Source organism: Salvelinus alpinus, chromosome 5, assembly GCF_045679555.1.
Source record: "Salvelinus alpinus chromosome 5, SLU_Salpinus.1, whole genome shotgun sequence".
NCBI classification, from domain to species: domain Eukaryota; kingdom Metazoa; phylum Chordata; class Actinopteri; order Salmoniformes; family Salmonidae; genus Salvelinus; species Salvelinus alpinus.
The window spans coordinates 9,643,542-9,701,041 of record NC_092090.1 but is presented as its reverse complement, the minus strand read 5'-3'; the positions used below and the strand labels follow the sequence as shown (position 1 = coordinate 9,701,041).

The 57,500-nt window shown below is 43.2% G+C and overlaps 2 protein-coding genes across 4 annotated transcripts; one reads left to right on the top strand and one right to left on the bottom strand.

The window, feature by feature from the left end:
* The first annotated feature begins 17,648 nt into the window (after positions 1–17,648).
* LOC139575508 (myoblast determination protein 1 homolog 1) lies at positions 17,649–19,702 on the top strand. Its single transcript, XM_071400513.1, has 3 exons — positions 17,649–18,370; positions 18,489–18,567; positions 18,871–19,702. The coding sequence occupies exons 1-3, from the start codon at positions 17,852–17,854 to the stop codon at positions 19,104–19,106; spliced, it is 834 nt and encodes a 277-aa protein (XP_071256614.1). The 5' UTR covers positions 17,649–17,851; the 3' UTR covers positions 19,107–19,702.
* A 1,853-nt stretch (positions 19,703–21,555) lies between these two features.
* Positions 21,556–42,373, bottom strand: LOC139575507 (troponin T, fast skeletal muscle isoforms-like). 3 transcript variants are annotated; one of them, XM_071400510.1, is made up of 15 exons: positions 42,236–42,373; positions 38,489–38,525; positions 37,157–37,170; positions 34,548–34,664; positions 31,851–31,868; positions 31,398–31,418; positions 30,708–30,726; positions 30,279–30,318; positions 30,022–30,138; positions 29,228–29,305; positions 28,997–29,110; positions 27,807–27,919; positions 27,490–27,580; positions 25,400–25,440; positions 21,556–21,882 (listed from the first exon to the last, which is right to left on the bottom strand). In XM_071400510.1, exons 2-15 carry the CDS (start codon positions 38,506–38,508, stop codon positions 21,846–21,848), a joined length of 840 nt encoding a protein of 279 aa, XP_071256611.1. In that variant the 5' UTR covers positions 38,509–38,525; positions 42,236–42,373; the 3' UTR covers positions 21,556–21,845. The 3 variants fall into 3 exon arrangements, with proteins under 3 accessions (XP_071256611.1, XP_071256612.1, XP_071256613.1); XM_071400511.1 differs by lacking the exon at positions 31,398–31,418; XM_071400512.1 differs by lacking the exons at positions 31,398–31,418; positions 31,851–31,868.
* Positions 42,374–57,500: the final 15,127 nt, after the last annotated feature.

The following is a 57,500-nucleotide window of genomic DNA, read 5'->3' as shown; positions in this document are numbered from 1 at the left end:
ACGTCTTCCTGACTCTCAACACATAACGGGGGGGCAGTGACACCTCTACTCATCAGGTGCCTGGTGACGTCTTCCAGACTCTCAACACATAACGGGGGGGCAGTGACACCTCTACTCATCAGGTGCCTGGTGACGTCTTCCAGACTCTCAACACATAACGAGGGCAGTGACACCTCTACTCATCAGGTGCCTGGTGACTTTCTTCCAGACTCTCAACACATAACGGGGGGGCAGTGACACCTCCACTCATCAGGTGCCTGGTGACGTCTTCCAGACTCTCAACACATAACGGGGGCAGTGGCACCTCTACTCATCAGGTGCCTGGTGACGTCTTCCAGACTCTCAACACATAACGGGGGGGCAGTGACACCTCTACTCATCCGGTGCCTGGTGACGTCTTCCAGACTCTCAACACATAACGGGGGGCGGTGACACCTCTACTCATCAGGTGCCTGGTGACGTCTTCCAGACTCTCAACACATAACGGGGGGCAGTGACACCTCTACTCATCAGGTGCCTGGTGACGTCTTCCAGACTCTCAACACATAACGGGGGGCAGTGACACCTCTACTCATCCGGTGCCTGGTGACGTCTTCCAGACTCTCAACACATAACGGGGGGCAGTGACACCTCTACTCATCCGGTGCCTGGTGACGTCTTCCAGACTCTCAACACATAACAGGGGGGCAGTGACACCTCTACTCATCCGGTGCCTGGTGACGTCTTCCAGACTCTCAACACATAACGGGGGGCAGTGACACCTCTACTCATCTGGTGCCTGGTGACGTCTTCCAGACTCTCAACACATAACGGGGGGGCAGTGACACCTCTACTCATCCGGTGCCTGGTGACGTCTTCCAGACTCTCAACACATAACGGGGGGGGGGGGGGGCAGTGACACCTCTACTCATCAGGTGCCTGGTGACGTCTTCCAGACTCTCAACACATAACGGGGGGCAGTGATACCTCTACTCATCAGGTGCCTGACTACGTCTTATCCTGGCGTAATAGCTGGTCCATCACTAACCAAAAGAAAACATGCGTTAGTGTTACACACTGGACCTTATGACTGATTCAGAGGAGAGGGATAATACCTGTTGAACCTCAGTAGAAGTTCCTTATACACAGACAATACCTTACACACAATTCAGGGTTACTGATCGTCTGTTAAGTCACGTAGACAGACAGCATCTCACACTGAGAGTGAGGCTAACCCACTAGTAAGGCTGGATTTAGAGGCTCTGTTACATGTTACCTGATACTGTGTGAGTTATTTTGTGTCTGTAACAGGGACTCTGAGAGGGTCTGTTACATGTTACCTGATACTGTGTGAGTTAGTTTGGGTCTATAACAGGGACTCTGAGAGGCTCTGTTACATGTTACCTGATACTGTGTGAGTTAGTTTGGGTATGTAACAGGGACTCTGAGAGGGTCTGTTACATGTTACCTGATACTGTGTGAGTTAGTTTGGGTCTATAACAGGGACTCTGAGAGGCTCTGTTACATGTTACCTGATACTGTGTGAGTTAGTTTGGGTTTGTAACAGGGACTGTGAGAGGGTCTGTTACATGTTACCTGATACTGCGTGAGTTAGTTTGGGTTTGTAACAGGGACTGTGAGAGGGTCTGTTACATGTTACCTGATACAGTGTGAGTTAGTTTGGGTCTATAACAGGGACTCTGAGAGGCTCTGTTACATGTTACCTGATACTGTGTGAGTTAGTTTGGGTTTGTAACAGGGACTCTGAGAGGCTCTGTTACATGTTACCTGATACTGTGTGAGTTAGTTTGGGTTTGTAACAGGGACTGTGAGAGGGTCTGTTACCTCCTCCAGCGTATCCTCCTCCAGCGTATCCTCCTCCAGCGTATCCTCCTCCAGCGTATCCTCCTCCAGCGTATCCTCCTCCAGCGTATCCTCCTCCAGCGTATCGTCCTCCAGCGTATCGTCCTCCAGCGTCTACTGTTTTTAAAATCTCATTTGACACGTTTTAGTTCTAATTGTTTTAGTGAGGAAGACAGATACAGCTGTAGGATCTTCAATTAACCTTTATTTAACTAGGCAAGTCAGTTAAGAACAAATTCTTATTTACAATGACGGCTTACCAGGAAACAGTGGGTTAACTGCCTTGTTCAGGGGCAGAACGTCAGATTTTTTACCTTGTCAGCTCAGGGATTCGGTCCAGCAACCTTTCGGTTACTGGCTACTTGCTGCTTACTGGTCCAATGCCCTAACCACTAGGCTGCTGGTTACTGGGCCAACGCTCTAACCACTAGGCTTCCTGCTGGTTACTGACCCAACGCTCTAACCACTAGGCTACCTGCTGGTTACTGGTCCAACGCTCTAACCACTAGGCTACCTGCTGGTTACTAGTCCAACGCTCTAACCACTAGGCTGCTGGTTACTGGCCCAACGCTCTAACCACTAGGCTTCCTGCTGGTTACTGGTCCAATGCTCTAACCACTAGGCTACCTGCTGGTTACTGGCCCAACGCTCTAACCACTAGGCTACCTGCTGGTTACTGGCCCAACGCTCTAACCACTAGGCTACCTGCTGGTTACTGGCCCAACGCTCTAACCACTAGGCTACCTGCTGGTTACTGGCCCAACGCTCTAACCACTAGGCTACCTGCTGGTTACTGGCCCAATGCTCTAAACACTAGGCTACCTGCTGGTTACTGGCCCAACGTTCTAACCACTAGGCTACCTGCTGGTTACTGGCCCAACGCTCTAACCACTAGGCTACCTGCTGGTTACTGGCCCAACGCTGTAACCACTAGACTACCTGCTGGTTACTGGCCCAACGCTCTAACCACTAGGCTACCTGCTGGTTACTGGCCCAACGCTCTAACCACTAGGCTACCTGCTGGTTACTGGCCCAACACTCTAACCACTAGGCTACCTGCTGGTTACTGACCCAACGCTCTAACCACTAGGCTACCTGCTGGTTACTGGCTCTAACCACTAGGCTACCTGCTGGTTACTGGCCCAACACTCTAACCACTAGGCTACCTGCTTGTTACTGGCCCAACACTCTAACCACTAGGCTACCTGCTGGTTACTGGCCCAACACTCTAACCACTAGGCTACCTGCTGGTTACTGGCCAAACGCTCTAACCACTAGGCTACCCGCTGGTTACTGGCCCAACGCTCTAACCACTAGGTTACCTGCTGGTTACTGGCCCAACGCTCTAACCACTAGGCTACCCGCTGGTTACTGGCCCAACGCTCTAACCACTAGGCTACCTGCTGGTTACTGGCCCAACACTCTAACCACTAGGCTACCTACCACCCCATTATTAGCACTTTTCATTGAAGGAAATGTAACCTATATTATTTTTGGGAAAACATATCAACAATTTCCTTAAGTCTGGAGGATACATCTAAACACAGCCCCTTAATTTAACCAGTACTGTCATAGCAAAATAATCCTACAGCAACAGGATTTTAACGTTTCGTCCGTAATGTTGATTGATCGGCGGATAGGTTATTAGCTGGACGAAAGTAAGCTACATGAAAAGTGCAGAACTGTTCATTTAACCGTGTGTTAGTGGGAGTTTTCAGTGCTTTGATGTAAATCACAAAGCTCATCTGCATTTCCTGCAGGAAAATTCTCAGCAAACAAAAAAAGGGTGATCAAATTAAGATCCCACATCAACTCTAACACTAATCTGTTCATTCAGCCTGTACCTTTGCCTTAAAAAGTTGTCATTTCATCTAGCAAGATAAAACAAAACAAAAATGGATATACGCCCTCCATGTTTCCTTAACAAAGGAATGTATCACAAGAATGTGTCACTACATCCACAGTGTTACTGCCACACACAGGCTACCCCTCCATCAGACTCAGTTGTGTCACACCAAACAGGATCCCCTCTCTCCAAGGTGTCACATCAAAACAGTCCCCCCCCCCCTCTGTGTTGATATATGTCTGCATCTAAAACAGTCTGACTACTCAAGCCATTTGTACTTAGCTATAAAATGTAGCAAAGCTGGAGACCACCAGAGGAGTGTCCAGACACCCACCCAGGGCTGAACCGTAGCTAGCGCTACCTGACAAAGACAAACGTTACGTTAGCCAATCTGAGCTAAGTTTGCCCCAGACTGAGTGTCCCCAGGCCTGCTTCGTCACCTGCTGTCCCTGTTGTTCCGAGGGGACTGAAGGGGGTCAGGCCTCAACCCTGTGTGGGTGTTCCTCACGCCTGTCTCTGTTTGGGACGCTTAGAGAGGGGATCCCAGAGGGGCCGGTCTCATGTATGAAAACAACGTGTCATCTCATCTAGTTCTGTGTGTGTGTGTGTGTGTGTGTGTGTGTGTGTGTGTGTGTGTGTGTGTGTGTGTGTGTGTGTGTGTGTGTGTGTGTGTGTGTGTGTGTGTGTGTGTGTGTGTGTGTGTGTGTGTGTGTGTGTGTGTGTGTGTGTGCGTGTATCTCAATCTTTCAGATGATGGCTTCTGAAAGCTAAACCACCACACCAGGTGGACAGATTACCCCTCACATGTATAAAAGGTGACAGACTTACTGCTGGTGGTAATGGAGATAAGTAGAGGAGCACAATAACATTCTGACCCACTAACAGTCTGGGCTATAGTTCACTATGGCTGAACCGCTACAGGAAGTGAATCCCCCCCCATTGGAATGACAGGAGATTAGTGCAGTAATGAAGGTTCTGGTTGTTTGTAGTTCTGCCTGCCCCACTTCTTGTCCATTTGGGGAAATTATATATAGGACCAGGGGTCCTGGGGTTGGCCAGGGATCCTGGGGTTGGCCAGGGGTCCTGGGGTTGGCCAGGGGTTCTAGGGTTGGCCAGAGGTACTAGGGTTGGCCAAGGGTACTAGGGTTGGCCAAGGGTACTAGTGTATATTGTGTATGGGTGGGTGGGTGGGTGGGTGGGTGGTGGGTGGTTGGTTGGTTGGTTGGTTGGTTGGTTGGTTGGTTGGTGGTTGGGTGGGTGGGTGGGTGGGTGGGTGGGTGGGTGGGTGGGTGGGTGGGTGGTTGGTTGGTTGGTGGGTGATGGATTGGTTGGGTGGTTGGTGGGTGGTTGGTGGGTGAGTGGGTGGTTGGTTGCTTCGTTGGTGGGTGGTTGGTTGGTGGTTGGGTAGGTGGGTGGTTGCTGGGTGGTTGGTGTTTGGTTGCTGGGTGGGTGGGTGGTTGGTTCGTTGGTGGTTGTTTGGATGGTTGCTGGTGGGTGGGTGGGTGGGCGGGTGGGTTGGAGGGTTTGTGTATGGGTGGGTGGGTGGTTGGTGGTTGGTTGGTTGGTTGGTTGGTTGGTTGGTTGGTGGTAGGGTGGGTGGGTGGTTGGTTGGTGGGTGGGTGGGTGGGTGATGGATTGGTGGGTGGGTGGTTGGTGGGTGGGTGGTTGGTGGGTGGGTCGGTGGGTGGGTGAGTAGGTGGTTGGTTGCTTCGTTGGTGGTTGGGTAGGTGGGTGGTTGCTGGGTGGTTGGTGTTTGGTTGGGTGGGTGGATGGGTGGGTGGGTTTGTGTATGGGTGGGTGGGTGGTTGGTGGTTGGTTGGTTGGTTGGTTGGTTGGTTGGTTGGTTGGTGGTTGGGTGGGTGGGTGGGTGGTGGGTGGGTGGGTGGGTGGGTGGGTGGTTGGTGGGTGAGTAGGTGGTTGGTTGCTTCGTTGGTGGTTGGGTAGGTGGGTGGTTGCTGGGTGGTTGTTGTTTGGTTGCTGGGTCGGTGGGTGGTTGGTTTGTTGGTGGGTGGGTAGGTGGGTGGTTGCTGGGTGGTTGGTTCGTTGGTGGGTGGGTGGTTGGTTTGTTGGTTGGTTGGGTGGTTGCTGGGTGGTTGGTTGGTTGTTGGTTGGTTGGTGGGTGGGTATATGGTTGCTGGGTGTATGGTTGGTTCTTTGGTAGGTGGTTTGTTGGTTGGGTGGTTGCTGGGTGGTTGTTTGTTTGGTTGCTTGAAGGGTGGGTGGTGGGTTGGTGGGTGGGTGGGTGGTTGGTTGGTTTGTTGGTTGGTGGTTGTTTGGATGGTTGCTGGGTGGTTGGTTGGTGGGTGGGTGGGTTGGTGGTTGTTTTGTTGCTGGGTTGTTGCTGGGTGGTTGATTGTTTTGATGCTGGGTGGTTGATTGTTTGTTTGCTGGGTGGTTGGTTGTTTGGTTGCTGGGTGGTTGCTGGGTGGTTGCTGGGTGGTTGCTGGGTGGTTGATTGTTTGGTTGCTGGGTGGTTGGTTGGTTGATTGGTTGTTTGGTTGGTTGGTTGGTGGTTGGTGGGTGGGTGGATGGTGGGTGGTTGCTGGGTGGATGGTTGGTTGTTTGGTTGCTGGGTGGTTGGTTGGTTTGTGGGTGGTTGCTGGGTGGTTGGTTGGTTTGTGGGTGGTTGCTGGGTGGTTGCTGGGTTTGTGGGTGGTTGCTGGGTGGTTGGTTGGTTTGTGGGTGGTTGCTGGGTGGTTGGTTGGTTTGTGGGTGGTTGCTGGGTGGTTGGTTGGTTTGTGGGTGGTTGCTGGGTGGTTGGTTGGTTTGTGGGTGGTTGCTGGGTGGTTGGTTGGTTTGTGGGTGGTTGCTGGGTGGTTGGTTGGTTGGTTGTTTGGTTGCTGGGTGGTTGGTTGGTTGGTTGTTTGGTTGCTGGGTGGTTGGTTGGTTGGTTGTTTGGTTGCTGGGTGGTTGGTTGGTTTGTGGGTGGTTGCTGGGTGGTTGGTTGGTTTGTGGGTGGTTGCTGGGTGGTTGGTTGGTTTGTGGGTGGTTGCTGGGTGGTTGGTTGGTTTGTGGGTGGTTGCTGGGTGGATGGTTGGTTGTTTGGTTGCTGGGTGGATGGTTGGTTGTTTGGTTGCTGGGTGGTTGGTTGGTTTGTGGGTGGTTGCTGGGTGGTTGGTTGGTTTGTGGGTGGTTGCTGGGTGGTTGGTTGGTTTGTGGGTGGTTGCTGGGTGGTTGGTTGGTTTGTGGGTGGTTGCTGGGTGGTTGGTTTGTGGGTGGTTGGTTTGTTTGTGGGTGGTTGCTGGGTGGTTGGTTGGTTTGTGGGTGGTTGCTGGGTGGTTGGTTTGTGGGTGGTTGGTTTGTTTGTGGGTGGTTGCTGGGTGGTTGCTGGGTGGTTGGTGGCCTGTTGGGTGGCATAGATGTTGTTGTTGTGTTTTTGTTCCTGGGACTGTAAAGCAGGACACACACATTTTGGCCTTACTTCTATTACAGCATATTGGATGACTGTCATTCCTTTTCCAGTCACCCAGTTCAATGTAACATGAATAGGTTTAGGCTACTACGTGATACTCTAATTTTCCCTGTACACATCATGAGGTTGCTTCAACTTAGCTTACGAATTAAAGTTTATAAGGTAGGTGCACACAGATCAAGAGACACATTGGAGTAATGTTTCACGATTAAACATTTTCTGAAAGTCACTGAGTGGAACGGTCCTCCCCTTTCTCCTCTGAGGATCCCCCACTGACACACACACACACACACACACACACACACACACACACACACACACACACACACACACACACACACACACACACACACACACACACACACACACACACACACACACACACACACACACACACACACACACACACACACACAGGTTGGATTGGCCACCTTTGATATTATAAACCTGTCTTGGTTATCACCAGACCACCACCACACACCACAGTCCATCCCCAGACCACCACACACCACCCCCACCACACACCATCCCCAGACCCCCACATACCATCCCCAGACCACCACACACCATCCCCAGACCCCCACACACCATCCCCAGACCACCACACACCATCCCCACCACACACCATCCCCAGACCCCCACACACCATCCCCAGACCACCACACACCATCCCCAGACCACCACACACCACCCCCAGACTACCACACACCATCCCCAGACCACCACACACCAACCCCACCACTACAATCCATCCCCAGACCACCACACACCATCCCCAGACCACCACACACCACCCCCAGACCACCACACACTATCCCCAGACCACACACACACCACCACCACCACACACTGCACTGTTGGAGCTAGAAACACCAGCATTACTGCACTGTTGGAGACAGAAACACCAGCATTACTGCACTGTTGGAGCTAGAAACACCAGCATTACTGCACTGTTGGAGATAGAAACACCAGCATTACTGCACTGTTGGAGCTAGAAACACCAGCATTACTGAACTGTTGGAGCTAGAAACACCAGCATTACTAAACTGTTGGAGCTAGAAACACCAGCATTACTGCACTGTTGGAGCTAGAAACACCAGCATTACTGCACTGTTGGAGCTAGAAACACCAGCATTACTACACGGTTGGAGCTAGAAACACCAGCATTACTGCACTGTTGGAGCTAGAAACACCAGCATTACTGAACTGTTGGAGCTAGAAACACCAGCATTACTGAACTGTTGGAGCTAGAAACACCAGCATTACTACACTGTTGGAGCTAGAAACACCAGCATTACTGAACTGTTGGAGCTAGAAACACCAGCATTACTGAACTGTTGGAGCTAGAAACACCAGCATTACTACACTGTTGGAGCTAGAAACACCAGCATTACTACACTGTTGGAGATAGAAACACCAGCATTACTGCACTGTTGGAGATAGAAACACCAGCATTACTACACTTTTGGAGATAGAAACACCAGCATTACTGCACTGTTGGAGATAGAAACACCAGCATTACTGCACTGTTGGAGCTAGAAACACCAGCATTACTGAACTGTTGGAGCTAGAAACACCAGCATTACTGAACTGTTGGAGCTAGAAACACCAGCATTACTGCACTGTTGGAGCTAGAAACACCAGCATTACTGCACTGTTGGAGCTAGAAACACCAGCATTACTACACTGTTGGAGCTAGAAACACCAACATTACTGCACTGTTGGAGCTAGAAACACCAGCATTACTAAACTGTTGGAGCTAGAAACACCAGCATTACTGCACTGTTGGAGCTAGAAACACCAGCATTACTGCACTGTTGGAGATAGAAACACCAGCATTACTAAACTGTTGGAGCTAGAAACACCAGCATTACTGCACTGTTGGAGCGAGAAACACCAGCATTACTGCACTGTTGGAGCTACAAACACCAGCATTACTAAACTGTTGGAGCTAGAAACACCAGCATTACTGCACTGTTGGAGCTAGAAACACCAGCATTACTGCACTGTTGGAGCTAGAAACACCAGCATTACTACACTGTTGGAGCTAGAAACACCAGCATTACTGCACTGTTGGAGATAGAAACACCATCATTACTGCACTGTTGGAGATAGAAACACCAGCATTACTACACTGTTGGAGCTAGAAACACCAGCATTACTGCACTGTTGGAGCTAGAAACACCAGCATTACTGCACTGTTGGAGCTAGAAACACCAGCATTACTGCACTGTTGGAGCTAGAAACACCAGCATTACTGAACTGTTGGAGCTAGAAACACCAGCATTACTACACTGTTGGAGCTAGAAACACCAGCATTACTGCACTGTTGGAGCTAGAAACACCAGCATTACTGCACTGTTGGAGCTAGAAACACCAGCATTACTGCACTGTTGGAGCTAGAAACACCAGCATTACTGCACTGTTGGAGCTATAAACAATCATTTCGATGCACCTGTGATAACATCTGCTAAATATGTGTATACAACCAATAAACTTTAATTTGATTTCATCCCCGCCTTGTTTTTTCCAATGGGCACAGAGGAGTGATGGACTTGGTGGTAATCTTGATGTCAAGCCTCAGACATCCATATAAACGTTCCACTGCCCTCATGAAAACGTCCTATGGAGTTATTACCAATCACACTGTTGGAGCTAGAAACACCAGCATTACTACACTGTTGGAGCTAGAAACACCAGCATATAAACGTTCCACTGCCCTCATGAAAACGTCCTCTGGAGTTACTACCAATCACCACAGATCGAGTCTCTATGTACTGCATGGATTCACTGTGCAGTCCGTTGGCTACTCAGTGGAAGGTCAAGGGAAAGGCATGTGAGGACTGCAGAGGCCAATTCTGTGACTGTCTATAACAGTGTTACACCAGTCTGTAAGAGGGTTATGATCCTCTAATACCGCTGAAGCCACTGTCATTTCATCATCAATATCCCCAGGAGGTGTCACACACACATGTACACGCCCACACACACACGCCCACACACACACGCCCACACACACACGCCCACACACACACACACACACACACACACACACACACACACACACACACACACACACACACACACACACACACACACACACACACACACACACACACACACACACACACACACACACACACACACACACACACACACACACACACACACACACACACACACACACACACACACACACACACTAGGAACCATGAGTAAGGAAAGGAGAAGGGTGTTTATGCACATTGTGACCTCATGAACACCTCTCTCACATCGTGTGTATTTACTGTCAGTGAGTGGTGAAGGTGGTGATGACTGGAGAGGGTGGAGAGGGTGGTGAAGGTGGTGAGGACTGTAGAGGGTGGTGAGGACTGGTGAGGGTGGTGAGGGTGGTGAGGGTGGTGAGGGTGGTGAGAACTGGAGAGGGTGGTGAGGGTGGTGAGAACTGGAGAGGGTGGTGAAGGTGGTGAGGACTGGAGAGGGTGGTGAGGACTGGAGAGGGTGGTGAGGACTGGAGAGGGTGGTGAGGGTGGTGAAGACTGGTGAGGGTGGTGAGGGTGGAGAGGGTGGTGAGGGTGGTGAGGACTGGGGGGGTGGTGAGGGTGGTGAGGATTGGAGAGGGTGGTGAGGGTGGTGAGGGTAGTGAGGACTGGAGAGGGTGGTGAGGACTGGAGAGGGTGGTAAGGACTGTAGAGGGTGGTGAGGACTGGAGAGGGTGGTGAGGATTGGAGAGGGTGGATAGGGTGGTGAGGGTGGTGAGGGTGGTGAGGTTGGTAAGGACTGTAGAGGGTGGTGAGGACTGGAGAGGGTGGTGAGGACTGGAGAGGGTGGTGAGGACTGGAGAGGGTGGTGAGGGTGGTGAGGGTAGTGAGGACTGGAGAGGGTGGTGAGGACTGGAGAGGGTGGTAAGGACTGTAGAGGGTGGTGAGGACTGGAGAGGGTGGTGAGGACTGGAGAGGGTGGATAGGGTGGTGAGGGTGGTGAGGGTGGTGAGGTTGGTGAGGGTGGAGAGGGTGGTGAGGACTGGAGAGGGTGGTGAGGACTGGAGAGGGTGGTGAGGGTGGTGAGGGTGGTGAGGACTGGAGAGGGTGGTGAGGACTGGAGAGGGTGGTGAGGGTGGTGAGGACTGGAGAGGGTGGTGAGGGTGGTGAGGACTGGAGAGGGTGGTGAGGGTGGTGAGGACTGGAGAGGGTGGAGAGGGTGGTGAGGACTGGAGAGGGTGGTTAAGGGTGGTGAGGACTGGAGAGGGTGGAGAGGGTGATGAGGACTGGAGAGGGTGGTGAGGGTGGTGAGGACTGTAGAGGGTGGTGAGGACTGGAGAGGGTGGTGAGGACTGGAGAGGGTGGTGAGGACTGGAGAGGGTGGTGAGGACTGGAGAGGGTGGTGAGGACTGGAGAGGGTGGTGAGGGTGGTGAGGACTGGAGAGGGTGGTGAAGGTGGTGAGTACTGGAGATAGCTAAATCACCATGTTCCCTGATCCTGGAACATTTCAGCTTGATTCATTATGATGGAACACTCTAAAAATGACTGGGAATTCTGAGATACTAGATTTTTTAAGAAACCTGACATTAATAGGGCAACACGTGTTATAGAGAGTTTCAAATAGTAGGACAGCGATTTGTGACATGATCTCTAGGCATCTATTGGTTCAGGCTCATTTGGTGCATTTGGCAATCAACCAGTAAGGTTAGACTTATGTGATGAACTATAACATAACTGGAGAACACAGTTGGTTAGGTTTGGTATTACCTCTGCTAATACATGTGTAAAATAGCAGTAGAAAGAAAAAGATACGACAACAATTAACATTTCCATATTTGTATTTTATTTTCTAATAAAGTCCAGAGTAGTATATTTGTCCAGTCAGTTGGTTCCTCCGTTACTTGACACAACTCATGCTGGTTAGATCATTTGAATCCATTCCAAGGATGGACTAAAGCCAGCATAATATCAACCTCAAGTAAAAGGGCACTTGTCTTAGCTTTCACTGGCCTCTATATTTAACACAGTGACTACAGTTTAGAAGGTATTTGCAAACGAGATTTTTTTGTTGTTGTACCCATTCACACATAAAAACAAGGGTCAGAAGTGTTTGAGATTGGTAGAAGTGAAGAAATAAAACACAAAGAAATAAACTCACACACACACACACACACAGCCTTAATGCCAGCCACGATGTGTATTACAGCTGTGTTTCAGACATCCATATTGCATGCTGGGTAAAATGAGATGGCCAAGACAGTAATAACCCAACCAGATGGACATTCATTCTGAGAACCATGGAGAGACACAATCTGATAACTGATGAGAGAACCATGGAGATAGACAGTCTGATAACTGATCAGAGAACCATGGAGATAGACAGTCTGATAACCGATCAGAGAACCATGGAGATAGACAGTCTGATAACTGATCAGAGAACCATGGAGATAGACAGTCTGATAACCGATCAGAGAACCATGGAGATAGACAGTCTGATAACTGATCAGAGAACCACGGAGATAGACAGTCTGATAACCGATCAGAGAACCACGGAGATAGACAGTCTGATAACCGATCAGAGAACCACGGAGATAGACAGTCTGATAACCGATCAGAGAACCACGGAGATAGACAGTCTGATAACCGATCAGAGAACCACGGAGATAGACAGTCTGATAACCGATCAGAGAACCACGGAGATAGACAGTCTGATAACCGATCAGAGAACCATGGAGATAGACAGTCTGATAACTGATCAGAGAACCATGGAGATAGACAGTCTGATAACTGATCAGAGAACCATGGAGATAGACAGTCTGATAACTGATCAGAGAACCACGGAGATAGACAGTCTGATAACCGATCAGAGAACCACGGAGATAGACAGTCTAATAACCGATCAGAGAACCACGGAGATAGACAGTCTAATAACCGATCAGAGAACCATGGAGATAGACAGTCTGATAACTGATCAGAGAACCCTGGAGATAGACAGTCTGATAACCGATCAGAGAACCATGGAGATAGACAGTCTGATAACTGATCAGAGAACCACGGAGATAGACAGTCTGATAACCGATCAGAGAACCACGGAGATAGACAGTCTAATAACCGATCAGAGAACCACGGAGATAGACAGTCTAATAACCGATCAGAGAACCATGGAGATAGACAGTCTGATAACCGATCAGAGAACCATGGAGATAGACAGTCTGATAACTGATCAGAGAACCACGGAGATAGACAGTCTGATAACCGATCAGAGAACCACGGAGATAGACAGTCTGATAACCGATCAGAGAACCACGGAGATAGACAGTCTGATAACCGATCAGAGAACCATGGAGATAGACAGTCTGATAACTGATCAGAGAACCACGGAGATAGACAGTCTGATAACCGATCAGAGAACCACGGAGATAGACAGTCTGATAACTGATCAGAGAACCACGGAGATAGACAGTCTGATAACTGATCAGAGAACCATGGAGATAGACAGTCTGATAACTGATCAGAGAACCATGGAGATAGACAGTCTGATAACCGATCAGAGAACCATGGAGATAGACAGTCTGATAACTGATCAGAGAACCATGGAGATAGACAGTCTGATAACTGATCAGAGAACCATGGAGATAGACAGTCTGATAACTGATCAGAGAACCACGGAGATAGACAGTCTGATAACCGATCAGAGAACCACGGAGATAGACAGTCTAATAACCGATCAGAGAACCACGGAGATAGACAGTCTAATAACCGATCAGAGAACCATGGAGATAGACAGTCTGATAACTGATCAGAGAACCATGGAGATAGACAGTCTGATAACTGATCAGAGAACCACGGAGATAGACAGTCTGATAACTGATCAGAGAACCACGGAGATAGACAGTCTGATAACTGATCAGAGAACCACGGAGATAGACAGTCTGATAACTGATCAGAGAACCATGGAGATAGACAGACTGATAACTGATCAGAGAACCATGGAGATAGACAGTCTGATAACTGATCAGAGAACCACGGAGATAGACAGTCTGATAACTGATCAGAGAACCATGGAGATAGACAGTCTGATAACTGATCAGAGAACCATGGAGATAGACAGTCTGATAACTGATCAGAGAACCATGGAGATAGACAGACTGATAACTGATCGGAGAACCATGGAGATAGACAGTCTGATAACTGATCAGAGAACCATGGAGATAGACAGTCTGATAACTGATCAGAGAACCACGGAGATAGACAGTCTGATAACTGATCAGAGAACCACGGAGATAGACAGTCTGATAACTGATCAGAAAACCACGGAGATAGACAGTCTGATAACTGATCAGAGAACCACGGAGATAGACAGTCTGATAACTGATCAGAGAACCATGGAGATAGACAGTCTGATAACTGATCAGAGAACCACAGAGATAGACAGTCTGATAACTGATCAGAGAACCATGGAGATAGACAGTCTGATAACTGATCAGAGAACCACGGAAATAGACAGTCTGATAACTGATCAGAGAACCATGGAGATAGACAGTCTGATAACTGATCAGAGAACCACGGAGATAGACAGTCTGATAACTGATCAGAGAACCATGGAGATAGACAGTCTGATAACTGATCAGAGAACCACGGAGATAGACAGTCTGATAACTGATCAGAGAACCATGGAGATAGACAGTCTGATAACTGATCAGAGAACCATGGAGATAGACAGTCTGATAACTGATCAGAGAACCATGGAGATAGACAGTCTGATAACTGATCAGAGAACCATGGAGATAGACAGTCTGATAACTGATCAGAGAACCATGGAGATAGACAGTCTGATAACTGATCAGAGAACCATGGAGATAGACAGTCTGATAACTGATCAGAGAACCATGGAGGTAGACAGTCTGATAACTGATGAGAGAACCATGGAGATAGACAGACTGATAACTGATCAGAGAACCATGGAGATAGACAGTCTGATAACTGATCAGAGAACCATGGAGATAGACAGTCTGATAACTGATCAGAGAACCATGGAGATAGACAGTCTGATAACTGATCAGAGAACCATGGAGATAGACAGTCTGATGACTGATCAGAGAACCATGGAGATAGACAGTCTGATCACTGATCAGAGAACCACGGAGATAGACAGTCTGATAACTGATCAGAGAACCACGGAGATAGACAGTCTGATAACTGATCAGAGAACCATGGAGATAGACAGTCTGATAACTGATCAGAGAACCATGGAGATAGACAGTCTGATAACTGATCAGAGAACCATGGAGATAGACAGTCTGATGACTGATCAGAGAACCATGGAGATAGACAGTCTGACAACTGATCAGAGAACCACGGAGATAGACAGTCTGATAACTGATCAGAGAACCATGGAGATAGACAGTCTGATAACTGATCAGAGAACCACGGAGATAGACAGTCTGATAACTGATCAGAGAACCATGGAGATAGACAGTCTGATAACTGATCAGAGAACCACGGAGATAGACAGTCTGATAACTGATCAGAGAACCATGGAGATAGACAGTCTGATAACTGATCAGAGAACCACAGAGATAGACAGTCTGATAACTGATCAGAGAACCACAGAGATAGACAGTCTGATAACTGATCAGAGAACCATGGAGATAGACAGTCTGATAACTGATCAGAGAACCACGGAGATAGACAGTCTGATAACTGATCAGAGAACCACGGAGATAGACAGTCTGATAACTGATCAGAGAACCATGGAGATAGACAGTCTGATAACTGATCAGAGAACCATGGAGATAGACAGTCTGATAACTGATCAGAGAACCATGGAGATAGACAGTCTGATAACTGATCAGAGAACCACAGAGATAGACAGTCTGATAACTGATCAGAGAACCATGGAGATAGACAGTCTGATAACTGATCAGAGAACCATGGAGATAGACAGTCTGATAACTGATCAGAGAACCACGGAGATAGACAGTCTGATAACTGATCAGAGAACCATGGAGATAGACAGTCTGATAACTGATCAGAGAACCATGGAGATAGACAACAACCTGATGACTCATCTCCCTTTCATTCATTTGTCAACCATAATGATTTATTTATTTTTATTTGTGACTAGCTGGTTGCATATAATTAGGCTGCAATAGCCTTTATACTGCACAAATATACAGCATGGAGCGTTGTGTAGTCTCTATGTCTACAATATCCCAGCAGGACGATTGGATAGCCAACACTGGAGAAGTGAGTGGTCACTTGGGATAGGATAGTGAAGTGGCCAACCAGTGGAGCCGGTGTGCCCCTCATCACCAGATCAAAGGACTAATTGACCCTTTGACACTCAACAGGGGAGTGGACAGACAGGACAAATGAGAGATCTGTCTTTCTGCAGCAGTTCATTTCCTCCAGATGGAACTAGTCTGTAACCTATATTTGGAGTATGAAATTTCGATTTGTTGACATTTTTACTGTCAAAAACTTCGTTTCCCCCCGAATTCATATCGACTCGGTTTGCATCTAAATGTAACCAATTCGCAAATAATAGGCATCCTTTTCGTTTGCAATAACACATTTACATTAATATCATTATAATTAATAGTGCAGTACAAAATCACCCAAATCGAATAAATTGATCAAATAAAACAATGATTTGCTCATTTAAAGTACTGACTTCATAGGCCACCAATGTGTGGTCCTAACATTCAATACAATGTGGTGAGAGAAAAAAAGACGGTAAACGCTCTGCTCCAAAATATATTTGATCTCACTTTATCAATTCGTTATTGAACTATATCAGCGAGTGAGGTTGTGGTTGTGGTTGTGTTTCGGCCTGAGCCTGCCTTTCTCCATGGGGTAAGAACGTCGTCTCTTCACCGCAATCTAAACCCGTCTGTTCTTGGAAACTGACTGATTGACTAACGGAACATCTTGCACTCCCATTCAAACAGGGATGAGTCAATCCCTGTGTTAAATTCAAAGCGAAACCATGAAAGTAGCTGGCCTGTAAACCAGAGGGAATAGCAATGATTCATGGAAAATCACTTGTGTGTCTTGTGTGTAACGGGAATCCACAAAAAAAAAATGCAAACACATAGAAATTATCAGGTTTAGGGAAAGATAAATGAAAGCGCATCTAGTGTGTTTTTAAGTAATGTTCAAAACGGAAAAATATGCTTAAATTCAAACTGCTTAAATTCATGTGGTCTGACCACCTCAATCACATATTAACTGTACACTATTTCGCAATGATTAGGCTACTCAACATTTATCAACTAGGCTACTTCATCCAAAATAAAACCATGTCTATTTCATAATGTCTTCCACATATGAACTATATTCATATCAGAAATCACAACAGAATAAAAATATACACGTTGAATTTAAATTGTTCGAATGTTTTAAACCAACAGTTTTCTTGAACTTTCTGACAGGCATGGTAAATCACAAGGACACTCCCTTCAGGCCTTCGCTCATTGGTCATCTCAGATAACGGTCCGGGTAAAGACACGCCCACTGGAGCATCAGGCCTCTTTATATGCAGCCCAGAGCCCTGGTTATGATCAAGCCGCCAAGGGCAACCTCAGACTTCAGCTGCTAAAACCACACTGCGCCCCTTTACAGTAGTCGCTGCGCTTTACAGTGGAACACGTTTATGCGGAGTGCTTGGATAAAAACGTGCGCACTACAAATATTGGTAAATAGAAGACAGCTGAAGTGATCTCCGCCTAATCTCTTGGGATTTTTGGCAGAACAGAAGAGTTACCATGGAGTTGCCGGATATTCCTTTCCCTATCACCTCTCCAGATGACTTCTACGACGACCCTTGCTTCAACACCAGCGACATGCATTTCTTTGAGGACCTGGACCCGAGACTCGTTCATGTGGGTCTCCTCAAGCCGGACTCCGACCCCCATCACAAAGAGGACGAGCACATCCGGGCACCGAGTGGGCACCACCAGGCCGGCAGGTGCCTCCTGTGGGCCTGCAAAGCCTGCAAGAGGAAGACCACCAACGCTGATCGCAGGAAAGCGGCTACCATGCGGGAGAGAAGGCGACTGAGCAAAGTGAACGACGCCTTCGAGACACTGAAGAGATGTACGTCCACTAACCCAAACCAGAGGCTGCCCAAAGTGGATATCCTGCGGAATGCCATCAGCTATATTGAGTCTCTCCAAGGCCTGCTTCGTGGGGCCGGACAGGAGAGCAACTATTACCCGGTGATGGATCACTATAGCGGGGACTCGGATGCGTCCAGTCCCCGCTCCAACTGCTCAGACGGAATGGTGAGAAACTGAACTGTCAAGAATTACGCATGAATATTTTTGATCATATACGAGTGTTTGGTTGACACAAACATGAGCTGTTTTCAGTTTACTTATCGGTATCATTGCTCTCTTTTAGATGGATTTCAATGGCCCGTCTTGTCCACCAACACGGAGAAACAAGTATGATAGCACCTACTTCAACGAAACACCAAATGGTCAGTGTTATTTCCACGTCATCAACTCTCATAAACAGCTTCAGAGCTACAGGTTACCATGACCAATTTGTCATAATTCCGGAGTCTGAAATGGAACACAACTACACGGTCAATGTTGAGTATATTTGACCCAGTATATAAAACCATTTAATTATGAATAAAACAACATTTTCGTTTTGCTATGATGTGGTCACTTTATCTGACTTCATTTGATTAGATTTGTTTGTCATAATGTTCAAATTAATAGTAAAACCTGCTACTTGTAATAAAAACGTCATATTAATTCTCATATTTTATTTCCAGATTCCAGACACAAGAAGAACTCTGTTATTTCCAGTTTGGACTGCCTGTCAAACATCGTGGAGCGCATCACCACGGAAACCTCTGCCTGTCCCGCTGTTCAGGACGGTTCCGAGGGTAGCAGCCCCTGTTCTCCCGGAGATGGTTCCATAGGGAGTGAGAACGGAGCCCCCATCCCGTCCCCGATCAACTGCGTCCCCGCCATGCATGACCCAAACACCATCTACCAGGTGTTGTGAAATCGGGTCGGTGGACTGCATACAGTAATTGTACATTCTTCAAAACACAACTTATTCCTTAAGGGGAGAGAAAAATGCCAAAGACTTGCCAAAGGTCGCTACAAGGCTACACACCAAAGAAGTTCCGATGCCGGCTTTGAAAGACATTAAAAAATGACGGTGTCCAATTTCTGAAAGAACCCTTGGTCTACATTGGATAATGTGTGTGTGTGTGAATGTATGTGTGTGAATGTATTTATACTGTAGTAGGCCTGTGCTATTCTAAGATAGTACAAGTCTGAATTCATATAAACGGATACCATTCTATTTGTGATCGACATAATTTAATTAAGGGATTATCTGTAATATGACCATTTCCAGTTGGCAAGGCGGAAACGCCTGAGATAAATGAATCCGGAAAGTGAGGACCATTTTGTATATGTGTAAATAAGAGCTGTTTTGCAAAAAAGAAAAAGAAAAGAAAAGAACAACACACAGGAAGTGTTTGTAATCATATTTCATGTTGCTCTTGGATTGTTGTGTCAGATGTGTAACTTTATATTTATAATATCAAGAACGGAGTGAATTACATTTTAATAAATCTATATTTATATATAGATTGCATTTTCTATCATTATTTTTTTGGATGAACTAATTTTCGAAATGACATCCCACTGTGCACGTAATTCTATTTCTAAAATGATTGATTAGCCCGGTAATCATACGCGACATCCTTCTGAAACCGAAATAACGGTGTTTCAACACCACACTATCAGTAATATTTTTCAAGAAAAAAACAACGCATTGATCAGCAACAAGTCGCCTGGCGGTTAAACCTTCTGCTTTGTTCCGGTCCAATTGGACCGATTTACAAGTTTTCTCTCTGACAAATGTAGTTCATTTAATGTGATTGTCATAAGGTTCCATGACTTTGTCCACACAGGGCATCTGAACACACAAAATACATTTTGATGATTTTCATAAAATTTGGGGTGTTTTATTTAGCTTTTGTACACCTGTGGTGTTCCCGGTCATAAATGACGGGTCATTAGAAATGAATGGGTGAGACTACAATTAGTGTATAAAATTGAGTTCAGGCACATGCCCATTCATCAGATGGACACACTTCCTCTCCCAGACCCCCACATGCATGTGTGTTTGAGCACACACACACACACACACACACACACACACACACACACACACACACACACACACACACACACACACACACACACACACACACACACACACACACACACACACACACACACACACACACACACACATCACACTCACACACACACACTCCCCTTCTTGGCTTCCATGGCAACCCCCACGGGAACCTTTCCCCAATAGAATCTTTCCCCCACGGGAACCACACCTGTTGACATTCTCACAAACAATCGCAACATTATTTCAATAACATATAGAAGCTTTTCTCGCAGCTCTGGTATATAAAGCCTTTTTGAGGCCTTGCAGCACAATGACCAAACGATATACTGTATGTGAGGCTCTTGATCATATCGTTGATCATGGCACTTGTTAAACTTTGACACAAATTAGTATGTGATAAATAACACAATATATTTCATCTCAGTATTTGTTATAGTCAAAATAATCCATACATTATGCTTGTTTTACTCAAAAACGAGTTGTATGAGCTCAGGTCAATGAGGCCTACAGGCCAAAAATAGCAAATAGAAGTTAAAAACGTGTCATGTTCACAAGAACTTAAGTTGATAAAAAGATCGAACACAACATTAGGTGATAATATATCTATTATTATGGACTTATAATCAGCTATAATGGGGCGGTCATTTTGGACCGGAAACACATAATTAATGAACATGAAACGAACACAACAGGAGGGTTAAAAGCGTTGTGCCAGTAACTGAAATACAGCTGGTTCAAACGCCGACATGGCGAGGAGACAAGGACAAAACGTCGCTCTGCTAAATCAGCTTCTGATAAATGATTTAAATGTAACATTAAACGAAAGCTATCACATTTTGGGGGAATTTTGAGAAGTTGCATAGATTCCAATGTTTTATTCGTTTTTATCGAATACATGATGACATTTTATTGACGTGTATTTCGTCTTTGCCCTGTTCCGCTGTTAGGTCGAATAAGCTTAAACTTAAAAAAGCCATTCGTATTTTTACCATTTCTGTGGTAATTAAATCTAGGTTTATGATTTTACAGAGAGCCTACAGTGAGGGATCTTACAAATTATCATAGAGAAATGATCAATAGGCTACATATTGATTTTGGATATCTGGATTCTAGAAGAAAAAAAATATCTTATTTGAAAATAAAATATCGAAATCATGGAAGACCCACCTGAGTTCGGCTACTGTCGCTTCACAAGAGTAGGCCCACCCAAACTGTATTGCGCGACGTTAAAGTAAATAACATGTGTTTTATTGCGCTGCGAACAGTTAACACACAACAGCAACACACACACACATGAAGCGTCACTCTTTTTTATTTACAAAAAAAATACCACGATGAGAAGCTAACGACAGTCCGGTGTGAGAGGACAGGACATGAGAAGAATGCGACTGTGACAACATAATTCACATAACACGAAGGCAGACAGTAGGACATCCAGTGCAGCTCGTCGGTTCCATGACATGGCTCTAGCCGGGGTCTGGATGGCTGTGGCGGGCAAAGGCAGAGGCAGTTGTCCCTGCCGGTACAGAAGCGGGCAGCATGGCGGACGCACGCCGGTGCTGAGGCCTCTGCGGGCGGCGCTGTTTACTTTCTGCGGCGGGCTGCGGCTCCCTTCTTGCTGCTGCAATGCGCCAACAGTGCAAACACACGTCAGGGGTCCTGTTCTGTTATGTAGGTAATGCCCTCTAGTGTCAAGCATTGGCTTTAAACAGCAGCCAATGACATAGTCCCCTTGGTGAACCATAGTCAGAATGTATGATTTATTTACATGTTTAGGATACCACACCACGTGTAAATTAGAATATCCAAAATGGCCTATGGGCCAACATTAGTTCTGAGGTCAGGAGGCACTATTCTTTACAACGTTATTACTACCGTGAGAGTAAATCGTATTTTAAAAAGCCTATCATACAAGGACAAAATAAGTTATGTTTCATTTGATTCTTTGTTCAAAATGTTGGACTATCTTTTAAGCTATCCTAGATAGAGTGTTATATTCAGTATACTATTGTAAAACACAGTGGCTGTCGTGTTCAGTATACTATTGTAAAACACAGTGGCTGTCGTGTTCAGTATACTATTGTAAAACACAGTAGATGTCATGTTCAGTATACTATTGTAAAACACGTGTTCAGTATACTATTGTAAAACACAGTAGATGTCGTGTTCAGTATACTATTGTAAAACACAGTGGCTGTCGTGTTCAGTATACTATTGTAAAACACAGTAGATGTTATATTCAATATACTATTGTAAAACACAGTAGATGTCGTGTTCAGTATACTATTGTAAAACACAGTAGATGTTATATTCAGTATACTATTGTAAAACACAGTAGATGTCGTGTTCAGTATACTATTATAAAACACAGTAGATGTCGTGTTCAGTATACTATTGTAAAACACAGCAGATGTCATGTTCAGTATACTATTGTAAAACACAGTAGATGTTATATTCAGTATACTATTGTAAAACACAGTAGATGTCGTGTTCACTAAACTATTGTAAAACACAGTAGATGTCGTGTTCAGTATACTATTGTAAAACACAGTAGATGTCGTGTTCAGTATACTATTGTAAAACACAGTAGATGTCATGTTCAGTATGTTATTGTAAAACACAGCAGATGTCATGTTCAGTATACTATTGTAAAACACAGTAGATGTCGTGTTCACTAAACTATTGTAAAACACAGTAGATGTCGTGTTCAGTATACTATTGTAAAACACAGTAGATGTCGTGTTCAGTATACTATTGTAAAACACAGTAGATGTCGTGTTCACTAAACTATTGTAAAACACAGTAGATGTCGTGTTCAGTATACTATTGTAAAACACAGTAGATGTCGTGTTCAGTATACTATTGTAAAACACAGTAGATGTCGTGTTCACTAAACTATTGTAAAACACAGTAGATGTCGTGTTCAGTATACTATTGTAAAACACAGTAGATGTCGTGTTCAGTATACTATTGTAAAACACAGTAGATGTCGTGTTCAGTATACTATTGTAAAACACAGTAGATGTCGTGTTCAGTATACTATTGTAAAACACAGTAGATGTCGTGTTCACTAAACTATTGTAAAACACAGTAGATGTCGTGTTCAGTATACTATTGTAAAACACAGTAGATGTCGTGTTCAGTATACTATTGTAAAACACAGTAGATGTCATGTTCAGTATGTTATTGTAAAACACAGTAGATGTCATGTTCAGTATACTATTGTAAAACACAGTAGATGTCGTGTTCAGTATGTTATTGTAAAACACAGTAGATGTCGTGTTCAGTATGTTATTGTAAAACACAGTAGATGTCATGTTCAGTATACTATTGTAAAACACAGTAGATGTCGTGTTCAGTATGTTATTGTAAAACACAGCAGATGTCATGTTGACCAGTGTTAGCTAGTTTTAGTCACACTCACACATTTAGATGTAGTTGACCATGCTGCAATACAATGTCAAGCTGATGCCATACTTAGCTCAGTTATATCAGATGGTAAACTATATAAAGTATCCCATCGAGACAAACCAGCTCAGGGAGAGATCCATATACAGAAATACTATAAGTATATTATTTGTCATCCTTGAAGGATGAAAGTTCTCTACACATGACTCATCCACCCAGACTCAGACAGAAAGACTCATCCACACAGACTCAGACAGACAGATGGCAAAGAAATTAAGGTAAGAAATTAATGTGGGCTACAATGTTTGGTAGGCCAATGTTAAGAGCAATTTGTTCCCTTTTGATCAATCTTGAAGAATACTTGGACCAATTAAAGAGCAAGTGGTGAAACGTTCAATGCTTCACAAGTACTTCCAGTAGCTGGGGATGATGTGGGGAAAGTACTTCCTGTTGACATTATATGCTGTTGAGACTCACTTCCTACTGACATATTAGTGTTGAGACTCACTTCCTGTTGACATATTATAGTGTTGAACCTCACTTCCTGTTGACATATTATGCTGTAGAGCCTCACTTCCTATTGACATATTATAGTGTTGAGCCTCATTTCCTATTGACATATTAGTGTTGAGACTCACTTCCTATTGACATATTATGCTGTTGAGACTCACTTCCTATTGACATATTATAGTGTTGAGCCTCACTTCCTATTGACATATTATAGTGTTGAGCCTCACTTCCTATTGACATATTATGCTGTTGAGACTCACTTCCTATTGCCATATTATAGTGTTGAGCCTCACTTCCTATTGCCATATTATAGTGTTGAGCCTCACTTCCTATTGCCATATTATAGTGTTGAGCCTCACTTCCTATTGACATATTATAGTGTTGAGCCTCACTTCCTATTGCCATATTATAGTGTTGAGCCTCTCTTCCTATTGTCATATTATAGTGTTGAGACTCACTTCCTATTGCCATATTATAGTGTTGAGACTCACTTCCTTTGCCTCTGAAGCAGCCCTTGCAGTACATGGACAACAACGCAGAGCCATACTGTATAGAACTAGAGTTCTGATGTAGACTGTACAGTACTTCTCACTGTTGTATGACATGATGATGATAATTTGATGGAACCGCCGTAGAGAAATGTTGTTAAATACCTCTCCTCTGGTACGGACGAGATAAGTCACTCGTTATTGGCTAGTCTCGTTAGGTGGATGGTGTTTCAGGGGGTCAGCAATGGAATTATTATTTTTTTTTTTTACTACGCACGACACTTCAGTGTTTTCCAATGTCCTACCTTTTATGCAAAAACAAAATGTCCGCCTTGTAAACCTGTTGTAAGGACATTTTGTGTGCTTCTTAGTAGAACAGTCATGCCTTAGTGTTGCAGAAGTGAGCCGTATAATGTTGACCAACACAACTCTTTGTCAAGCCCTCTTCTAACTCTGACCAGAATTAGAGTGTCATGACAACGGCTTTCATTATTCATTATTAGGACATGCATCAGATCAGGTTATCATACTGTCTGTCTCTGAGGAGTGACGAGAGTGTTTTTTTGTTGTCCCAAATGGCACCCTATTCCCTATATCGTGCACTACTTTTGATCGGAACCCTATGGGCCCTGGTCAAAAGTAGTGCACTATATTCGGAATAGAGTTCAATTTGGGACGCATACAATGACTGGGAGAGGAAGGAATTCTGAGGGAGTGGGAGGCAGTACTTACTGTTTCTGAAGCTCATCAATACGATTTCTGAGAGAGATGACCTGAAAACAACACATGAGCGTGTTTAAACCAATCAGAAGCAGCAGGGAGAGGGGGGGCGTTACATTTGACCCCTGATCTCTGGGTCATTAGTAACACCTTTAAGGAGACAGCAGCAGTCCTGCGGGAACGACCTGTTGGGCTGAGGTGGGCAACCAAGAGTACTCTCACTGACACACATACCCACTACAGCACTAGTGAATACTAGTGTCTGGATCAGCTCAGGCAATATCTTCACAAGGATTGTAGTTGATCTGATGTCGTTAAATCACAGGAGGTGAGGACGGCTGACACGCGTAAACACCGGAACGGAGTGAATGGAATGGCATCAAACACATTTCATCAAAACACATGTGTTTAATGTATTTGATTCCAATCCAACCATCCTACTCCAGCAATTACCACAATTTCCTCCCCAATTAAAGTGTTGGACTAGTAACCGAAAGGTTGCAAGATCAAATCCCCGAGCTGACAAGGTAAAAATCTGTCGTTCTGCCCCTGAACAAGGCAGTTAACCCACTGTTCCTAGGCCGTCATTGAAAATAAGAATTTGTTCATAATTGATTTGCCTGGTTAAATAAAGGTAAAAAAGAAAAGAGCAGAACCCCTTTGTCTCACCATCTGGTGAATGTACCTACCACTGATGTAACTGTAAGGGCTGGTTTACCAGACACAGATTAAGCCTAATCCTGGCCTAAAAAAAACTGATCAATTGAGAATCTCCAGTTACATGTGTCTGGGAAACTGACCCTAAATGCATAATTAGCCTGTGTGTGCACAAAGTTGATCATCGTAATAATAACTTATTTTTGCCTGAAACATGGTTTTCAGCGTTACCCTCTGCCTGAAAGACAACCGTCAGATCCTTCCAGAAGGAGAGAAAACGTTTACCCTCTGATTATAAATCAGTGGCCTTCTGCCTGAAAGACAACAGTCAGATCCTTACAGAAGGAGAGAAAACGTTTACCCTCTGATTATAAATCAGTAGTCAATAAAATAAATAAGAGCACAATAGCACAGCTTTTTACCAAAACAGGGGCGGGAGTGCACTTTGTTATTGTTTCATTTGCTGATTGCCACTTTAATTTCAATTTACTTCCTGAATTATCTGAATTCAAATTTAAATTGACCCTGAACCATTTAGACTATAATTAATATAATTATTATAACAATAACAAAGCGTACTCCCACCCAATGTTCCGGCACTGAGCAAATTTCAGGTCTGCTGAGGTACAAACTTGAACGTTGTGACTTTTCTGTGCAACTTCCAGGGTGCATTTACAGTGAACACTGAGGCTGTACCTGCTTTAAGTTACAGTTTCAGACAGTGGTCAAGTAGGCTTCTGCGGCTATTTGATCCTAATGTAACTCTACCAGAGTGGCCTACCATCAAACACTAGGCCTATATATTACCGTCGCAAGGCATATGAATTAACAGCAAACAACGCAATTATCACAACACATACGTTGTAACGTGGCCATACAGAAATGGTTTGTCCAGATCGGTGTGGAAGATCTTGACTGGCCTGCACAGAGCCCTGACCTCAACCCCATTGAACACCTTTGGGGATGAATTGGAACGCTGACTGCGGGCCAGGCCTAATCGCCCAACATCAGTGCCCGACCTCACTAACGCTCTTGTGGCTGAATGGAAGCAAGTCCCCGCAGCAATGTTCCATCATCTAGTGGAAAGCCTTCGCAGCAGAGTGGAGGCTGTTATAGCAGCAAAGGGCGAGGACCAACTCCATATTAATGCCCATGATTTTGTAATGAGATGTTCGACGAGCAGGTGTATTTGGCCAGCAGGTGTATTTGGCCATTTGGCCATGTAGTGAATGTAGTGTATGTAGTGTATGTAGCTACTACAGAATCCTCCTTTAAATGATGTGGAGAGAAAAAAATCGAAAATATATATATTATTTTATTGTATTAAAAAAATACTTAATTGGAAGGTGAATTGATTCCAACCCTAATGTATAATAATGGTCATTTTGCATAGTATCTCTATGGAAGAAGCACATAAAAAAATGTAAATGTAAAAAATCACTCACCTCATACTTCTGCCTCTTGAGTTTCTCAATGTGTTCATACTTCTCAGACTCCAGTTGGTGCATCCATTCCCATAGATCCTTAGCCTTGTCCCTGAAAAGGACAACACATTCAGGAGGATGGCTTAAAAACGGCACATTTCTGTCATCTGAAAACGACAATAGCGAAATGAAGTATTCTCATAGTCCAAGAGATGTCTACAAGGAACATTCTAGTTCCTCTACAACTATGTCACACTGCTCAGGTTCAGGACTCACTGCCTCTTTTACTAACACAGAAACAAATATATCCATATCTCCCACCGAAACTAATATCTTACTTGAGCTTGTCCTCGTTCAGATGGTCGATGTTGAGAGGCTTGCGTCGCTCCACTAGGATCTTCTTCTTCTTCTCTCTCTCAGTCTGCTTCTTACCTCCTCTCCTAGTGTCAGCCTGGGAGGTGACAGAGCAACGGTAACCGGTTCAGAGACACACACACACAGGGAATATAGCCTGGCTGCCCATCCACATCACTCAGGCTCAACGCCACGGCCCCGCTAATGTTTCTTCTGGATCTATTTGAGAAAGCGAACACATTCTGACCCGTTCTGATTGGTCCCAGAAACCGATGGGTTGGGACAGAGCTGGCCTACACGAATAAATGAATCGCGTCATTGTTTTGACGTCAGCACAAACGACTTCTAGGATGGCGGGTTCAGACAGATGAATGGGGCGATCGATAGAACAACATAATTAAATTCAGGATGAGTCGTCAGGTAATGGGAAATAAGGGCAGCCATTTTAGATTTAATCTAGATCTGTGTTGAACAAGAGGTTCAGAGCTACAGCTCATGATGACAAACAATCTGTAACTTCAATCATGTTACGTCTCTCTCTGTCATTATCTTCCAATCATGTTACGTCTCTCTCTGTCATTATCTTCCAATCATGTTACGTCTCTCTCTGTCATTATCTTCCAATCATGTGACGTCTCTCTGTCATTATCTTCCAATCATGTTACGTCTCTCTCTGTCATTATCTTCCAATCATGTTACATCTCTCTCTGTCATTATCTTCCAATCATGTTTCGTTGTTATATGATGCGTGTCGTTTCATGGAACCAACTAGGACTGAAGCATCCACTAATTAAACCTTAAAACGTGTTTCCAGAAGAGCAGGTTGGCTGTGATGAAGACAGGTCCATGTTTTACAAAGGAGTACACTCTATATGTAGGGAACAAGGTAGTGCACTCTATATGTAGGGAACAGGATAGTACACTCTTTATGTAGGTGGTACACTCTATATGTAGGGAACAAGGTAGAGCACTCTATATGTAGGGAACAGGATAGTACACTCTTCATGTAGGTGGTACACTCTATATGTAGGGAACAAGGTACTGCACTCCCGAGTGGCGCAGCGGTCTAATGCACTGCATCTCAGTGCTAGAGCCACCACTACAGACCCTGGTTCAATTCCAGGCTGTATCACAACTGGCCGTGATTAGAAGTGGTGTGTGGAGGTCACCTGACCTTCTGCAGTGAGCTGCTATAGCTGGAGCCCATGTTGGTCAGGGCTGACTTCTTCTTAGCGTCATCATCAGCCTTTCTCCTTTGATCCATCTCCTCCTTCTTCAGCCTCTCCTCCTGTACAAGTAACCACAACACCCACGTTAAGCAAACCACATGTTGGTAAAAAAAACAAAAAACTTAAGCTACATGTTGAATTCACGTGTTTGCTTGCAGAGTTTAGGCTATACTGACCTCACGTCTGGCCTGGCGTTCCTTGTCCTTCTCAGTGCGTACCCTCTGGATCTCGGCCCTCTCTGACCTACGTTTCTCCTGGGAGGAGAAGAATAGAACCATGTACACAGTTGTTTACAGGTCTGCCACCAGAAGACATGGTTACTGTAACCTTGTTGCTTGGGCTAAAGGATAGGTTGTTTACAGGTCTGCCACCAGAAGACATGGTTACTGTAACCTTGTTGCTTGTGCTAAAGGATAGGTTGTTTACAGGTCTGCCACCAGAAGACATGGTTACTGTAACCTTGTTGCTTGTGCTAAAGGATAGGTTGTTTACAGGTCTGCCACCAGAAGACATGGTTACTATAACCTTGTTACTTGGGCTAAAGGATAGGTTGTTTACAGGTCTGCCACCAGAAGACATGGTTACTGTAACCTTGTTGCTTGTGCTAAAGGATAGGAATGATGTTCTAGAAGTTCTTCAAGACAGAAGCCCAAAATTCTCAAAAGGTCACCATCGACCTATGTATTAGTTTGGGCTCCATTCCGCAAGTCAAGCATAGTTTCTACTCCTGTATTTATACTTGGTTCTACCAGGGTTGGGGTCAATTCCATTTCAATTCCAGTCAATTCAGAACGTTAACCAAATTCCAACTCCAATTCCAAATGTTCCTAATTGAAAAGAATAGAAGAAGAATCGTAGTTGTAATTGAAGAGTACTTCCTGAATGGTCTGCAATTTAAATTGAGTTGACCCCAAACCCTGGTATTTACACCTGTGTTTACAGCTGTAAAGGCGAGGTAATAACAGCTCACAATTCTGGACTTGAGGGCGATAAGCTCCTCCTCCTCCTTCTTCCTGTTCTCAAAGTGGACGTCGATCAGCCCCTGCAGCTCAACCAGGTCTTTGTTCTGACGCTTCTTATGAAGGTCCTGTTAAAACAACAACGTTAGAGAGAGATTACCTCAAGTGTAGTATCACTGTACCAGACCTAAACTGTTGCTTTCTTTTGGCCAAGGATGTTTTAGTTCAAGAAACAAGATTTAGAACGAAGGATTTACAGTTTACTTACGTCAAAGTCCACCTTCTCGCCGTCAGGGACCTTAGGGACTCTACGGAATGTCAAAAGATGCCACGTAAGTTATGTCTAATGCTTTAGGACAACCCAGGAATATTCACCGGGTTCTGGCGCTGCCACTGTTGGTTCTGTCCTCATAAAACATTTAGCGTACAAACTACAGGGTTACAAACATGTGGAAGCCAGGGTTCTGGACTTCCGGTTAATTCCATTTCAATTCAGTCAATTCACCAAGTAAACTGAAATTCTAGCAGTTCCAATTCGTTCAATTCCTCCTTCACTTGTTTTCTCAATTAGGACAATTGGAATTGGAATTTCAGTTTACTTCCTGAATGGACTGAATTGATTCCAACTCTGATGAACACACATACACAGCTTGAACTGGTTGGTTTGACATGGATGTTGGATAGAACTTCTACTCACTTGAACTTGGGCTTCTCCTCTGTTCAGTAAGAACATGGTAAAAGTGGGAAGAATATAGTACAGAGTTAGCGATATCACATACAGTGACAACGATCTCAAGCAACAGACCCAAAATGGAGTTTCAGTTAATCAAGGGGACATATCCGTGTGGGCTGCAGTTTCAGGCTACTTTTAACTTGTAAAAATAATAACAAATTAATATTTTAAGAGGGAAAAGTAAACCGTTTGTAGGTTTTACTTTCAATTTCACAATGTTAATTTGGTATGTTGTTAGTGAAACAAGCTGTATAACATGTATAATAACAGACATGTGTACAGTATAGCTGCTTGTAAGGATAAGTAGGACAAGAGCAATACCTTACTATTTACTATGTAGGATCTCTATGCTATTTATGACTTCCATTCTCTTTTTTTCTTCTTCATTAGAACTACTTAATTGTCAGAATTAGACTCTTTCTACAATCCAAGACTGAATTCTGTACTTGGATGATACATGTTAATTCTATTCCAAAAGTCAAGTTGGTGGTGGAAATATGATTAAAATCAGAAATTACAATGAATTGTCAATAAGTACAGAAACATCGTTGACGTTGTGATTAGATTTTTGGCTTGACCTTCACACTCAAACAGGTAGAAACCACAAGCAAAGGCAACAGCAACACTCTTGCAGTCAGAGAAATACAAAAGTACCATCTTGTTCTCCTTCCTCGACTGGTTTGGCAGAATGTCATGCAGGAAGAGAAGCAGACAGAGCAGACATGAACATACGAGTCACTGCAGCATTTCATATTCCGTCACCCTTTCTCACGCTGTCACAACACGTCTGTTTGCGGACATTTCTCATATAGGCCACTCAGGCCGTTGTTTCGCGTGACAGACTATTCACGCGAGATTTGGTTCTTGGTTCCGAGATTACTCAGGCCTTGACTTTCATGAATTTGTTGGGAGTATGGGGAAAGATATTTAGCAGGAGACTACATTTGGGCAGTATTTTTGCTGCTGGAGCACATGGACTCATGGACAGGGTCTCTTTCTCCAGTCTTGCGATACCGTAAACCTCCTGAACTGGGAGAGGAGACTGACACAGTGCAGTCTGTCCAATCAGAGGTACACATACAATTTTAAGAACTTGAATACACATACCTTCCTCTTCATAGGCCTCTGCATGCAGCAAGCGTCCAAAGCAAGAGCAGAATAGATATCATGATCAGTGATATATACTGTACATAAGCTCAGGACAAGCTGTCGGTGCCTGCTAGGGTTGCAAAGTTCCGGAAAGTTCCAGAAATCTTCCAATGGGATTTCTGAAGAAAACAACTGGAAACTTTGTGAAACTTCCCAGAAGTTTACCACCCTGGTGCCTGCTAGCACATTCACTACACCTAGCTGACTAGGCACAGCTCTGCAGAACATTCACTCACCCAAATTGAGGTGTTTATGACCAGTGTAATACACCATAAATTACAGTCAATTTGGCCAGAAGTACAGTTTAAGAAAACAGGTAAATATGAATATGAACTATAACAATATATAATTGATATACAGTATTATATTAAATAACACCCCAATGTGAGAGCTAAACAAGTTGTTAACAGTGATCAACTTTCTGCATCATTCCTGTAATCATTCCTTTATAGGTTAATAAAATAAGCTTTTCAGACAAGATCTCAAAAGGGGCAAAGAAAGATCCGTTATATGAGGAAACGTCATCCTTCATCCATGCCGTTACGGTAATGAAAACACAGGTATAATGAGGTTTATAGAATGGGGGACTACCTTCCTCAACATCATCTCTGTAATGGTGAAATTAGGACGATTGAGGAAGAGTGACAGAGGTGGGCATGGATGAAAAAAAGACCTTAATCCACATAAAGTCATCAGGTTATTTTGGAGCAGGATTTCAATATAATAATCAGGTTATTTTGGATCAGGATTAAAAGATAATAATCTGGTTATTTTGGAGCAGAATTGAAAGATAATAATCCGGTTATTTTGGAGCAGGATTAAAAGATAATAATCCGGTTATTTGGAGCAGGATTAAAATATAATAATCCGGTTATTTGGAGCAGGATTAAAATATAATAATCCGGTTATTTTGGAGCAGGATTAAAAGATAATAATCCGGTTATTTGGAGCAGGATTAAAAGATAATAATCAGTTACTTATGATGGAAGCTTTCTGTCTTCCATTGAGCATTTTCATACATTTTCCATATTCAGAACATTTCTAGACAGCCACCTCCGGGTTCTAATATATTCCCATCATATACAGAACGTTTAGAGCGCTACAAAATCAAGGGCTCATTATCTTTTCTCCAGTTGCATTCTGGGAGAAGCAGCTCCCGGTGAGGTGATACAGTAAATATGGAAGATAGCAACTCCCAGTGAGGTGATACAGTAAGTATGGAAGATAGCAGTCATTGGTTTAGCTTTAGTTGCTAGCATCCTTACTAGTTTAGTAAATATGCCCAGGTAGAGCTATAGTATCTATTCATCTACAAGCCCAATGCATCTGCAGCATCTAACAGCACATTCCTCATTAACCCCTAGCTCCTACCACCATCTAGGCACATCTAACAGCACATTCCTCATTAACCCCTAGCTCCTACCACCGTCTAGGCACATCTAACAGCACATTGCTCATTAACCCCTAGCTCCTACCACCGTCTAGGCACATCTAACAGCACATTCCTCATTAACCCCCAGCTCCTACCACCGTCTAGGCACATCTAACAGCACATTCCTCATTAACCCCTAGCTCCTACCACCGTCTAGGTACATCTAACGGCACATTCCTCATTAACCCCTAGCTCCTACCACCGTCTAGGCACATCTAACAGCACATTCCTCATTAACCCTTAGCTCCTACCACTATCTAGGCACATCTAACAGCACATTCCTCATTAACCCTTAGCTCCTACCACTATCTAGGCACATCTAACAGCACATTCCTCATTAACCCCTAGCTCCTACCACCCGTCTAGGCACATCTCAGATCTCCAAGTGCAGAGGGGCTAGGGCCTAGGGGCTAAGGGCTAGGGCCTAGGGGTGGATTTGGGATTGAGCAGAGGGGCTAGGGGCTAGGGGCTAAGGGCTAAGGGCTAGGGCCTAGGGGTGGATTTGGGATTGATCATGATCGGTGATATTAAAGAAGCAGTTTGAGAGGAAGCAGCTGAAGCCACTCAGTGAGGAAGAGGCGTGCTCTGAGAAAGTACATGAACGTGTACTGTTGCTATAACTAATACACATACTAGACTATGGGTATACAGTACCAATATGCATACCGCACTATGGATACACAGTACTAATACACATAGTATACTATGCATATACAGTACTAATATACAGCACATAGTAGACTATGGATATACAGTACTAATATACAGTACATAGTATACTACGCATATATAGTACTAATATACAGCACATAGTAGACTATGCATATACAGTACTAATATACAGTACATAGTAGACTATGCATATAGAGTACGTAGACCAGGGGTGTCAAACTAATTTTGCCCCGTGGGCCATGTTCAGTACCCCCCCCCCAGTACTCAGAACCACTCCCATGAATCAGCTCACAGGGGATCCAGTATGTTTGACACCCCTGATGTAGACGATAGAAGTATGCTTTCTTCATAGAGGGCAGTTATGAAGAGGAGGCACCTCCAGTAGCTCAACAGTTACCATTAGTGCCTCAGGGGTTTCTAGGTGGAGACGGGGGGGGGGGGGCACTATCAGGAGGGACTATGTACTATATTAGTAGGTCTCATCTATGTCTACCTGGGCGACAGGTGTGGTTGCACAAGGGAAGGATGAACGAATAAGCTACGCCACATACCTTCCTCCTCTACAACCTCAGGCTCAGGCTCGGGTTCTGCCTCCTCCTCTACCTCCTCTTCCTCTACCTCCTCCTCTGGGGCTGCCTTGGGGGCTACCTCTACTTCTACTACCTCCTCTTGGGACACGCAGCAGAGCACGCAGCATGCAGCGGGGAACCAGGGGGAGGAAGGGTTTCGGAGAAAGGTTTAGACATTTGTTTATGAACGCGTGAAGGAGGAGAGAGAATCGGTTAGGTTGTAGGATGAAATTAGATTACTTCAGTTTAAGAAGGAGGGATGAGAGGAGAGAGGAGAGAACAGTACTGTCCTGCTGGAGTGTGTGCAGCGAGCAGTGATGCTGAGAAGAACAGAAAGAGAGGGATGAGAGAAGAGAGGAAAGAGTGATGGAAAAAGATGGGTAGATGGCATTAATCAGATGAAGTGAAATGATACGTTATGAATGATTGATGGTTTTCTGCATACCGGAGATACCTGAGTTTGAAAACGTGTCACATGCCAAAAATGTGGAATTCCTTATCGCCCAATCACATTTTTCCTTATTTTTAAAGTTTTCGAAAATCACTAAAAAGTCACTAAGTCAGAACAGTCACCCTTAAGAAGTGTTTGACAAGCCGTTTGATAAATCAAACGTGATTAAGCACAGATAAAACAAACGTAATTATGATAAATGATAAGCAAGCAGGGATTTTGTGAGATTTTTTTTTTTTACAAACGCTTGATCAACAATGACAGACTTTATTATCTAGAGAATTCAGTTGATCACCGGACAAACAAAGCAGGAAGTCTTTCAATTTCACGTGATGAACTGGTACACGAAGCTCACACACAGGGAAGGCTGTATAGGTATCATTATGTGTGGCTGCATACTGTAACGTAATTGTGGTTACTAAGTTATAACAGAGAAGCAGAGCGCACCAATGAAGGTCTGAGTATATGTAAAAGCTTGCTTTGTTGTGTGAAAACAGACATGAATCAAATCAAATCAAATTTTATTAGTCACATACACATAGTTAGCAGATGTTAATGCGAGTGCAGCAAAATGCTTGTGCTTCTAGTTCCGACAGTGCAGTAATATCTAACAAGTAATCTAACAATTCCACTACAACTACCTAATACACACAAAACTAAAGGGATGGAATAAGAATATATACATATAAATATATGGATGAGCGATGGCCGTGCGGCATAGGCGAGATGCAATAGATGGTATAAAATACAGGATACACATATGAGATGAGTAATGTTGTGTGAATCTGACTTCATACAAAGCTAGCTTTCCAGCCAAGTTAATATGTTTATGAGCTCCACATGACCGATATTCGAGGGGAAGCAAAAGCGGCTGTTAATTAGTAATAAAATATCCAGTCACACAAATAATCTATTAAAAAGACTCGCAAAGCAGGCGTTGTCAAACACGTTTCAGATGAAGGGTAAGAGTCGACAAATTAGTAAGAGTGGAAACGTCATGGAAACCGAATTGTCTATTGTTGTTGTTTTACCTTCCTCGTCTTCAGTTTCCGCAAAAGAAATATGTTGAAACAAAAACACAAGTCATTTCTCAGATCATAAATTGGTCCAATCCTTGCCCTGAGACATGGCTCTATAGGAGACATTTCTCAGATCATAAATTGGTCCAATCCTTGCCCTGAGACATGGCTCTATAGGAGACATTTCTCAGATCATAAATTGGTCCAATCCTTGACCTGAGACATGGCTCTATAGGAGTCCATAGCCTTGTCCCAGGTCAAGTCAGAATCACGCTGATCATTCATAATGTGTACTATCCTCCATGACTGCCTACATTACATGTCATTTGTGAGTTTGACAAAAAACATTTATTCAAACCCACATATAAATGCGTATACAATTTGCATTCTCTAAATAATAACACATCTTCACTTGAAGGCTCATCTAGGGTTGTATCCAGTCTAGGAGGACAGGACAGTATATCAGCATCTAGGGCTATATCCTGTCTAGGAAGACAGGACAGTATACCATAATCCAGGGCTGTATCCAGTCCAGGAGGACAGGACAGTATACCAGCATCTAGGGCTGTATCCTGTCTAGGAGGACAGTATACCAGCATCTAGGGCTGTATCCTGTCTAGGAGGACAGTATACCAGCATCTAGGGCTGTATCCAGTCTAGGAGGACAGTATACCATAATCCAGGGCTGTATCCAGTCTAGGAGGGCAGGACAGTATACCAGCATCTAGGATTGTATCCAGTCTAGGAAGACAGGACAGTATCCCAACATCTAGGGCTGTATCCTGTCTAGGAGGACAGTATCCCAACATCTAGGGCTGGGTCCAGTCTAGGTCCAATTATTATCACAACTACTGATACACAGTGTAAAAGAGTTCAGGCTTTACAACAGTATTATTACATGAGTATAAAGTAAACATAGAGTTGAGGACAGACTGGTTGAGAATGGACACAATCTGTCTGTTCTTTGTGAACCCAGTTGGGGGAGACACAGCTCTAAGAATAGAGGATGCTGTTGTACAGAAGGCTTCAGCTCCACCTTGTTTAAATGTGGAGATAGGTGTCACTGATCATTTAAAGTAAGAGTAGATTTTTTCAAAGTAATATTGTTATTTTTCACTTACCCTCGATCTGATCACTGAAAAATAAAAACAGTGTACAGTTAGCATCAACAGGCCCATTTCACTTAGAGTTATAAGGCCAACAACTCTCTACATTCATTTACATCTCCATTCCTACCTACATTAACTGAAACATTCATGTCACCACCAATAAACCTCATGCCTATCCTGTTTCACTCCAATTGCGATTATTTACTATCAAGATACTCAGTATCTTGTTCGTATCTTGTTAGTATCTTGTTAGTTTCTTGTCAGTATCTTGTCAGTATCTTGTTAGTATCTTGTTAGTATCTTGTCCGTATCTTGTTAGTATCTTGTTAGTATCTTGTTAGTATCTTGTTAGTATCTTGTTCGTATCTTGTTAGTATCTTGTTAGTTTCTTGTCAGTATCTTGTTAGTATCTTGTCAGTATCTTGTTAGTATCTTGTTAGTATCTTGTCAGTATCTTGTTAGTATCTTGTCAGTATCTTGTTGGTATCTTGTTAGTATCTTGCTAGTATCTTGTTAGTATCTTGTTAGTATCTTGTCAGTATCTTGTTAGTATCTTGTCAGTATCTTGTTGGTATCTTGTTAGTATCTTGTCAGTATCTTGTTAGTATCTTGTCAGTATCTTGCTAGTATCTTGTCCGTATCTTGTCAGTATCTTGTTAGTATCTTGTTAGTATCTTGTAAGTATCTTGTCAGTATCTTGTTAGTATCTTGCTAGTATCTTGTTAGTATCTTGTTAGTATCTTGTTAGTATCTTGTTGGTATCTTGTTAGTATCTTGCTAGTATCTTGTTAGTATCTTGTTAGTATCTTGTTAGTATCTTGTCAGTATCTTGTTAGTATCTTGTTAGTATCTTGTCAGTATCTTGTCAGTATCTTGTCAGTATCTTGCTAGTATCTTGTCCGTATCTTGTTAGTATCTTGTTAGTATCTTGTCAGTATCTTGTTAGTATCTTGTCAGTATCTTGTCAGTATCTTGTTAGTATCTTGCTAGTATCTTGTTAGTATCTTGTCAGTATCTTGTCAGTATCTTGTTAGTATCTTGTTAGTATCTTGTCAGTATCTTGTCAGTATCTTGTTAGTATCTTGCTAGTATCTTGTTAGTATCTTGTCAGTATCTTGTTAGTATCTTGTTAGTATCTTGTTAGTATCTTGTTAGTATCTTTTAGTCCCACTATTGTGGGACTGCGATTGTATTGCACCAAAATGCAACACATTTATTTAGTTCCACTTGTACATTATTCGGTAGCTAATGAGCCTAACAAGGAAATTAAATCCTCAATCATAAAATGAATGAAATTAAATAAAATGAAAGGAATAAAATGAATCATAAAATGGGAATACTTACACTTCCTCAGTGTCAGACATGGTGACAGGATTTACACCTGGAAGAAAAGTAGGAAAGTTTCTTTATTTAAATGTATTATTTTATTGTAGGATTTTTCCCCCCCTTTCATCTGAAGGAGAATACATGGGTGGTACAAGGAAAGGGAAAGGGGATACCTAGTCAGTTGTACAACTGAATGCATTCAACTGAAATGTGTCTTCCTCATTTAACCCAACCCCTCTGAATCAGAGAGGTGCGGGGGGGGGGGGCTGCCTTAACCGACACACTGCTGAGGTAAGTTATGCCCTCTTCATTCACATCCTTCCAACAACTTTTGACATCATTTGTAGGTTAAAACTTTCCAAATGTGCACTGAAAGGACAACTTAGTGCCATGTAGTACACATGACTAGCTAACACATCTCCTCACCCTCCGTCAGGTCTTTGAAACCCTTAGGCTGTACAGGACGTGGAAGAACTCTCATTTCTAATCCTTTGGATATATATAAAGTGTTTTAAGAGGGTTCTTTCACACCTAGTGGTCCAGGACAGCTGCAGATGTCCTTCAGGCTTAGTCCTTTAGGATCTTATTACCCAGACTCAGCTGAGACCTTGTCTGTCCACATAGCTCCCAAATCCCCCTCTCCTCTTCTCCATATCTGGGCGTCGTGCTCATTCATCACAACAAAGAAGGAATAAGTGATGACGGCAAGGAGAAGTCTGAGGATCCTTCCCGATTGGTTGCGTTCGACAAGACGATTCGGTTGACCCTTTGTGGTTCGTTTGGTTAACTTGTGATATAAAAGACTGGTTGACGATGACGACGAGCCTCCACCAGACTAACACTAAAACAATATAAAAACATTTGGTTGAAAATCTATCCTTTTTTTTGTAATTTTTTTTAACAAATCCTGTATTTAGGTATGAGAACATGACACGTGTGTGTGTGTGTGTGTGTGTGTGTGTGTGTGTGTGTGTGTGTGTGTGTGTGTGTGTGTGTGTGTGTGTGTGTGTGTGTGTGTGCCCGTTTGAAGATTTCCTTGGGTTTGCGTAAGAAAGCCGGAGAAGGTCACAGAGTCAGGGGGGATACCACAGGGGTGTCCAGTATTACCCTTTAGCATTTAGCTGTACGCCCCACAAACATTGTGACTGTCAACGTGCTCTCAACTGTTCCCCGCTAAGCCGTCATTGTAATTGGTAATACTGGTACGATGCTGCGGTACAATTAAGGAGAGCAGTTTTTTGTTGTTGCTGTAAATCCTTTGGTTGAAGAGAACAACGCCTGGGGACTTCAGGAGATTAAGGTCTGAAAACACGACAACGAGACAAGGGATGTAACCTTTGACCCATAACACTCAGTCTAGAACCCTCAGTGCAGCTGTATCTCCATAGCTGTTTGAACTTGAATACACTGTACTGTACTATAGCAGTGGTACCCTGTCGAAATGGACTATCACCCCGTAGCACTCACCTCTGGAGTCATGAAATGCTTTGAAAAAGGCTTGTTGCATCGACATCATCATCCCAGACACCCTTGGACAGACTCCGATTCGCATAACGCCCCCACAAACAGATCCACAGACGACTCAATCTCAATTACACTCCACACTGCTCTCTCCCACCTGGATAAGAGGAACACATCTATGTGCGAATGCTGTTCATTGACTACAGCTCAACGTTCAACACCATAGTGTCCTCCAAGCTCATCACTAAGCTAAGGACCATGGGACTGAACACCTTCCTCTGCAACTGGATCCTGGACTTCCTGACGGGCCGCCCTTCCCCGGGTGGTGAGGGTAGGCAACAACATATCCCCCATCTGACCCTCAACTTGGGAGCCCCTCAGGGATGCGTGCTTAGTCCCCTCTTGTACTCCCTGTTCAGCACAACTGCGTGGCCTTGCACGACTCCAACAAAATCGTTAAGTTTGATGACGACACAACGGCGGTAGGCCTGATCACCGACGACGATGAGACAGCCTATAGGGAGGAGGTGAGTGACCTGGCAGTGTTTCTGGACAACTGCCTCTCCGTCAACGTCAGCAAGGCAAAGGAGCTGATCATGGACTATAGGAAACGGAGGGCCGAGCACGCCCCCATCCACATCGATGGGACTGTAGTGGAGCTGGTTGAAAGCTACAAGTTCCTCTATGTCCACATCACTAAGCATCATGGTCCACACACACCAAGACAGTCGTGAAGAAGGCACGACAACGCCTCTTTCCCCTCAGGAGGCTGAAATGATTTGTCATGGGCCCTCAGATCCTCTAAATGTTCCACAACTGCACCATTGAGAGCATCCTGACTAGCTGCATCACCACTTGATACGGCAACTGCTTGGCATTCGACCGAATGGCGTTACAGACGGTAGTGCGATCCAGGACCTCTACACCAGACGTCAGAGAATGACCCTAAAAATTGTCAAAGACTCCAGCCACCCAGATCATAGACTGTTCTCTCTGCCATAAGACTGCTAAACAGATAGTTAAATAGTTAACCAAATAGCTACCTGGACTATCTGCATTGACCCTTTTTGCACTAACTCTTTTGACTGATCAAATACGCTGCTGCTACTGTTTATTATCTATCCTGTTGCCTAGTTACTTTACCCCTACCTATACAGTATACACATATCTACCTCCATTACCTCTTACCCCTGCACATTGACTTGGTACTGTTGCCCAGTGTATATAGCCAAGTTATCTTTATTCATTTAGTATTTATTCTTTGTGTTATTATTTTTCTATTTTTCTCTCTCTGCGTTGTTGGGAAGGGCCCGTCAGTAAGCATTTCACTGTTAGTCTACACCTGTTGTCTCTCTCTGCGTTGTTGGGAAGGGCCCGTCAGTAAGCATTTCACTGTTAGTCTACACCTGTTGTCTCTCTCTACGTTGTTGGGAAGGGCCCGTCAGTAAGCATTTCACTGTTAGTCTACACCTGTTTACAAACCAAGTGACAAAAACATTTTGATTTGATTTAGCATCCAGGGATTGTCCACCAAAGTTTTCAATTACACAAAACACACATAAAAACACCTTGAAAATAAGTATAGTATTGACCTATCTGTATCTAGAAAGAATTGACTCAATCTATTTTCCCTTTCGGTCAATTTAAACAATTTAAAGTTGTCTTATGAACATTTTTGTCTTACAAATGATATGCTACCTGAAAACTGAACTATTTCAGTTTTTCAGACTGTTTACAGTGCTGCACGTAAACTTAGAGAGTAAACTTAGACATGTTTGACGTGTTTTGCAATTGTGAGACGTGTCCCACAGTCCAACATCTGGGCTCAGATGGCCCCAGCAACCAGCAGTTAGTACCAGTTCCATACGTCAGTAGGCTATAGATTCTCCTATGGTAAATCTACTGTGACAGTAGGAGAGACTGCTTCTTCTTCCTGGACTCCAGTTCCATACGTTAGTAGGCTATAGATTCTCCTACGGTAAATCTACTGTGACAGTAGGAGAGACTACTTCCTCATCCTGGACTCCAGTTCCATACGTTAGTAGGCTATAGATTCTCCTACGGTAAATCTACTGTGATAGTTGGAGAGACTGCTTCTTCTTCCTGGACTCGTAAATCACTGTCTCTTTATCCATCTCTGTCTGTCTCTCTGTATCAGTGGCACGTACCTTAGTGGCACGTACCTTTAACAAACCCTCTATAATAACAGGAATTTAATCAAAACACAGGAATCAATCACTCTTAAAACGGTGAAATGTTGTGTTACTCCAACCCTTTGTCTTTTTATCTATCTTTCTTTCTTACCTCAGACAAGTTGAAAGAAGTGAGGCTCCTTGGCGATGGGATGGGGAGACTGGCTGTAACTCTTCTCATCAAACAAGTCCTTGTGTTATAGTGGTATTTGATCTTGTCAAGCTGCTCATTGGCTGGGGTCTGACAGTGTGAGGTAGGGGAGTCGAGGGGGGCCTGCGGCATCTTAACACCCTCAATAAGGAGATGGAGGAAGGTGGGGAGTTGGAGGGGGGGCTAAGGAGGGATAAGAGAAGGAGTGGGGTTCTGGTTGTGGAAAGAAGCAGCTGACGTGTCTGGGGCTATATTTGTCGTGAGCAGAAGCAGAACTGATAGGATGTGTACGAGTAATGGGGATCCCATTGGGCAGAACCTGCTGGAGTTCGGAGGCTTATACATCAGCGGCTTGGAATGAGGACAATGTCCCCTGTGTGTTCTACCAGCAGGAATACTCTGTCAGTCAGTCTGTCAGTCGGTCTGTCAGTCAGTCTGTCAGTCATTACTGAGTCCAGTCATGGGATGGCAGAGGAGAGGACGGTGTACTTTACAGACTACAAACCAGTCAGTTATTATGTTACATCTTCTAGTATTTTGATCCAGTTATTGAATATACTGTACCTGTAGTCTTCTATGTACTTCCTGTCTTCCAGACATTGTAATATCAGGTATTGGATGTTTTGGGATATTTCTTTATCTAAGTCAGGTATTGGATATTTTGATATTTCTTTATCTAAGTAAATTTGATGAAATTATGTTGCTTTGACAACTTTATTAATTTCTGTGTAACTTTATCTTATGACATATTTTGGATATTTATACTGTTTCTACATGCATGTTTAAAAAAAAGATATATCTTTTCTTATTCATTTTTACCTGAATGTTGGCAACCCGATTTGCATATGTATACATATTCATGTTATATAATTTACATATTCATGTTTATGTGATATGTTTTCATATTCATTTGTATTTGTTTACCTGTTTACATGACAAGGCACCTGGATAGTACTCAACTATGCTGCTGCACCCTTTCACAAAGTTGATCAAGACCTCAGAGAGAAGAGGACACACCCACCGACATGCCGGCCTATCATATTGAACTTCCTCCTTCCCCTCTACTCTCTACACAACACCACACCCACCGACATCCTGGCCTATCATGTGGAACTTCCTCCTTCCTCTCTGCACAACACTTGGAATGGCTCCATGTTCAGATGGCCCACGTGTTTGCTGGACCAGAGGTGATGTCTATGTGTGAGCAGGCTCCTGTCTGCCTCTAGGGGTTGTTGTGTAGGAGCAGGAGCAGGAGCAGGAGCAGGAGCAGGAGCAGGAGCAGGAGCAGGAAAAGGAAAAGGAAAAAGGAGCAGGAACAGGAACAGGAGCAAGAGCAGGAGCAGGAACAGGAACAGAAGCAAGAGCAGGAGCAGGAACAGGAACAGGATCAGGATCAGGATCAGGAGCAGGAGCAGGAACAGGAACAGGAACAAGAAAAGGAAAAGGAGCAGGAGCAGGAACAGGAGCAGGAACAGGAACAGGAACCGGAGCAGGAACAGGAGCAGGAACAGGATCAGGAAAAGGAGCAGGAGCAGGAACAGGAGCAGGAACAGGAGCAGGAAAGAGAGCAGGAGCAGGAGCAGGAACAAGAAAAGGAAAAGGAGCAGGAGCCGGAAAAGGAGCAGGAGCAGGAACAGGAACAGGAGCAGGAGCAGGAACAGGAGCAGGAACAGGAACAGGAAAAAGAGCAGGAGCAGGAGCAGGAGCAGGAGCAGGAGCAGGAGCAGGAGCAGGAGCAGGAGCAGGAGCAGGAACAGCCCAGATCAGGTCATACTCAGAGTAGATCAGCAGGTTCTTTCTGCAGGGCGTGGCCTGGTAATATATCTCAGGTGGTTGTGGAAACCCCTTGACTTCCTGGGTACAGATAGCTCTGTGGTTGTGGAAACCACTTGACTTCCTGGGTACAGGTAGCTCTGTGGTTGTGGAAACCCCTTGACTTCCTGGTTACAGATAGCTCTGTGGTTGTGGAAACCCCTTGACTTCCTGGGTACAGATAGCTCTGTGGTTGTGGAAACCCCTTGACTTCCTGGGTACAGATAGCTCTGTGGTTGTGGAATCCCCTGCCTCCTTGGGTACAGATAGCTCTGTGGTTGTGGAAACCCCTTGACTTCCTGGTTACAGATAGCTCTATGGTTGTGGAAACCTCCTGCATTCCTGTGTACAGATAGCTCTGTGGTTGTGGAAACCCCCTGCCTGCCTCGGTACAGATAGCTCTGTGGTTGTGGAAACTCCCTGCCTGCCTCGGTACAGATAGCTCTGTGGTTGTGGAAACCCCCTGCCTGCCTCGGTACAGGTAGCTCTGTGATTGTGGAAACCCCCTGCCTCGGTACAGGTAGCTCTGTGGTTGTGGAAACCTCCTGCCTGCCTCGGTACAGATAGCTCTGTGGTTGTGGAAACCCCCTGCCTGCCTCGGTACAGATAGCTCTGTGGTTGTGGAAACCCCCTGCCTGCCTCGGTACAGATAGCTCTGTGGTTGTGGAAACCCCCTGCCTGCCTCGGTACAGATAGCTCTGTGGTTGTGGAAACCCCCTGCCTGCCTCGGTACAGGTAGCTCTGTGATTGTGGAAACCCCCTGCCTCGGTACAGGTAGCTCTGTGGTTGTGGAAACCTCCTGCCTGCCTCGGTACAGATAGCTCTGTGGTTGTGGAAACCCCCTGCCTGCCTCGGTACAGATAGCTCTGTGGTTGTGGAAACCCCCTGCCTGCCTCGGTACAGATAGCTCTGTGGTTGTGGAAACCCCCTGCCTGCCTCGGTACAGATAGCTCTGTGGTTGTGGAAACCCCTTGACTTCCTGGGTACAGATAGCTCTGTGGTTGTGGAAACCCCTTGACTTCCTGGGTACAGATAGCTCTGTGGTTGTGGAATCCCCTGCCTCCTTGGGTACAGATAGCTCTGTGGTTGTGGAAACCCCTTGACTTCCTGGTTACAGATAGCTCTATGGTTGTGGAAACCTCCTGCATTCCTGTGTACAGATAGCTCTGTGGTTGTGGAAACCCCCTGCCTGCCTCGGTACAGATAGCTCTGTGGTTGTGGAAACTCCCTGCCTGCCTCGGTACAGATAGCTCTGTGGTTGTGGAAACCCCCTGCCTGCCTCGGTACAGGTAGCTCTGTGATTGTGGAAACCCCCTGCCTCGGTACAGGTAGCTCTGTGGTTGTGGAAACCTCCTGCCTGCCTCGGTACAGATAGCTCTGTGGTTGTGGAAACCCCCTGCCTGCCTCGGTACAGATAGCTCTGTGGTTGTGGAAACCCCCTGCCTGCCTCGGTACAGATAGCTCTGTGGTTGTGGAAACCCCCTGCCTGCCTCGGTACAGATAGCTCTGTGGTTGTGGAAACCCCCTGCCTGCCTCGGTACAGGTAGCTCTGTAGCTGTCATGGTCCTGCCACGGTGCTGCGCTGGCTGCAGTTCTGCTGTCACAGTGGAACAGGTATTGGGTGCATCAGGGTTTTATTTTTGGAGTGGTTGCCGACGGGAGATCGCTGCCCTGCTATGGTAGACAGGGTTCAGCTCGCTCAGTCCAAGATGACCCTGCCTCAGTGAGGTTACACTGCAGTCTGGGATTATAGCAGCCAAGGCCAGCCAGAGAGTTTGCCCCCAACTAGGAATCCCTAAGGTAAACACAAAGTAATTCAGTGTCTGTCCGTGTGATTGGCTAGATCATGTTACTGTCCCGTTATGTGTTGATTTGCATGGACGGGGAGTAGGCCAACTACATCTGTTGGGGATTTGCTCCCCCCGCGGAAATACACTTGAACCTCTCAAAAAGCCATGGATATGATCAGTTAAACAATGTCCCTGTGGATGAAAGGTTTGCATTTGTAGACCTACACTTAATAACACGTCACAGGTTTTGCATCAGTAATGAACGGATGAATGGTATCTGCACAGCAACACAATCTCTGTTATATCACCGGACATGAAGATGTACTTCTGCAGAAATAAAGACAGATTCTAATGAACGTTGTGATATTTGGATATGTTTTCTGTGTACAGTGACAGTATATGCCTGTAAAAGTGAATTATTCTTTGTTTGACAGTGTAACAAGCCAAAAATAGAAAAACTGCTACATTAATAAACTTGCGGAAAATTTGACTAAACTTAATTTTGTAGACAAAAAAACGTGTGATTCTGGACGTAGACATGCCGACATAATGCATATTTGTTTTCCGATCGTCAATGGCATCGTTTATGTCTGTTTTTACTTGTGGTTGATTCATTTTCACTGTTCTAAAGTAAAGGAGTTTAACTTGACGTCAGAGTACAGTGCAAAGTTAATCTTACACTTTCCTCTTCTGAGCCTGTGAGTCGGAGGCCTCCCTGTCTAACCCCCGAGGCTTTAAAAGGGTGACCTCTTCTCATGTATCGAGCACTGGGTTTGACGTCTGGGGCTGTAGGAGCTGTAGGAGCTGTAGGAGCTGTAGGAGCTGTAGGAGCTGTAGGAGCTGTAGTGGCTGTAGGAGCTGTAGGAGTTGTAGGGGCTGTAGGAGTTGTAGGGGCTGTAGGAGTTGTTGGAGCTGTAGGGGCTGTAGGAGCTGTAGGAGCTGTAGGAGCTGTAGGGGCTGTAGGGGCTGTAGGAGTTGTAGGAGTTGTAGGAGCTGTAGGAGCTGTAGGAGTTGTAGGGGCTGTAGGAGCTGTAGGAGCTGTAGGAGCTGTAGGAGCTGTAGGGGCTGTAGGGGCTGTAGGAGTTGTAGGAGTTGTAGGAGCTGTAGGAGCTGTAGGAGTTGTAGGAGCTGTAGGAGCTGTAGGGGCTGTAGGGGCTGTAGGAGTTGTAGGAGCTGTAGGAGCTGTAGGAGTTGTAGGGGCTGTAGGAGTTGTAGGGGCTGTAGGAGTTGTTGGAGCTGTAGGGGCTGTAGGAGCTGTAGGAGCTGTAGGGGCTGTAGGAGCTGTAGGAGTTGTTGGAGCTGTAGGGGCTGTAGGAGCTGTAGGAGCTGTAGGAGCTGTAGGAGCTGTAGGAGTTCAATGGGCTACATTTGGTAGAAACGGTCCAATTGACATTCTAACACAATTTTCCAGTTAAACATTTTCCAGAGAACCATTGTTGAACCACATTTTTGCTTGTTTGTTAGTTTAAAGCTAATATAAAGTCAGGAAAATCATCTCCACAGATTAGAAGGTAATCCACCCCAAAATATGAATACCGGTAGGGTCTGTGGTCACGTTTGGTAGATCATGTTGTCATGGGGAGAATCACAATTGTTTACTCCTCACGTCCTCTCTCCTCACCTCCTTCTCAAAACCCATTGGAGAAGGTTGGAGGGGAGGAACCTCTGACTTTCAAATCCAATGGATTTTGAGAACTAGACGAGGAGAGAGGACGTACGGAGTATACAATTGAGTATGCAATTGAGATCTTCCCATGCGGTGGCCTGGCTGCGGCCTAAAGAAGCTGTGGCCTAGTAATGGCCGCGTTCCAAGTCAGCTTTTATTGCAGTCGTGCTACGCATCTCAGAAGACTGACAAATCGTATTGATTTGGTTCCTGGGACATGTAACACATCTCCTGGCACTGTGAGATCTTATCATCTGTGTGACTGAATAAAAGACGATCTGAAACGTACCCATTGGTTCACAGAGCACAGTGGGATTGATTCACTGCCTGTAGGACAGATAACTGCAGAGAGCAGGTGGCTGGAGTCTCACGATACCTTCCCTCTCTCTTACCTCAGACTAAAATTAGGCCCTGGACCTTTTCCCAGTGTCCCAAGAGGCAGTCAGACCTATTTTAGAGCCCCGAATGTTTAGGAAACAAAACCCTTCCTTTTCCGCTGTAACAAGCATAACGTGCTACTGAATCTTACGGAACATGTCTGTTGCAAATGGAGGCCAGGCTTTATTTCAGAATAGACATACAAACGATTTATTTTATGAGCATGGACTTTTTTTCCCCATGAACAATATTTGCCTGTAGTTATTTTTAAAGTTCTTCAAGCTCTGTCAAGTTGATGGTTCATTTATTGCCATTTTCAAGTCTTACCATAGATTTTCAAGCCGATTTGAGTCAAAACTGTAACTAGGACATTCAATGTCATCTTGGTAAGCAACTCAAGTCTAGATTTGGCCCTGTGTTTTAGGTTATTGTCCTGCTGAAAGATGAATTCATCCCCCAGTGTCTGTTGGAAAGCAGACTGAACCAGGTTTTCCTCTAGGATGTTGCCTGTGCTTAGCTGTATTCTGTTCCTTTTTATCCTAAGAAACTCCTTAGTCCTTAACAAAGTCCTTGCTGATGACTAGCATAACCATAACCTGATGCAGCCACCACCATGCTTGAGAATATGAATAGTGGCACTCAGTTATGTGGTGTGTTCGATTTGCCCCAAACATAACGCTTTGTATTCAGGAATTGTTTTGCAGTATTACTTAAGTGCCTTGTTGTAAACAGGATGCATGTTTTGGAATATTTGTATTCTGTACAAGCTTCCTTCTTTTCACTTTTCACATTTAGGTTAGTATTGTGGAGTAACTACAATATTGTTGATCCGTTCTCAGTTTTCTCATATCACAACCATTACACTCTAACTGTTTTAAAATCACCATTGGCCCCATGGTGAAATGCCTGAGCAGTTTCCTTCCTCTTCGGCAACTGAGTTAGGAAAGATGCCTGTATCTTTGTAGTGACTGGGTGTATTGATGTACCATCCAAAGCCTAATTGATCATTCACTTTCATGCTGAAAGTGTTGGTGCCCTTCTTTGCATTGAAAAACTTCCCTGGTCTTTGCGGTTGAGTCTGTGCTTCAAATTCACACCTCAATTGAGGGACCTTAAAAATGATTGTATGTGTTGGGTACAGATATGGGGTAGTCATTAATAAAGAATGTTAACCACTGTTACTGAACACGGAATGAGTGCATGCAACCTATTAGGCTTTTTATGAACCACATTTTTCCTTCTGAGCTTATTTAGGCTTTCCGTACGAAGGGGTTGACTAAACACATTTCAGCTTTTAATTTTTAATTAATTTCAAAAATGTTCTACAAACAAAATTCCACTTTCACATGATGGCATATCGTGGTAGACCAGTGACACACGATCTCAACGGAATCCATTTTAAATTCAGACACAACACAGCTGGGTAGTTTCATATTGTTTCCATTTCCCAATGATGGAGACCACTGTGCTCTTGGAAACTTTCTACACTCTAGAAATAGTTTTTTACCCTTCCCCATATATATACCTCATCACAGTTCTATCTCAGAGATCTACTGGCAGGTCCTTGGACTTCGTGGTATAGTTTCTGCTCTGACATGCAATGTCAACAGTGGGACCTTGTATAGACAGGTGTTTCTTTCTAAATCATGTCCAATTTATTTTAACCTGAGCTCAATTTGGCGTGTCATAACAAAGGGATGTGAATACTTATGTAAATGAAATATTTCTGTATTTCATTTACAATACATTTTATCAACAAAAAACAAAAACAACATGTTTTCACTTCGTCATTATGGGATATTGTGTGTAGATGGGTGAGAGAGAAAATAAATGTAACCCATTTTGAATTCAGGCTTTAACACAACAAAATGTGAAATAGGCCAAGGGGTATGAATACTTTCTGAAGACACTGTATGTAGTACAGTTTTATCTAAAAAAGGATACTTAAAAAAAGTATAATCTGTAATTCACCGAGTAGGATGGTCCTCCCTTCAGGAGCCTCCACTGCAGGACACAGGTTGCACAGACCGTTGACCAGAGCAAGTGATCAAAGTGAATTCATAAGGAGCCTCCACTGCAGGACACAGGTTGCACAGACCGCTGACCAGGGCAAGTGATCAAAGTGAATTCATAAGGAGCCTCCACTGCAGGACACAGGTTGCACAGACCTTTGACCAGGGCAAGAGATCAACGTGAATTCACAAGGATCCTCCACTGCAGGACACAGGTTGCACAGACCTTTGACCAGGGCAAGAGATCAACGTGAATTCACAAGGATCCTCCACTGCAGGACACAGGTTGCACAGACCTTTGACCAGGGCAAGAGATCAACGTGAATTCACAAGGAGCCTCCACTGCAGGACACAGGTTGCACAGACCTTTGACCAGGGCAAGAGATCAACGTGAATTCACAAGGATCCTCCACTGCAGGACACAGGTTGCACAGACCTTTGACCAGGGCAAGAGATCAACGTGAATTCACAAGGATCCTCCACTGCAGGACACAGGTTGCACAGACCTTTGACCAGGGCAAGAGATCAATGTGAATTCACAAGGAGCCTCCACTGCAGGACACAGGTTGCACAGACCGTTGACCAGAGCAAGTGATCAAAGTGAATTCACTCCTATTCTTTTAACATCTGCCTTTATTTTCTGCAACCACAAAAAAATGACTAGAACAACAAATGAAAGGGAGTCATAAAAAATACGACCTCTTTGCTAAAACCCCTCCTGGGTTGGGTGAGATATATCATCTCTGATGTAGGCTAGATGAATCAGCTAGTTAGATATACCATCTCTGATGTAGACTAGATGAATCAGCTAGTGAGATATATCATCTCTAATGTAGACTAGATGAATCAGCTAGTTAGATATATCATCTGATCATCTCTAATGTAGGCTAGATGAATCAGCTAGTTAGTTATATCATATGATCATCTCTAATGTAGGCTAGATGAATCAGCTAGTTAGTTATATCATCTGATCATCTCTAATGTAGGCTAGATGAATCAGCTAGTTAGTTATATCATCTGATCATCTCTAATGTAGGCTAGATGAATCAGCTAGTTAGATATATCATCTGATCATCTCTAATGTAGGCTAGATGAATCAGCTAGTTAGTTATATCATCTGATCATCTCTAATGTAGGCTAGATGAATCAGCTAGTTAGTTATACCATCTGATCATCTCTAATGTAGGCTAGATGAATCAGCTAGTTAGATATATCATCTGATCATCTCTAATGTAGGCTAGATGAATCAGCTAGTTAGATATGTCATCTGATCATCTCTAATGTAGGCTAGATGAATCAGCTAGTTAGATATATCATCTGATCATCTCTAATGTAGGCTAGATGAATCAGCTAGTTAGTTATATCATCTGATCATCTCTAATGTAGGCTAGATGAATCAGCTAGTTAGTTATACCATCTGATCATCTCTAATGTAGGCTAGATGAATCAGCTAGTTAGATATATCATCTGATCATCTCTAATGTAGGCTAGATGAATCAGCTAGTTAGATATATCATCTGATCATCTCTAATGTAGGCTAGATGAATCAGCTAGTTAGATATATCATCTGATCATCTCTAATGTAGGCTAGATGAATCAGCTAGTTAGTTATATCATCTGATCGTCTCTAATGTAGACTAGATGAATCAGCTAGTTAGATATATCATCTGATCATCTCTAATGTAGGCTAGATGAATCAGCTAGTTAGATATATCATCTGATCATCTCTAATGTAGGCTAGATGAATCAGCTAGTTAGATATGTCATCTCTAATGTAGACTAGATGAATCAGCTAGTTAGATATATCATCTCTAATGTAGACTAGATGAATCAGCTAGTTAGATATATCATCTCTAATGTAGACTAGATGAATCAGCTAGTTAGATATGTCATCTCTAATGTAGACTAGATGAATCAGCTAGTTAGATATGTCATCTCTAATGTAGACTAGATGAATCAGCTAGTTAGATATATCATCTCTAATGTAGACTAGATGAATCAGCTAGTTAGTTATACCATCTGATCATCTCTAATGTAGGCTAGATGAATCAGCTAGTTAGATATATCATCTGATCATCTCTAATGTAGGCTAGATGAATCAGCTAGTTAGATATATCATTTGATCATCTCTAATGTAGGCTAGATGAATCAGCTAGTTAGTTATATCATCTGATCATCTCTAATGTAGGCTAGATGAATCAGCTAGTTAGATATATCATCTGATCATCTCTAATGTAGGCTAGATGAATCAGCTAGTTAGTTATATCATCTGATCATCTCTAATGTAGGCTAGATGAATCAGCTAGTTAGATATATCATCTGATCATCTCTAATGTAGGCTAGATGAATCAGCTAGTTAGATATATCATCTGATCATCTCTAATGTAGGCTAGATGAATCAGCTAGTTAGATATATCATCTGATCATCTCTAATGTAGGCTAGATGAATCAGCTAGTTAGATATATAATCTCTAATGTAGACTAGATGAATCAGCTAGTTAGATATGTCATCTCTAATGTAGACTAGATGAATCAGCTAGTTAGATATATCATCTGATCATCTCTAATGTAGGCTAGATGAATCAGCTAGTTAGATATATAATCTCTAATGTAGACTAGATGAATCAGCTAGTTAGATATGTCATCTCTAATGTAGACTAGATGAATCAGCTAGTTAGATATATCATCTGATCATCTCTAATGTAGACTAGATGAATCAGCTAGTTAGATATATCATCTCTAATGTAGACTAGATGAATCAGCTAGTTAGATATATCATCTCTAATGTAGACTAGATGAATCAGCTAGTTAGATATATCATCTCTAATGTAGACTAGATGAATCAGCTAGTTAGTTATACCATCTGATCATCTCTAATGTAGGCTAGATGAATCAGCTAGTTAGATATATCATCTGATCATCTCTAATGTAGGCTAGATGAATCAGCTAGTTAGATATACCATCTGATCATCTCTAATGTAGGCTAGATGAATCAGCTAGTTAGATATACCATCTGATCATCTCTAATGTAGGCTAGATGAATCAGCTAGTTAGTTATATCATCTGATCATCTCTAATGTAGGCTAGATGAATCAGCTAGTTAGATATATCATCTGATCATCTCTAATGTAGGCTAGATGAATCAGCTAGTTAGTTATATCATCTGATCATCTCTAATGTAGGCTAGATGAATCAGCTAGTTAGATATATCATCTGATCATCTCTAATGTAGGCTAGATGAATCAGCTAGTTAGATATATCATCTGATCATCTCTAATGTAGGCTAGATGAATCAGCTTGTTAGATATGTCATCTCTAATGTAGACTAGATGAATCAGCTAGTTAGATATGTCATCTCTAATGTAGACTAGATGAATCAACTAGTTAGATATGTCATCTCTAATGTAGACTAGATGAATCAGCTAGTTAGATATATCATCTCTAATGTAGACTAGATGAATCAGCTAGTTAGATATATCATCTGATCATCTCTAATGTAGGCTAGATGAATCAGCTAGTTAGTTATATCATCTGATCATCTCTAATGTAGGCTAGATGAATCAGCTAGTTAGATATATCATCTGATCATCTCTAATGTAGGCTAGATGAATCAGCTAGTTAGATATATCATCTGATCATCTCTAATGTAGGCTAGATGAATCAGCTAGTTAGTTATATCACCTGATCATCTCTAATGTAGGCTAGATGAATCAGCTAGTTAGTTATATCATCTGATCATCTCTAATGTAGGCTAGATGAATCAGCTAGTTAGTTATATCATCTGATCATCTCTAATGTAGGCTAGATGAATCAGCTAGTTAGTTATATCATCTGATCATCTCTAATGTAGGCTAGATGAATCAGCTAGTTAGTTATATCATCTGATCATGTCTAATGTAGGCTAGATGAATCAGCTAGTTAGATATATCATCTGATCATCTCTAATGTAGGCTAGATGAATCAGCTAGTTAGATATATCATCTGATCATCTCTAATGTAGGCTAGATGAATCAGCTAGTTAGATATATCATCTGATCATCTCTAATGTAGGCTAGATGAATCAGCTAGTTAGATATGTCATCTCTAATGTAGACTAGATGAATCAGCTAGTTAGATATATCATCTCTAATGTAGACTAGATGAATCAGCTAGTTAGATATATCATCTCTAATGTAGACTAGATGAATCAGCTAGTTAGATATGTCATCTCTAATGTAGACTAGATGAATCAGCTAGTTAGATATGTCATCTCTAATGTAGACTAGATGAATCAGCTAGTTAGATATATCATCTCTAATGTAGACTAGATGAATCAGCTAGTTAGTTATACCATCTGATCATCTCTAATGTAGGCTAGATGAATCAGCTAGTTAGATATACCATCTGATCATCTCTAATGTAGGCTAGATGAATCAGCTAGTTAGATATACCATCTGATCATCTCTAATGTAGGCTAGATGAATCAGCTAGTTAGTTATATCACCTGATCATCTCTAATGTAGGCTAGATGAATCAGCTAGTTAGATATATCATCTGATCATCTCTAATGTAGGCTAGATGAATCAGCTAGTTAGATATATCATCTGATCATCTCTAATGTAGGCTAGATGAATCAGCTAGTTAGATATGTCATCTCTAATGTAGACTAGATGAATCAGCTAGTTAGATATATCATCTCTAATGTAGACTAGATGAATCAGCTAGTTAGATATGTAATCTCTAATGTAGACTAGATGAATCAGCTAGTTAGATATGTCATCTCTAATGTAGACTAGATGAATCAGCTAGTTAGATATATCATCTCTAATGTAGACTAGATGAATCAGCTAGTTAGTTATACCATCTGATCATCTCTAATGTAGGCTAGATGAATCAGCTAGTTAGATATATCATCTGATCATCTCTAATGTAGGCTAGATGAATCAGCTAGTTAGATATGTCATCTCTAATGTAGACTAGATGAATCAGCTAGTTAGATATGTCATCTCTAATGTAGACTAGATGAATCAGCTAGTTAGATATATCATCTCTAATGTAGACTAGATGAATCAGCTAGTTAGTTATACCATCTGATCATCTCTAATGTAGGCTAGAAGAATCAGCTAGTTAGATATATCATCTGATCATCTCTAATGTAGGCTAGAGGAATCAGCTAGTTAGATATACCATCTGATCATCTCTAATGTAGGCTAGATGAATCAGCTAGTTAGATATACCATCTGATCATCTCTAATGTAGGCTAGATGAATCAGCTAGTTAGTTATATCATCTGATCATCTCTAATGTAGGCTAGATGAATCAGCTAGTTAGATATATCATCTGATCATCTCTAATGTAGGCTAGATGAATCAGCTAGTTAGATATATCATCTGATCATCTCTAATGTAGGCTAGATGAATCAGCTAGTTAGATATATCATCTGATCATCTCTAATGTAGGCTAGATGAATCAGCTAGTTAGATATGTCATCTCTAATGTAGACTAGATGAATCAGCTAGTTAGATATATCATCTCTAATGTAGACTAGATGAATCAGCTAGTTAGATATATCATCTCTAATGTAGACTAGATGAATAAGCTAGTTAGATATGTCATCTCTAATGTAGACTAGATGAATCAGCTAGTTAGATATGTCATCTCTAATGTAGACTAGATGAATCAGCTAGTTAGATATATCATCTCTAATGTAGACTAGATGAATCAGCTAGTTAGTTATACCATCTGATCATCTCTAATGTAGGCTAGATGAATCAGCTAGTTCGATATATCATCTGATCATCTCTAATGTAGGCTAGATGAATCAGCTAGTTAGATATGTCATCTCTAATGTAGACTAGATGAATCAGCTAGTTAGATATATCATCTCTAATGTAGACTAGATGAATCAGCTAGTTAGATATATCATCTCTAATGTAGACTAGATGAATCAGCTAGTTAGATATGTTATCTCTAATGTAGACTAGATGAATCAGCTAGTTAGATATGTCATCTCTAATGTAGACTAGATGAATCAGCTAGTTAGATATATCATCTCTAATGTAGACTAGATGAATCAGCTAGTTAGTTATACCATCTGATCATCTCTAATGTAGGCTAGATGAATCAGCTAGTTAGATATACCATCTGATCATCTCTAATGTAGGCTAGATGAATCAGCTAGTTAGATATACCATCTGATCATCTCTAATGTAGGCTAGATGAATCAGCTAGTTAGTTATATCATCTGATCATCTCTAATGTAGGCTAGATGAATCAGCTAGTTAGATATACCATCTGATCATCTCTAATGTAGACTAAATGAATTAGCTAGTTAGATATATCAGTTGATCATCTCTAATGTAGGCTAGATGAATAGGCTAGTTAGATATATCATCTGATCATCTCTAATGTAGGCTAGATGAATCAGCTAGTTAGATATACCATCTGATCATCTCTAATGTAGGCTAGATGAATCAGCTAGTTAGATATACCATCTGATCATCTCTAATGTAGGCTAGATGAATCAGCTAGTTAGATATATCATCTGATCATCTCTAATGTAGGCTAGATGAATCAGCTCGTTAGATATACCATCTGATCATCTCTAATGTAGACTAGATGAATCAGCTAGTTAGTTATACCATCTGATCATCTCTAATGTAGGCTAGATGAATCAGCTAGTTAGTTATATCATCTGACCATCTCTAATGTAGGCTAGATGAATCAGCTAGTTAGATATACCACCTGATCATCTCTAATGTAGGCTAGATGAATCAGCTAGTTAGATATATCATCTGATCATCTCTAATGTAGGCTAGATGAATCAGCTATTTAGTTATATCATCTCTAATGTAGGCTAGATGAATCAGCTAGTTAGTTATACCATCTGATCATCTCTAATGTAGACTAGATGAATCAGCTAGTTAGATATACCATCTGATCATCTCTAATGTAGGCTAGATGAATCAGCTAGTTAGTTATACCATCTGATCATCTCTAATGTAGGCTAGATGAATCAGCTAGTTAGTTATACCATCTGATCATCTCTAATGTAGACTAGATGAATCAGCTAGTTAGATATATCATCTGATCATCTCTAATGTAGGCTAGATGAATCAGCTAGTTAGATATACCATCTGATCATCTCTAATGTAGACTATATTAATCAGCTAGTTAGTTATATCATCTCTAATGTAGACTAGATTAATCAGCTAGTTAGATATATCATCTGATCATCTCTAATGTAGGCTAGATGAATCAGCTAGTTAGATATATCATCTGATCATCTCTAATGTAGGCTAGATGAATCAGCTAGTTAGATATATCATCTCTAATGTAGGCTAGATGAATCAGCTAGTTAGTTATATCATCTGATCATCTCTAATGTAGGCTAGATGAATCAGCTAGTTAGATATATCATCTGATCATCTCTAATGTAGGCTAGATGAATCAGCTAGTTAGATATATCATCTGATCATCTCTAATGTAGACTAGATGAATCAGCTAGTTAGATATATAATCTGATCATCTCTAATGTAGACTAGATGAATCAGCTAGTTAGATATGTCATCTGATCATCTCTAATGTAG

Excerpts from the sequence above, each read along its gene's own strand:
- LOC139575508 (XM_071400513.1), top strand. The coding sequence starts at position 17,852 with ATGGAGTTGCCGGATATTCCTTTCCCTATCACCTCTCCAGATGACTTC. Across the intron at positions 18,371-18,488 it reads CCAACTGCTCAGACGGAATG|ATGGATTTCAATGGCCCGTC; the intron begins GTGAGAAACTGA and ends GCTCTCTTTTAG. Across the intron at positions 18,568-18,870 it reads CTTCAACGAAACACCAAATG|ATTCCAGACACAAGAAGAAC; the intron begins GTCAGTGTTATT and ends TTTTATTTCCAG.
- LOC139575507 (XM_071400510.1), bottom strand. The coding sequence starts at position 38,508 with ATGTCTGACACTGAGGAAGT. Across the intron at positions 29,111-29,227 it reads AACGCCAGGCCAGACGTGAG|GAGGAGAGGCTGAAGAAGGA; the intron begins GTCAGTATAGCC and ends TTACTTGTACAG. Across the intron at positions 25,441-27,489 it reads TCAAGAGGCAGAAGTATGAG|GTCATCTCTCTCAGAAATCG; the intron begins GTGAGTGATTTT and ends TGTTGTTTTCAG.